This window comes from Tamandua tetradactyla, chromosome X (genome assembly GCF_023851605.1).
Source record: "Tamandua tetradactyla isolate mTamTet1 chromosome X, mTamTet1.pri, whole genome shotgun sequence".
Taxonomy (NCBI): domain Eukaryota; kingdom Metazoa; phylum Chordata; class Mammalia; order Pilosa; family Myrmecophagidae; genus Tamandua; species Tamandua tetradactyla.
The window spans coordinates 41,093,210-41,164,529 of NC_135353.1; the positions used below are offsets into that span (position 1 = coordinate 41,093,210).

The following is a 71,320-nucleotide window of genomic DNA, read 5'->3' on the forward strand; positions in this document are numbered from 1 at the left end:
GGATAGATCATATGCTGGGGCACAAAATAGGTCTTTATAAATGTAAAAAGACTGCAATTATTCAAAGCAGTTTCTCTGATCGCAATGGAATGAAGCCGAAATCAATAACCACTAAAAACCAGAACTTTCACAAATACGTGGAAATTAAATAACACATTTTTAAACAACCAGAAATGAAAGGGGTGTCATTACTAGGGGCTCTAAGGAAATAAAAAAAAATTGTAAGAGGATACTACACAATTTGGATGAAATGGAAAAATTCCTAGAAACACACTAATAACCAACACTGACTCAAGAAGAAAGAGAAGATCTCAACAATCCAATCATAAGTAAAGAGTTTCAATTAGTCATCAAAATTTTCCTACAAAGAAAATCCCAGGGAAGATATCTTCACAGGGGAATTTTATCAAACATTACAAAAAGAACTAACAACAATCCTGCTCAAATGTTTCCAAAAATTTGAGGTAAAAGGAACACTGCCTAACTTATTTCAGAAAACTAACATCACTCTAATACCAAAACCAAGTAAGGATGCTATAAGAGAGGAAAACTACAAACCAATCTCCCTAATAAATATATATGCAAAAATTCTCAACAAAATACTAGCAAATAAAATCCAATGATATTTTAAAAGAATTATACACTACAACCAAGTGGGGTTTATACCAGGAAAGCAAGGGTTGTTTAACACAAGAAAATCAGTCATATAATACAACACAATAACAGTTCAAAAGGGAAAAATCACATGATCATCTCAATTGATGGTGAAAAAGCATTCAACAAAATTCAACATCCTTTTCTAATAAAAACCCTTCCATAGGTAGGAATCAAAGGAAGTTTCCTCAATTTGATAAAGGGAATATATGAAAAACCCACAGCCAGCTTTGTACCCAATGGAGAGAGAATGAAAGCATTCCCACTAAGATCAGGAATGAGACAAAGGTGTGCTCTGTCAACACTATTATTCAACATTTTACTATAAGTTCTAGCCAGAGCAATCAGGCAGGAAAAAAAAAATAAGACACCCAAATTGGAAAGGTAGAAGTAAAATGCTCATTATTTGCATGTGACATGATACTATACTTGGAAAATCTACAACAAAATTTCTTAACTTAATAAAAAATATTCAGCAAAATGGCAGGATATAAGATTAATACACAAAAATCAGTAATGTTTCTATACACAAGTAATGACCTAAATGAGGAGGCAATTAAGAAAAATTCCATTCAAAATAGCAACTAACAGATTCATTTCATGGTGCCTGCCCATGCAAAAAATAGATAAATAAATAAAGCAACTAAAACAATCAAGCATCTAGGAATAAACTGAACCAGGGATATAAAGGACTTTGCCATGGTCAGGTTCATGTGTCAACATGGCAAGGTGGTGGTGCCCAATTGTCTGGTCAGGCAAGTGCTGACCTGACTGTTGCTATGACATTTCATGGACTTAAGTCATGATCATGTTGACTGCATCCACAGCTGATTGCATTTGTAATCAGTTAAGGGGAGTGTCTTCTGCAATGAGTGATGCTTAATCTAATTCATGGAAGGCTTTTAAGGAGGATTCAGAAGAATCAATCACTCTTACTGCTTCATCCAGCCAGCCTCTCCTGAGAGTTTATTGAGGACCATCATTGGAGCTGTCTGCTCGTGGCCTGCACTACAGACCTTGGACTCTACATCCACATGGTTATGTGAGATACTTTTATAAATTTTATATTTACAGATATCTCCTGCTGATTCTGTTTCTCTAGAGAACCCTAACTAATACAGACCTGCACACAGAAAAAGTACATAACATTTGTCATGTTCAGGTTCATTTGTCAACTTGTCCAGGTGGTAGTGCCCTGTTGTCTGATTGGGCAAATACTGTCCTGTTTGTTGCTATGAGGACATTTCATGGACCTAAATCATGACCAGGTTGGCTGCATCCACAGCTGATTGCATGCAATCAGCTAAGGGGAGTGTCTTCTGCAATGAGTGATGCTTGATCTAATTTCTGGAAAACTTTTAAAGAGGATTCAGAAGAATCAATCACTCTTCCTGCTTCATTCAGCCAATCTCTCCTCAGAATTCATTGAGGAACATCATTGGAGCTGCCACCTCATGGCCTGCCTTACAGATCTTGGCCCCTTACATCCCCACAGTTTACCAGCCAGCTTCCCCTGAGAGTTCATTGCAGACCTTCATTGGAGTTGTCTGCTCGTGGCCTGCACTACAGACCTTGAACTGTACATCCCCATGATTATGAGAGACACCTTTCTAAATTTTATATTTACAGATATCTCCTGCTGATTCTGTTTCTCTAGAGAAACTTAGCTTATACAACATTGTCTAAAAAAATCAACCTTCTAAATATGTGGAAAGACATTCCTTGCTCATGATAAGAATGTTAAATATAGTTAAGATATCAATTCTACCTAAATTGATCTACTGATTCAATACAATACCAATCAAAATTTCAACAACCTACTTTGAAGACTTGTAAAAGCTAGTTCAAATATATTTGGAAGAGAAAGAGACCTCAAATAGCTAAAAATATCATTAAAAAGAAAAATGAAGTAGGAAAGTGAACACTTCCTGATTTTAAACTTTGTTATAAAGCCATAGTGGTTTAAACATCATGGAACTGGCACAAAGATATATGTATTCACCAATGGAATCAAATAACGTGTGGAAAAGGACCACCAAATATCTGGTCAAATGATCTTCAATAACGCCCTCAAGTCCACTGAACTGCGACAAAATAATCTTTTAAATAAATGGGCATGAGAGAACTAGATATCAAAAGCCAAAAGAAGGAAAGAGGACCCTTACCTTGCACCCTATACAAAAATTAACTCAAAGTGCATCAAACACCTAAATATAATGACTGGTACCATAAAGCTCCTAGAAGAAAATACAGGGAAACATCTTCAAGACCTAGTGATAGGAGGTAGCTTCCTAAACTTTACACCCAAAACAATGAAAGAAAAAAATAGAACTCATCAAAATCAAATGCTTTTGTGCCTTAAAAGACTTTTTCAAAAAGGTGAAGAGGCAACTAAATCATTGAGCGAACATGTTTGGAAATCAGTATCAGATAAATGTTTGATATCCTGTATACATAAAGAAATCATACAACACAACAATAAAAGAACAAACAACCCAATTATACAATGGGCTAAAGTTATGAATAGACATTTTTTGAAGAGTAAAAATAGATGGCTAAAAGGCACATGAAGAGATGCTCATTTTCATTAGCTATAAGGAAAGTGGAGCTCAAGAATACAATGAGATACCACCTCACACCTACAAGAATGGCTGCTATTAAACAAACAGGAAACTACAAATGTTGGAGAGGATGTGGAAAAATTAGGACACTTATGCACTGCTGGTGGGAGTATATAATGGTACAGCCACTGTGGAAGACAGTTTGATTGTTCCTTAGAAAACTAAATATCAAGTTGCCCTATAACTCGACAACACCACTACTCAGTATTTCCCAGAAGAGCTGAAAGCAGTGATACAAACAGAAATTCGTACATTGATGTTCATAGAAGAATTATTCACAATTACTAGAAGATGGAAACAGTATAAGTGCCCATTAACAGAAGAGTGGATAAACACAATGTGGTATATACATACAATGGAATATTATGCAGGAGTAAAATGAAACGATGTTCTGCAGCATATGACAAGATCAATGAACCTTGAGGATATAATGCTGAGTGAAATAAGCCAGACACAAAGGGATAGATATTGTATGATTTTGCCATTATGACCTTGGTACAGGAAAACTCAGAGGCTTACAAAACAGAATATATGGACCCTAGAGACACACAGAAGCTAGAGATGGGTGAATGGTTAGCTAATGAGGTTGAACTTAAATCTAAGGGAATGGATAGATGTAAAGGCAGTTCATTAGCAGATCTATAAATAATATTGCCATATTTAAGGTGAACATGATTGAAAGTGGTTGTACATAGCCATGTATCTCACCCATTAACACCAGAAATATAAATAGGTTCTTGCATGCACTAGGTCAAAGGTATGAATCTTGGGCAAAAAGTAAATATCAGCGTACAGGAGAAAACCACTATTGCATTCTATGGGCTATGTTTAAATCTGAGATAGCAACAATACAACAATACCAGGGTTAAATAATTGGAGGGGGAGGGACAAGAGTTAAGGGGAGGTCTAGCTTTTCCATTTGATGAGGGTGTGTTTGCCAGTTAATTTTCTCTTGGGAGCAATTTGAAAAGTTATCCAAAATTGAGAGTGTTGATGTTTATACAACAATGTGAGGATAACACGAGATATGGACTATTTTCTTTGGACAATATACATGATGCCCAATGGATTAAGGTGGCTGAAGGATACATTGACTGAGAAGTAGAATGGTGAACTCTGGTGTTAACATATGATTGAATATTGTGCTGCAACAAAAAGGATTGAAGTCATGAGGCATGCAGAAATGTGAATGAACCTGGGAGACATTATGTGATGCAAAATGATCACAAAACAAAAGAGCAAACATTGTATGGTTGCATTTAGAAAATGCTTATAAGAAAATTTGGGCCTAGATTGTAAGCTCTTATAGTAGTCACATTTAGTCCAGAACTGTAGTCGTTATTTTAAGAGGCTGTGCTCTATATGTATAATCCTGTATGTCCCTGGAACTTTTGGTACCTTCGAAACACCTAAACTCAGAATAGGAGTTTTGCAGGTCTGAAAGGCAACATTGCCCCAAGCAACAACTGTTAAAGAAATTGAAAATGCGATCAGGCTTCAATTAGAGATAAGAACAAAGTCAATCGGGTCAGGATTAAGGTAAATCAAAATACAAGGGTAAAGAGGATATTGCTTGTATTTTAAAACTTCACCTACTCTTCAAGACAAAGGAAGAGAGGTATATTTTGTCCAAAACCTAAATTTTCTGTAGCACATAATCTAACTCAAGCTATCTTGATAAATTATTTAAACAACCCAAATACATGAAGTGCTGAATGTGAATGAGGGCTTGTAATTCTGTATAGATTAATGTAATGCCAAGACAGACTCCAGAGTATGTTGAGCATATAATAAAAAAAGTACTGGCAAAGTCCCTTGAGGGATGAGATAAAAAATATGAAACTATTAAACTTTACCATCAGGGATACCCCTGATACTATCTCAAACATTAGGGACGACTAATTCAATAGGTCAAGCCCTTTATCTTGAGGCTCACTCTTGTGAAACTTATTGATGTAGCAGGGATGCCACACCTACCTATAATTATGCCTAACAGTTACTTCCAGAGGACCTCTTTTATTCCTCAGATGTGGCCTCTCTCTCTCTAATTCCAACTCTGTAAGGAAAATCATTACCCTCCCCTCAAGGGTTATGACATCCAGGCATGAAAGTCTCCCAGGTAAAATGGGACATGACTCCCAGAGGTGAACCTGGCCTTGGCACTGTGGGATCAATAATGCCTTCCTGGCCAAAAAGAAGGAAAGAATTGTAGCAAAATAAGGTATCAGTGACTGAGAGGGTTCAAATAGAATCAAGATGCTATTCTGAAGGATACTCTTATGCAAGCTCCAGCTAGCTATTGCTATTTACCATGGTTTGCCAAACCCCAAACAAAACCATTCCTGCCAACCCTAAAAAACACCTAGGGCTCTATCTGAGATTCTACAAACATTCCATGCACTATGATCACTTTCCAGAAACCTACAAACTCCACATGGTTTCCTAGGCCAGGTAAGTCCTGAAACCAGAGTGGCCAGCCCCTCCAGAAAATCAATTAGCTTCATCCCCCTATCCCATATTAATGACAGCCCTTTCCCACATGTAAAACTTAGAATGGGTATAGCTCAAATACCCATAAATATTGGGAGAAAGATCGAAGGAGAAAGTGGAGTTATAACAGAGAAGATAAGATTTAACAAATGAGTATGACTGCTGAATCATTATATTGATATTCCAGTGTCTTGGAATAGATAGAAGGAAAAATTTAAAACTGTGGAACTGTAACCCATAGGAAACTCTGAAATCTATTCTATAACTAATTGTTGTGGTGTGCTTTGAAATGTATATTTTTTTGTATATATATTATTCATAATAAAGAAAGAAAGAAAAGAAAAATATGTCTGTTTCCGTTTTCTATGTATAGATTTAAGTATGGTTTAAGGTGATGTGTATGGTTGCCAAGTTGACAAGGGATGGATACTGTAATAGTTAGGTTCAGGTCTCAAGTTGGCCAGATAATGATGCCGAGTTTTTCTGTTGCTTCAGACTTAAATCATCAGCATGTGAATTTCATCCATGGTTGATTACATCTGCAGTTGGCTAAGGGGAGTGCCTTCCATAATGAGTGAGGCTTAACAGCAGGAGGCAGAAGAGAAGAGCTCAGAGCCAACTCAGATCCAGACATTCAGAGATGCAGAAAATGCACACTCCAGAGAAAGCCATTGAATCCAGAAGCCAGGAGAAAAAACCAGCAGAAATTGCTGTGTGCCTTCCCATATGACAGAGACACTCAGATGAAAGCTAGCTGTCTTTCCTCTATGGAACCGTAAAATTGTAATTAAATAGATTCCCTTTGTAAAAGCTAATCCATCTCTGATGTGCTGCATTCCAGCAGCCTTAGAAAAGTAAGAATTCGGATAGGTGGATTCCAAGTATTTTCCTACATTCAGTAGATTATCTTTTCACTTTCTTGACAAAGTCCTTTGATCCTTAAAGTATTTAATTTTGAGGAGGTGCTATTTATCTATTTTTTCTTTCATTGCTTGGGTCTTGGGTGTAAAGTCTAAGAAACAACTGCCCAACATAAGAGCCTAAAGAAGCTTTCCTACACCTTCTCCTAGGAGTTTTATGGTCCTTGGACTCTTATATTTAGGTCTTTGATCCATTTTGAGTTAATTTTTTTATATGGTGTGAGATGGAGACCTTCTTTCATTCTTTTGGCTATGGATATCCAGTTCTCCAGGCACCATTTGTTGAAGAGACTATTCCTTCCTAATTAAGAGGACTTGGCAGCATTGTCAAAAATCAACTGATTCCTGGACCATGCACCAAAAAAAAAAATCGGTTGGCCATAAGGCAAGGGTCTATTTTTGAACCTCAATTCAAATCCATTGGTCAATATATCTATCTTTGTGCTGGAGTTATGCTGCTATTTTACCATAGCTTTGGAAAATGCTTTAAAGTCAGGAATTGTGAGTCCTCCAATTCCATTCTTTTTCAAGATACTTTTGGCTCTTCAGGTCTCTTTGCCCTTCCAAATAAATTTGATAATTGACTTTTCCATGTCTGCAAAGTAGGCTGTTGAAATTTTTAGAGGCATTGTGCTGAATCTGTAAATCATAGTAATGGTATTTAGTCCTCTAATCCATGAACATGGAATTTAGGTTTTCTTTGATTTCTTTTAGAAATGTTTTGTAGTTTTCTGTGTACAAGTCCTGTACATCCTTGGTAAGATTTATTCCTAGATATTTAATTATTTTAGTTACCATAGTGAATGGAATCTTTTTCTTGCTTTTTTTGTTCAACTTTTCATTGCTAGGGCATAGAAACACTACTGATTTGGGGGTATTGATTTTGAACCCCATAAATGAACTGAGTTCATTTATTAGCTCTAATAGCTTTGATGTTGATTTTTAGGGACTTTTCAAATAGGGAAAATGTTACTTCTTCTTTTCCAATTTGGATGCTTTTTATTTCTTTTTCTTTTTTCTCTTTCTAGAAATTTCAGTATAATGTTCAATAACAGTGGTGACAGTGAGCATCCTTGTTTTGTTCCAGATCTTAGAGGGAAAACTTTCAGTCTTTCACTGAGTAGTATGTTAGTTAGCTGTGGATTTTTCATAAAAGCACTTTATTATGTTGAGAAGGTTTCCTTCTATTCCTAGTTTTCTAAGCATTTTATCAAGAAAGGATGCTGAATTTTGTCAAATGCCTTTTCAGCATCACTTGAGATGATCATGAGGTTATTTCCCTTTGTTTTGTTGATGTGATGTATTACAGTAATTGATTTTGTTATGTTAAACCACCCTTGCATACCTGGGATAACCCACTTGATCATGGTGTATAATTGTTTTCATGTGTTCTTCGATTTGATTTGTAAATATTTATTGAGGACTTTTGCATCTGTATTCAGAAGAGATTGATATGTAGTTTTATTTTCTTGTATTATCTTATTTCTGGCTTTGGTATTAGGGGGATGTTGACCTCATAGAATGAGTTAAATAGTGTTCCACCCTGTTCAATTTTTTGGTATGAATTCTTCTTGATGGATTGATATAATTCACCTATGAAGCCATCTGGTCCTGGACATTTCTATGTTGGGAGGATTTTGATGACTGATTCAATCCCTTTACTTGTAATTCATCTGTTGAGGTCTTTTATTTCTTCTATATTCAGTGTAGGTTGTTCATGTATTTCTAATAATTTGTCCATTTCATCTAGGTTGTCCAATTTACTGGCATACAGTTGTTTATAGTATCTTTACGATACTTTTTATTTTTGTGGGGTCAGTAATTATGACCCTCCTCTCATTTCTGATTTTATTTATTTGTGTCATCTCTCTTTTTCCTTTGCAAGTCTAACTAAGGATTTGTAAATTTTATTGATTTTTTCAAAGAACTAATGAGACTGTCTCCCAAGTTTCAAATTCAGAAGCATACAGAAATGATTAACAGATCTTACTACATAAAAGTTTTCAACTACCAGTACATTGCTCAATAGTAATGGCAAAACCAGTCATCTTTATGTTGTTTCAGATTAGAAGGAAATCTTTCAGTCTTTCACCATTAAGTATGATGTTAACTGTGAGTTTTTTGTAAATGTTCTTTATCATGTTGAGATAGCTTCCTTCTCTTCCTGGTTTGTTGAGTATTTTCATCATGACTTGGAATTGAATTTTGTCAAATGCCTTTTCTGCATCAATTGAAATGATCATGCCAACTGTTGTCTTCAAGGCTGCCAGTTAATTGTGGAGTGGAGGAAGTTTAAATGCCACAAGCCACTCTTACCAAGATTCAGGTGTTTTTTCTTGTGCATTTCCCTGCTTGCTCTAAACATCGGATTAGATTCTAGAGCTCAAAAAAGTTGCTTGTAACCATTTTTGCCAGTTTATTTGTTGCATTCTTGGAAAGAAAGACTTTTGGAGTTCCCTATTCAGTCATTTTACTTGATGTCCCAGGTAATTCTTAAAATAAAAATTAGGTGATCACTTGCCATGTGAATAGCTTTTTAACCTCATGAATTATTTGTGAAATTTTAATTAAAATAAGATTTTTCAATCCATCAGATTAGCAAAAATTTAAAATATTGAGAATAGCTTATATTGTCAATATGTAAGAAAACAGGCATTCTCAGGCTGTTCATAGTAGATAAAAATAATAATTTTTAGATTGCAATTAACTATGTCTTTCAAATTTTTCAACATGTATTCCTTTTGACTCAGTAACTTCTCTTCAATAAATGTAACTTATGAACAAGCTTACACACATGTAAAACAATGTATATACAGGGATGTTCACTGCAGATTTGTAATAGTGAAAATCTGAAAACAAATGAAGAGTAGTTAAATAAATTATGGCATCACAAACCCTACCATAAAACACTATGAGGTAATGGAAATTTCAAAAAGGGTCATAATGTTCTCCTTTCTCTCTTCAGTTCTCAAATGGAGAAGGCTATTGTTCTAATAGTGATGGCAGACAGGGAGTTGAAGTTCAAGACTTGTACGGGAGGACAAGGTCAGACAGGAAAACCACAGGCAACCACAGACTGGAAAATGTGGAGTTGGAGATCAGTCTTTTGTCTCCAGTATTCTCTAGCTTAATCTTCTCAGATTCAGCCCACAAAAGCTAATCACAAATCAAGGCATAGTATTTACTTAGGGGTGTGTGTGTATTGTATTCATGTATATGCATTTGGGTGTTTTTTTATTTTAAAAGAACTGGAAGAAAACCAAAAACTATTAACTGTAGCAACCTCTAGAAAGAGAAATGACAATGGGGAAGGAATGAAGGATTCTCACATTTTATTATATGTAATTCTGTGTTATTTGAAACTTTGAGTTTGGCAGTTCCTTAGGAAACTAAATGCTGTATTGCCCTATGACCCAGCAATATCACTACTCAACGCATACCCAGAAGAGGTGAAAGCAGTGACACAAACAGACATTGCACACCGATATTCATAACATTATTCACAATTGGCATAAGATGGAAACAATCCATGTGACCACCAAAATGTGGTATATACACACAATGGAATATTATACAGCAGTAAGATGAAATGACATCCTGAAGCCTGTGACAAGATGGATGAAACTTGAGGACATAATGCTGAGTGAAATAAGCCAGACACAAAATGATAGGTACTGTATGATTCCACTTTTATGACCATGTTAAAGGTAAAATCAGAGGCTTATAATATAGTATATAGGGGACCTATACATACACAGAAGCTCGAGATGGGTAAAAGGTTAGTTAATGAGGTTGAACTCAAATGTAAGGGAATAGATAGAAGTGAAGGCAGTTCACTAATGGGTCTAAAATAATATTACCATATTGAAGGTTAAGGGGTTACATAAACCCATGTGTACCACCAATTAACACTACAAATATAAATAAGTTCTTGCATGAACTAATTCAAAGGTATGACTCTTGTATAGAGTGTTTTCAGGGTGTAGGGGTAAAACTGCTAGCGCATGCTATGGGCTGTGTTTAACAAGAAAATACCAACAGTATTACAGCAACACCAGGGAAAAATAATGGGGGAGTAAAAAGAGTTAAGGGGAGGTTTAGATTTTCTATTTGATGAGGGTGTGTTTATTGGTTATCTTTTTCATGGGAACAATGAAATTATCTAAAACTAAGGGTGTTGATGGGCTGTGGGCTTTGGGCATTACACATGATGCCTAATGAATGCAGGTGGCTGAAGGATGCACTGTCTGAGAGAAGGAGATTGGCAAATGATGGTGTATATGTACGGTCAAATATTGTGGTGCTACAGAAAGGAATGAATTTGTGAGGTATGCAACATTCTGAATGAACCTGAGGGACATTTGATGAGGCAAAATAAGACAGAAACAAAAGATCAAATATTGTATGGTCTCCTTTAGAAAATGTTTATAAGAAAACAGGGGCATAGATTGTAAGCTCTTATAGCAGTCATATTTAGTCTGGAGTGGCAATTATTATATCTGGATTTTGAGAGCCTATTTTCATATATGTATAACCTAGCATTTAGAGAAAAGAACAAAGCCAATCAAGTCAGGATTAAGGTAATTCAGGACACAGGGGTGAGGAAGACATTGTCTATATTTTGGAACCTCACATACTCTTTGAGACCAAAGGAAGAAGGATTTATTTTGTCTGGAACCTAAATTTTCTGTAGCACATAATCTAACTCAACCTGTCTGGATAGCTCATTTAAACAATTGAAACATAGGGAGCCCAGTATAAGAAGGAGGACCTTTAATCCTGTATAGTTTAATGTAATGCATGGGTACATCCCAGAATATATTAAGAAGTTAATCAAAAAGTATTGGCAAAGTCCCTTGAGGGATGGAAGAAAAAATATGGAACTATTATACTTGACCACCAGGGAAACCCCTGGAACTGCATCAAATATTAGGGACAACCCTTGATCTTGAGGCTTGCTCTTATGAAGCTTATGTATGTAGTGGAGAAACTTAGCCTACCTATAGGTGTGCCTTAGAGTTACTTCTGGAGAATCTTTTTTGTTGCTCACATGTGGCCGTACACTCTCTAAGCCCAACTCTGCAAGTGAAATCATTGCCCTCCCCACTACTTGGGACATGAATTCAGGGGTGAAACTCTCCTTGTGGTATGGGAGATGATTCCCAGGGATGAGTCTGGCCCTGGCCCCATGGGATCAACAATTCCATCCTGACCAAAAAGTGGAAAATGAGTGTAACTACTAAAGTATCAGTGGCAGAGAGAGTTCAAGTCTAGTGGCTACTCTGGAGGTTGCTCTTACACAAGCTTCAGTTAGGCATTGCTACCTATCATAACTTGCCAAACCCCAACCAAAACCATTTCAGCCACTCCTAAAGGACACCTAGGGCAATATATAAGATTCTACGAAGGCTCCATGCACTAAGTTAACTTTCTAGAATCCTATAACCTCCAGATGGGTCCCCGCGTCATATAAATCCTGAAACCTAGAGGAGTCAGCCTCTCCAAAACATCAGCTGGTTCCATCTCCTTACCCCATATTATTGAAAGCCCCTTCCAGCATGAAAAATCTAAAATGGGCATAGACGAAATACTCCTAGAGAGTGGGAGAAAGATCAAACATGATGGCGGAGTTATAAAGAGAAGGTAAGGTTTACCAAACAAATTTGTGATTGCCAAATTATTTCATTGATATTTCTTTTAGTCTCCAGTATTTTTGAGCAGCTAGAATTAAAAATGTAAAATTGTGGAAATATAACCAATAGCAAACTCTGAAATCTGTTCTACAACTAATTGTTGTGCTGTGCTTTGAAATGTATTGTTTTTTTGTATATATGTTGTTTTTCATACAAAAAAAAGAAAAAAATGAAGAATTGTGTTTTGTATGATGTTGGCTTGAAGATTGATTTCAAGATCTTGTCTGGTAATTTAAATATATAAAGCATGCAAGAAGTGTTTTTGTTTAGGAAAGGAGAGTACTTTTCTCCCTAAAGTAAAATAACTAATTGCTGTAGAATGAGAAACAAGAATGTGTTGGACAAAATGGATGGATATAGAAAATTGTAGAATTTTTGTTAGAAGTGAATTTTATTGGCTGTAGTTAAGGTTGGCTAAGATTTTATAGTTTTATAAGATTTTTCATAGTTTTCTTATCGGATGTATTTTCACACAAAATAAGAATTTGGTTTTCACTCTGTTAAAATGACAATGTTTTCTTGGATTATTTGCTCTTAGTGAGAAGTTATAAAACATTTTTAACCATCTGAGTAATCTGCTTAAATGACAAAAATTCTATGTCTTATCAGACCAATATACTTATTGATATGTATGTTGATCATCTCTTTCCTTATTGTTTTAGACAATGCTGCCTCACTTTTAAAAAATAATCTTCTTAAAATCATGTTAATTCCTTTATTTACTCAAGCTTTTATTTCACCTTGATTAAATAAATAAAAACAAATGAATAACTGGAAAAAATCTATTAAGGAAAAATATCAACTCAACAACTGACAGGGAAGCTTATCAAAATCCTTTCTAAAATATTGTATATTCATATTATATGTTAAAAACACTTGAATGCCCTTAAAAAGTGGTACGAAGATCAAAGGTGATGGTGGAGTTATACAGAAAAGGTAGGGTTTAACAAATGAGTATGATTTCTGAATCAATATATTGTTATTTCTTTCAGTCTCCAGTATCTTAGAGCAGCTCAAAGTAAAAACACAAAATTGTGGAATTGTAACTCATACCATACTCTGAAATCTGTTCTACAGCTAATTGTTGTGATGTGCTTTGAAATTTATTGCTTTCTTGTATATGTATTATTTTTCACAAAGAAGAAAAAATAGTTCTTCTAGCCTACAGTGTTGTGGAGCAGCTAGAAGAAAAAAATCTGAAATAGTGGAATGGTAACCCATAATAAACTCTGAAATCTGTTCTGTAACTACCTGTTCAAGTTTACTTTGAAAATCATTGCTTTTTCCTTCTTTTGTGTGTATATGTTATATTTAACAATAAAAAATGTTTAAAAAATGAGTTGGGAAATTTCCCTGCTCATCTATTTTCTTTTTTGGAAGAACTTGTTAAATTTCCTTTATTTCAGTAGACAGAAGATTATTTTCAATGTCCTGGCTGAAAGGGCTCTTGTTGCCACGGAGCATAAGTCCAAGGAACTTCTGGCAGCACATCTGGATTAGGAGGGTAAGGGTATGCAGCTTATTGTAAAGGTTGATAAGAAAGATACTGTGGAAAAATTGACTGCTGAAAATTGTAAGAAATAGGTATCTGAGATTGAAAATACCCATTCACTGGCACAAAGTCATTTGCTTGTGGCTCCCCAGCAACACAACCAAAATACTGAGAATAAAAAAGATTAGTATACGTGTTTCAGACAGTGCTTGCAACTGCAGTCAACATCCCAGAAGGAGGTGGCTGTGATCATAGGAGGTTATCCCATGGTATGTCTGGGAAATAGAATTGCCATTGCTGCTGCTGTAATGATAAACACACCAGGCATAATAAGGATAGGAATTTCCAAATGACTGTTCAGAAGAGTTATATATTGGGGTATATGCAGACTGCGGAAGTTCATTCCAATATGCAACAGAATTCTCGGTTAGGACTTTTGAATTTTCATTATTCTGTTGTTCAGAAAAAGAGTGCTCAGTGGTTTGAAGCACATTAAGGGTTATATTTTTAGATGCTCCAATAGACATAGTACTGGGATTCAATGTATCCTTCATATATTTTTCTTGAAGAAAAAAATAAAAAGCAAAAAATGGGAAGAGAGGGTCAGAGTCTAGATAAGAAACCATGAAATGGATCAGGTTGAGGTGTTCAGGAAGAGATTGTGGAAGCTTTTGCCTGTGACAAGTCCTCTGTGAACAACTTGGTGCTGGCACCTTAGAATTCCCCAAAAAGCTATTTGACAATAAAAAAAAGGAAATTATGCACTTTACCAGTATCTGTGGAATCACAGACTAAAAAACAGCTCCATGCCATGTTTAGCATTAAGAAGCAATAAAAGCAATAACAAGCTGTTCTTTTCTCTTCAAAGTGTACTAGTTATTAATGATTTCCCTTGGAGAATCTAAGACAGGTAACAGAGTCTGACTCTGGTAATATGAGTAAAAAGGGAATACATTTGAAAGGTATGTGCAGTGGTGCACTGGTAAATGCTTAATAGCCAGTTATTTGAAAAAATATCTAATTTGTGGTGTTTTCTGATTCTCCACCTCCCATCATGTCTGAGTTCAAGCTACCAGGGTGATTATCATCTGGCTTACAAAGTTACTGAAAAGTTAACAGTCAGCTCTCATGAGCTGGTAGAGAGAAACAAACATTATGGAAGGGAGGCAGAAGATCAGTAATGAGGTGTTACCAGAAAATTTCCATAGCAAGAACTACTCAACATTCTTGTCAGGTCACCCCTACAGTAGTCTCTCCTCTCTATAAAGACCTCTATATTTGTTCCCACCACCTCTCAACTCTTGTCAGTTTTACACCCTGTAAGGAAAAGTCACTCATTCACCACAGTATACGCAACTATAACCCAAAATTAATGTTAACTACCATATAGTTACATCTCAAATTACCCACACTAATGGGCCCCAGTTCATTCTTGTAAGTGCCAGTTTGCAAGCTCCCTTCCTGCTGGCTCCTATACAATAGATAAACAAGTCTGTAAAAAGAGATTGGGGCAACATCTGAATCCAAGGTTTCTTTCATTCTTTTTTTTATGTCTTTTTAAATATTTTTACTATGGAAAACTCATGCACACAAAAGAGTGGCGAGAATAGTACTATGGACCCCCACTCTCAACAATCATCACTTATAGCCAATTTCATTCCATCTGTGTTCTCATTTCTTTTCCTTATTTTAATGAAGAAAAGCATCACAAGAAAGATCAAAAGAGTGGTTAAGACTGATATTTGGAATTATAATTACCAGTTGAAATAATGATAGCTAAAGTTTGAGAACTATGCAGTAAGTGTTTTGCATAAATTATCATGTCAGAGCTTCACAACAGCCTTGCTAGATTGGATATTATCTCAGTTTTGCAGATAAGGAAATTGAGGCCTGAAAAAATTAAAACTTTGCCCAAAGTCAATAAAAAAATGGTAGGGAGAAAGGACAAGATGGCAGCTTAAGGAGGTGTAAAATTTAGTTCATCATCCAGAGCAGCTAGTAAATATCCAGGAACAGAGCAGAACAATTGCTGGGGCCACATCAGTGACTGGACATACAGCATATCCAGTCTGGACAAGGTGGACCAGCTGTGATCCCACCCAGAACTGTAAATCACCTAAGTTGCGGAGGCCAGTGTCCCTATCCCACAGACTGTTTCCCAGAGGGGAAAGGAAAAAGCTTTTACTAACAGCTGAGCTCAACCAAGCTCCAATTGTGGAATTAATTAACAAATTCTGACTAATAAATATAGGGCCCCAGCTCAGCTAAACCCCGAATAAAAGCTAAAGTTACTAGGTTTTGCCCCAACACAGAGGGAGTTGGGCTTACGGGGCTGGGATGGGTTTTTGGGATTGGACAGCACAAAATACCTGAAAAGGTCTGGACCCTAAAAAAAAGAGGGGACACATAGGACCTGGAGATACGTGGGGATACATAGAGCAATGTACCAACTTAAGCTCTTGATTCACAAAGCTAAGGAATGCTGGTCCTGCTGTGAAAAGGATTTTTCTTCTTTGTTTCTGTGGTTTAACTGCTCTCAAGCTCCAGCTGCCCCAGGCAAAGGTGGAATTAAGCTTGTCTGAGAAACAAAGAGGTCAGGTGAAAGGAGGTAATTTCCTGGAGGCTGTGCCTTTCCCAGGAGATGGGTGGGGCCCAGCTCCGGTGGAATTGCTCCCTCAAGGAATTCAGACCCCACAGACTGGAAAACAGAAATGATTAAAGCTGGACTACAACTTCTCCTCTGTCTCAACCACATCCCTAGCAGGAAGAGTCTGCTGAAGTTAAAGGTACTGCATCGCTTTATGCTGGTGGGACCCACATGCACACAAGTGCCACATACGGGGTAGGATAGGAAAAACACAGAGTCTTGAGGCTTCAAAGGAAAGTCTGTTAACGTGCTGGGTCTCACTCTCAGGGAAAACTGATGCAGGTGGCTCTTTCCTCCTGAGAGGAGGCCAGTCTGGCCTGGGAAATTCTGACTGGGGTCTGTAATGCCTATGTAGACACTCCAAAGAAAAAAAAGGCATCATGCAAGCAGGGCAAGTGTCCTGACCCGCAGGACAGTCAACGGGGTCTGCCACCTGCTGAGGGAAGAATGGCTATGGGACAGAGAGACGCAAGAAGGACAGCAAGACAGGATTCTGATCAAGCTGCAAATTTTATTAAGCAAGCCGGGTGTATATATACCGACTTGGGGAGGGAGTAGGGTATGTGGGGCATTATGATAGGAGGGAGTTCGCGCTGGCGGGAAGGGCTGGTTAGATAATTGGTGGGGAGTTCACGCCGGCGGCGGGAAGGTCCCGGCGGGAACCTATTTCAGTGAAGAACCTTGTTGTACTATATAGATGCCATTGCATTAGCCGGGGTGGCCATGTTGGCTCAATCGCTATCTTAGGTTAGCCTCTGGTCCCCAACATCTCCTCCCTTTGTTTTTCAAAAAGGGGATGGAGGAAGGATGCTGATTAAGCATTCTTTTGGTATTAACCTTTGCTGGGGGAAGTAGAGGCCTCATTTCCCAAGTTGTTTGTGGCTCTGTTTTTCTGGGGAGGGGAATTTTTGCAGAGCGAACCCCTACGCAAATGAGACATACTTCTCAAGGAGCTCGAAAATGGCCTTTGATTGTTCTGGCCCTCCTTTGCAGTGCTTTGCCTTGCACCCAGCGGTACCAATCATAGCATAAGCTAGAAGCATACTTTCGAGTGGTATGCTGCTCCCGTAGGAGGGGGGGATTTACAGAGGGTAGATGTTTTCTTGGCCTTCCAGGGTTACGCCCTGGTCCTGGAGATGGAGCCTTTGGTAATGCACCTGAATGGGCCTCCCTAGGGTTGAGTTAACTTGATCCTTTACAAGCTGCAGTATTTTCCTTATAATAGCAGGTGCAATAGATATTATAAGGAGTAGGGTTATTAAGGGGCCTAGTATAGGGAGAAGGTAAGGGAGGATTCCACTGAGTCCCCAGGAGGAAACTCCTTGGGCTTCCCACTCACGTTTGCGGTTTGCAATTCCTTCCCTAAGTTTGGTCATGGAGTTTTTAACTAATCCAGAATGATCAGCATAAAAACAACATTCCTCGCCTAATGCTGCACAAAGCCCTCCTTCTTTAAGGAAGAGCAGGTCTAGCCCTCTTCTATTTTGGAGAACTATTTCTGATAGGGACGTAAGGGACTTTTCAAGGTGGGTGATGGAAGTTTCAATACAGGTTAAGTCCTCATCTATTGCAGCTCTTAGGCTGGAGAGGCTTTGTTGTTGGAGGGTGATTGAGGCGATACCGGTGCCTAGACCAGCAACACCAGTAGATGGATTCTTAGACTTCAGTCGTCTGTCAGCTTAGCCGTCGTTGAATAGGTTATAGCAGGGCTTGCTGGTTTATTAGTAGCTTCAGCTGTGCTGGAGAAAGAAAGAGAGAAAAATGCCTTTTCTCAGGGCAACCCTTTTGCCCTGGACAGATTGTTATTGTCTATTTGTTTTGTTAATCGCTCTGGTAACCATTTGTCTGAATCGAATTCCCTAGAATATATATACACTGATTCTCTGCCCCATATCAGGACCGGATCTGGTCCTCACCAAGTGTTATCCAATGGATCTTTCCAGAGGATCGTGGTGAATTGTGTTCAAATAGATCTAAAATAGGCCTGTGGGAGATTGCAAGGTAAAGAAAATAATAAAATCAACAGGATTTTTTAGATTTATTTGAACAAGCTGTCCTTTTTGAATGCATTGTTCAATTAATTGTAACTCTCGTTCAGCTGCAGCTGTTAACTGCCTTTTGCTTAATAAATCAGAATCTCCTTGTAAAATATCAAACAAGTTTTGTAATATATAATTAGGAATCCCTAAAGTGGCAGGTAGCAAAAATGAATGTAGAGTGCCAATAGTGACATGTACCCATAGCAAATGACCAGATTTTTTAAATTGAATTCATTGGATTGATTTAAAAGGAATGCAGGAATGTGGATTCTTTATAATTGGTTGTGCATTTTTGCTAATTTTAAATTTATTGCATGCAGTTTTTATGGTATTTTCTCACAATAGTGGCCAAATTTCGGTTTGCTTACATGATGGGGCCCAGTTGGGTCCTCTGGGAACTGGCCAGGGACCAAGAGGAGCTTCCTGGGACTTAGATATCTTTATTAAAGTACACCTCTTTCTGGGGGGATAGCCAGTCCTCCCAGCTAGAGTGTACATTTTAACTATTTTTTACCAAGGTCATGTGATAGCAATATCAGTTGCATGTAATGGCAACATCAGGTGAACAAAAAAGACTCCACAAGTATATTTTTTCCTTGCATTCAACCCTCAAATCTGATCTGCTTCCAATATAAGCCATGGTTATTTTAGGATAAATTTAGCTTATACATATGTAGTTTATATAAAGATTGGACAAAGTCTTAAGATATTTTGGCTTAAAGGAATATAGGTATTTATATGATTTGAATATGATTTAGCCAGTAATAGATTCATTTATAGTAATAGTACTTAGATTAATAGATTAAGCCACCTGGTTTAGGGCAAGAAAAGAAGCACTTTTTGCCAGTATAATGATACCCAGGAGAAAATCAGTATTTTTTATACAGATAACAACATGATAAAAGTTAACATAAGTTATTTTGATAAAACACAGACTCTTTGCTTTCTAATTAATTATTTAGAATCTTTTTATATCTTTTCATTATAACAGGCTAAAAGTTCAAGAAAACATTGTCATTTTAGACTCATTAAATCTTTCTTGATTTTAACCATAATTTCTATTTTTACAAACCCTCAGCACTTATTATATTAGTTTAGGCTTTATTCCATATTCCATTATTCAAAAATAATGCATAGGGGGCAATTTTTTGAATAATGACCCGATTTGTTACAATTAAAACAGATGGGGCCATTGTTTTGAGGGCGATTTTGTAAGACAGCTAATATTGCCTGAGTATTAGGATTTATTCTGTTACAAAGTTTAATATAATTGGAGAGGTCAGTATTACGAAAAGGGCAGATTGCCGCCTGACAGGTGGTGTTAGCATTTTCATAAGCGAGATGCTTGATAAAATCGCTTTCGCTTTCCTGATCACCAAGAATGCACTGGGCTGCGATCTGTAGCCGACTGAGAAAGTCAGTATATGGCTCGTTGGGGCCCTGAACTATTTTCGATAAAGAGGAGGTGAGAGCCCCCTTTTGGGGAAGCAGCCTCCATGCTTTAATGGCGGCGGACTGCACCTGGAGACCAAGTCCTCGGGGGTATTTTGCTTGGGTAGAATTAAGATGATAAGGACTTGACCCTAGAAGCTTTTTTAATGACCAAGATTTTGTGCTGTCTTTTAAGATGTTGCTTTCAGCATACCTTTTACACTGCTCCTCATAATCCACTTTCCATAGCAGGAAATCGCCACCTGATAGGGTGGCTCTGGCAAGCTGTGACCAATCATTTGGAGTAAGCTCCTTTTCGCTAATATTGTCTAGCAAAGCCAGAGTAAAAGGGGCAGTTGCTCCATAATCATGCACGGCTTTTTTTAGTTCTTTCAAATATTTTAGATTAATCCTTTTGTATTTATTGATTCGGGGTGCTTCCTCCCGCTCGCAGCTACACTCGTGGCTACATTTGGATTTTATTTTGTCCTCATCATTAGCTTTCTCACTCCCTTCCTCCTCACTGCTTTCCTGTTCAGACTGAGGCTCGGAAGCTTCTGACCTTGCCTTTTGCTGGCTATGGAGGACCGGAAAAGTGTAGTGGGCACAGTGGGGGTTAGAGGGCTTATTTTGGTTAGTCATTAGAGAGAGAGAAGAGAGCGCCTGACTGGCGGTTTGCAGGGAGTTAAGGAGGTGATTATTTTGCAGTTGTTGTCGGCTAGCTCTGGCCTGTTCTTGGGCAAAGAGTTCATTAAAGGCATTTGCACTGTTTCTGAGCATAGTGGCCGCTTCCTCCAGGGCTGTATATTGTGGCAGGAAGGGCGGAACTCGGGGCATTATAGGATAGCAATGGTGAGGAGGTTGTGGTGCACAGGGCACATGGGGGGGGGTCGGAAGGCCGGAAGATTATCAAAACCTGAGAGGGGTTTTTCGGCACAAGGAGTTTTATTTTCTCGGAGGTCAGTGTCATTTGGTATATGTATAGTGACAGAATTACATTCTGAGTGAGGTCTGGAGAGGGGATGTGGATCTTTTAAGGCATTTTCTCCCTCTCTACAAAGCTCTAGTATAAACTGAAAGAAATTTCTAAGGTCCTTTTTCTTAACTCTTGCTCCTTGCGTCTTGAGGGTTTCTTTTAATTGTCTCACGTAAAGCTCATGTGTACTAGATTCCTGTCCCATAGTGAATTTTTTTAATGAAAATGAAAGTGACTTACTCCGTGATCCTTCTCTCTTCTCTTCTCTTTGTTCGTCCGTCAGCACGAGGCAGTGTCGCCGGGGCTGCATTCACAGGTGAGTTACTTCTGTGGCAGTCCGGGGTTATGGGAGGGCCCTCCTCATTTTTCGGCACGCGACACTTCTATCTCTCAGCTAGCGGTCGAGCCTCACGCTGGGCGCCAATTGTCCCGACCCGCAGGACAGTCAACGGGGTCCGCCACCTGCTGAGGGAAGAATGGCTATGGGACAGAGAGACGCAAGAAGGACAGCAAGACAGGATTCTGATCAAGCTGCAAATTTTATTAAGCAAGCTGGGTGTATATATACCGACTTGGGGAGGGAGTAGGGTATGTGGGGCATTATGATAGGAGGGAGTTCGCGCAGGTGGGAAGGGCTGGTTAGATAATTGGTGGGGAGTTCACGCCGGCGGCGGGAAGGTCCCGGCGGGAACCTATTTCCGTGAAGAGCCTTGTTGTACTATATAGATGCCATTGCATTAGCCGGGGTGGCCATGTTGGCTCAATCACTATCTTAGGTTAGCCTCTGGTCCCCAACAGGCAAGGAACAAGGAAACAAGAACTGAAAAATTCTGATCCATTAAACAAAACGTATGTGAGAACAGGACTGATTGTAAAAATTCAGAAATGGATAGCACAATGCTACCTAACCGTAATACAATAAAGTTAGAACACTGAATAAAGCTGAATGTGGGAATGATAGAGGGAGGAGGCCTGGGGGCACAAATGAAATCAGAATGAAAGATAGACAATAAAGACTAAGATGGGATAATGTAAGAATGCCTAGAGTGTATAATGATAGGGAACAAATGTACAAATTTAAAAATGTTTTTGCATGAGGAACAAAAAAGGGATGTCAATACTGCAGAATGTTGAAAATAGATGGTAATTAATATTTTAAAACTTTAACTTATCTGTGAGGCTAAAGCAAAAACATGTTTATATTTTGACTAATGCATTTCCTAATATAACTTATGTGGACAACTTAATTGAACACCATAAGTACATGGAACCTTGAGTAGTGCATGAGATTTTATAGGTTTTTCCAGAATGATGCCTTGATAAATCCCAGAGTGATTTTAATAGTGAATAAAAAAGTATTTTCAAAGTCCCCTTGGGGGAATGATGAGAAAGGGGGAAAATTCAGCTTCCCCAAGTGGAGAATTCTTGATATTCTCACAAGCAATTGGGACAACCAAAGCAATAGGCTGAGCCATCAATCTTGGGGTTTGTTCATATGAAGCTTAACCCTGCAAAGGACAGGCTAAGCCTACTTAAAATTAAGCCTAAGAGTCACCCCCAAGAGAACCTCTTTTGCTACTCAGATGTGGGCTCTCTCTCTCGCAGCCAACACAAGCAAGCTCACTGCCCTCCCCATCTCTACCTGGGACATGACTCCCAGGAGTGTGGACCTTCCTGGCAATGTGGGACAGAAAATTCAAGAATGAGCTGGGACTCAGCATCAAGGGATTGAGAAAACCTTCTTGACCAAAAGGGGAAGAGCAAAATGAGATAAAATAAAGTGACAATGGCTGAGAGATTTCAAACAGAGTCAAGAGGCTATCTTGGAGCTTATTCTTATGCATTATATAGATATAACCTTTTAAGTTAAGGTGTAGTGGAAAGACTGGAGGGAACTGCCTGAAAATATAGAGCTGTGTTCCAATAGCCATGTTTCTTAAAGGTGATTGTATAATGATATAGCTTTTGCAATGTGACTGTGTGATTGTGAAAACCTTGTGTCTGACGCTCCTCTTATCTACCTTATCAACAGATGAGTAAAACAGATGGATTAAAAATAAATAAATAATAAGGGGAACAAATATTAATATAAATTTAGTAGATTGGAATGCTAGTGATCAATGAAATGGAGGGATAAGGAGTATGGCATGTAGGAATTTTTTTCTGTTTTCTTTCTATTTCATTTTCTGAATTGATGTAAATGTTATAAGAAATGATCATGATGATGAATATACAACTATGTGAAGATATCATGAGTTATTGATTATATATCAAGAATGATAACGATCATATGGTAAGAATGTTTGTGTTTGTATGTGGTTATGTTTAATAAATAAATAAAAACCTATGCTAAAGGTCTAAAATAAGCTAAATTAAATATCAAAGAACAGATAAAGAACAAAGCCATCCAGCAAGAAAATCTTAGGTAAAAGAGTGAAAACAATCTCCAGAATAAACTAATTAAGGAAATTAAATGCCTAGATGCCAGCAAAAAATAACAAATCATGTTAGAAAAATGGAAGATATAGCCCAGTCAAAGGAACAAAACAACAATTCAAATGAGATACAGGAGCTGAAACAATTTATTCAGGCTGTTTGAACAGACACGAAAATTCCCATCAAAAATCAAATCAATGAATTGAGGGAGGATATATAGAAGGCAAGGGATGAACAAAAAGAAATTGAAAGTCTGTAAAAACAAATTACAGAATTTATGGGAATGAAAGACACAGTATAAGAGATGAAAAAAAAATAGAAAAGGGCAGGCCACGGTGGCTCAGCAGGCAAGAATGCTCACCTGCCATGCCAGAGGACCCAGGTTCGATTTCTGGTGCCTGCCCATGTAAAAAAGAAAAAAAAATAGAAACCTACAATGTTACATTTCAAGAGGCAGAAGATAGGATTAGTGAACTGGAGGACAGAACATCTGAAATCCAACAAGCAAAATAAAATATAGGGAATAGAATGGAAATACAAGTGCAAGGACTCAGGGAATTGAATAATGACATGAAGCACATGAATATACGTGTTGTAGATGTCCCACAAGGAGAAGAGGAGGAAAAAGAAGGAGAAAGACTAATGGAGGAAATTTATCACTGAAAATTTGCCAACTATTATGGAAGACTTAAAATTACAGACTCAAGAAGTGCAACATACACCAAACAGAATAGATTCAAGTAGACATACTCTAAGACACTTACGAATCAGAATGTCTGATGTCAAACAGAAAGAGAGAATTTTGAAAGCAACAAGAGAAAAGCAATCCATCACATACAAGGGAAGCCAAATAAGACCGCATAGACTTCTCAGAAAAAAACATGGAGATGAGAATACAGTGGTATGATATATTTAAGATACAAAGAGAGGAAAACTGCCAATCAAGAATTCTATATCCAGCAAAACTGTCCTTCAAAAGTGAGGGGTAAATTAAAACATTTTCAGACAAACAATTACTGAGAGAATTAGTGACCAAAAGACCAGTTCAGCAAGAAATACTAAAGGGAGTACTATAGACAGATAGAAAAAGGTAGGAGAGACAGATGCAGAGAAGAGTGTAGAAAGGAAGGCTATTAGTAAAGGTAAAAAGAGGAAAAATTAGATATGACATATAAAACCTAAAAGGCAAAATGGTAGAAGAATGCACTACCCTTACAGGAATAACACTAAATGTTAATGGATTAAATTCCCCAAGCAAAACACATAGACTGGCAGAAAATAGATTGAAAAACAGAACCCATCTATGTGCTGTCTACAGGAGATGCATTTTAGACCCAAAGACAAACATAGGATAAAAGTGAAAGGTTTGGAAAAGATATTTCATGCAAACAACAATCAGAAAAGAGCAGGTGAAACTGTACTAACATCTAACAAATTAGATTTCAAATGTAAAACAATTAAAAGAGACAAAGGAGGATACTGTGTATTAATAAAAAGAACAATTCAACAAGATATAACAATAATAAATATTTATGCACCAAACCAGAATGCTCCAAAATACATGAGGCAAACACCAAAAAGAGAAATAGACATATCTACCATAATAGTTGGGGATTTCAATTCCACACTCTCATCAATGGACAGAACATCTAGACAGAGGATCAATAAAGAAACAGAATTTGAATAACACAATAAATGACCTAGACTTAACAGACATTTACAGAACATTACACCCCACAACAGCAGGATATACCTTTTTCTCGAGTACTCATGGATCATTCTCAAGGATAGACCATATGCTGGGTCACAAAGCAAGTCTCAATAGATTTAAAAAGATTGAAACCATACAAAACACTTTCTCAGATCATAAAGGAATGAAGTTGGAAATCAATAACAGACAGAGGAAATCAATAACAGAAATTTCTCAAATATATGGAGGGTCAAAAATATACTCTTAAACAACCAGTGGGTCAAGGAAGGAATTACAAGAGAAATCAGTAAATATCTCAAGGCAAATAGAAATGAAAACACAATGTATCAAAACTTATAGGATGCAGCAAAGACAGTGCTAAGAAGAAAATTTATTGCCCTAAATGCCTATATCGAAAAAAGAAGAAAGAGCAAAATTCGAGGAATTAACTGTTCACATGGAAGAACTAGAGAAAGAGCAGCAAACTAACCCCAAAGCAAGCAAAGGGGAGGAAATAATGAAGATTAGAGCAGAAATAAATGAATTTGAGAACATGAAAACAATCAAGAAAATCAACAAAACCAGAAGTTGGTTCTATGAGAAAATCAATAAAACTGATGGACCATTAGTAAAGCTGACAAAAAGAAGAGAGAGGATGCAAATAAATAAAATCAGAAATGGAAAAGGATGCATAACTACTGACCTTGCAGAAACAAAGGAGGCAATGAAAGGATACTATGAACAAATTTATGCTAATAAACAGGTCAACATAAATTAAATGGACAACTTCCCGGAAAAGCATGAACAACCAACATTGACTCAAGTAGAAATAGATGACCTCAATAAACCAATCGCAAGTGAAGAAATTGAATCAGTCATTAAGAAGCTCACAAAAATGAAAATTCCAAGCCAGATGGCTTCACATGTGAATTCCACCCAACATTCGAGAAATAATTAGTGCCAATCCCGCTCAAACTCTTCAAAAAAATTGAAGGGGAAGGAAGGCTACCTAACTCATTCTATGAAGCCAATATCACCCTCATATGAAAGTCAGACAAAAATACTACAAGAAAGGAAAATTGCAGACCAATCTTTCTGATGAATATAGATACAAAAATCATCAACAAAATTCTTGCAAATTGAGTCCAGCAGCACATTAAAAGAATTATACATATGACCCCACGGAATTTATTCTAGGTATGCAAGGATGGTTCAACTAAGAAAATCAATTAATGTAATAAATGATATCAACAAATCAAAGCAGGAAAACCACATGATCATCTCTACTGATGTAGAAAAGGCATTTGGCAAAATTCAACATCCTTTCTTGATGAAAACACTTCAAAGGACAGGAATAGAAGGGAACTCCCTCATCATGAAAAAGGGGGTATATGAAAAACCCACAGCTAACATCATCCCTAATGGGGGAAAACTGAAAGCTTTCCCCCTAAGATCAGGAACAAGACAAAAGATGTTCATTGTCAGCACTGTTATTCAACTTTCTGTTGAAAGTTTTAACCAGAAAAATTAGATAAGAAATACAAGACATCAAAATTGGAAAGGAAGAAGTAAGACTCTCATTATTTGCAGATGATATGATACCGTATGTTGAAAACTCTGAAAAATTCACAGCAAAACTACTAGAGCTAATAAATGAGTACAGCAAAGTGGCAAGTTACAAGATCAACACTCAAAAATCTATAGTGTTTCTATACACTAATAATGAGCAATATGAGAGGGAAGGAAACAAAAAAAATCCATTTACAATTGCAACCAAAAGAATAAAATATTTAGGAATAAATTTAATTAAAGATACAAAAGACCTATACAAAGGAAACTACAAGAAATTGCTAACAGAAATCACAGAAGACCTAAATAAATGGAAAGGCATCCCATATTCATGGATGGGAAGACTAAATATAGTTAAGATGTCAATTCTACTAAATTGATTTATAGATTCAATGCAATATGAATTAAAATCCCCAAAACTTACTTTTCAGAAATAGAAAAACCAACAACCAAATTTATCTGGGGGGGGGTAGGGTGCCCTGAATATCTACAAATATCCTGAGAAAGAAAAATGAAGTCAGAGGTCTCACATGACCTGACCTTAAGGTATATTACAAAGCTACATTGGTCAAAACAGCATGGTACTGCCATAAAGATAGATACACAGACCAATGGAATCAAATAGAGTGTTTGGATATAGACTCTCTCATCTGTGGACAATTGCTCTTTGATAAGGCAGTCAAGCCAGCTCAGCTGGGATAGAACTGTCTCTTCAATAAATGGTGCTTGGAGAACTGGATAGCCACATGTAAAGAATGAGAGAGGATCCATATCTCACACCCTATACAAAAATTAATTCAAAATGGATCAAAGACCTAAACATTAGATCTAAGACCATAAAACTTTTAGAAGAAAATGCAGGGAAATATCTTATAAAGTTTGTAATAAGAGGTGGTTTCTTAGATCTTACGCCCTAAGCATGAGTATTGAAGAAAGAAATAGATAGATGGGAACCCCTCAAAATTAAACACTGTTGTGCATCAAAGAACTTTGTCAAGAAAGTAAAAAGACAGCCTACACAATGGGAGACAATATTTGGAAATGACATATCAGATAAGGGTCTAGTATCCAGAATATATAAAGAGATTGTTCAACTCAACAACAAAAAGACAAACAACCCAATTACAAAGTGGGCAAAAGACATGAACAGACACTTCTCAGAAGAAGAAATATAAATGGCCAAAAGGCACATGAAAAGATGCTCAACTTCCCTCACTATTAGGGAAAGGCAAATCAAAACCACAGTGAGATATCATCTCACATCCACCAGAATACTGTTGTTGGGAATGTCAAATGGTACAACCACTGTGGAAGGCAGTTTGACAGTTCCTTAGGAAGGTAAGTATAGAATTGCCATGTGACCCAGCAATACCATTGCTATGTATCTACTCAGAGGACATGAGGGCAAGAATACAAATAGACATTTGCACACCAATGTTTATAGCAGCATTATTTACAATTGCCAAGAGATAGAAACAGCCAAAATGTCCATCAACAGAGGAGTGGTTAAACAAGCTGTGGTATATACATACAATGAAATATTACACAGCTGTAAGACAGAATAAAGTCATGAAGCATGTACAATGGGGATTGACCTTGAGAACATTATGCTGAGTGAGATTAGCCAGAAAAAACGGACAAATACTGCAGGGTCTCACTGAAATGAATAATATTAATGAATGAACTTGGAGAATTTCAATTAAAAACAGAGGGCATCAGGAGGTAGAAATAGGGTAGATGTTGAGTAAATAGAGCTAAAGGGGTATACATTGTGCAACAGGACCGATTGTAAAAATTCAGAAATGGATAGCACAATATTACCGGACTGTAGCACAATAGTGTAAGTACACTGAATGAAGCTGAATGTGAGAATGATAGAGGGAGGAGGGCTGGGGGCACATATGAAACTAGAAGGAAAGATAGACAATAATGACTGAGATTGTATAATCTAGGAATGCCTAGAGTTTGCAATGATAGTGACTAAATGTACAAATTTTAAAATGTTTTTGCAAGAAGAAGAAAAAAGTTATGTCAATATTGTAAGGTGTTGAAAATAGATGGTCATTCATATTTTAAAACTTCAACTGCTGTGTGAGACTAAAGCAAAAAATGTTTATTTGGTGCAAAATTTATATTTTGACTAGTGCATTTCCTAATATAACTTATATGGACAGGTTAATTGAACACCATAAGTACATGGATCCTTGTATAGGGCTTGAGATTTTGTAGGTTTGTCCAGTGTGATGCCCCAATAAATCCCAGAGTGATTTGAACAGTGAATAAAAAAGTATTTGCAAAGTCTTCTTGCGGGAATGGTGAAAAAGGGGGAAATTCCAACTTCCCCCTTTGGAGAATTCCTGATATTCTCTCAAGCAATGGGGACAACCAAACCAACAGACCAAGTCCTCAATCTTGGGGTTTGCTCATATGAAACTTATCCCTGCAAAGATTATTTCCTTGGCTGGAATGATATTCTCATTTAAATGTAATCTAGTGAGCTCAGACTGCATTTGGAAATGTGGTAGCAATAATTTCATGCTGACTGTTTGTCTTACGTCTACCCAGAGACTGACCAACTCCACAAAAGAAAGTCAACAAACTTGTTTAGCTGGGTTTTCTTGAATCAGCTTCAGAGGGATGCACTGGCAACAAACCAGCTGGGCCTGTGAAGAACATCACGGTTCTCATGAGCATATCTGTGCTGATAAGCTGCCCAGGAATGTTAATTTTAGAGCAATTATTAAAAATTGAGCACAATGAAGAAAGCAAGACCTCACAATTCCTTAAAATTGTGCCTAAGCCTACTTAAAATTAGGCCTAAGAATCACCCCTTGTTCTAGTTTGCTAGCTGCCAGAATGCAATATACCAGAAATGGAATGGCTTTTTAAAAAGGGGAATTTAATAAGTTGCTAGTTTACAGCTCTAAGGCCATGAAAATATCCCAATTAAAGCAAGTCTATAGAAATGTCCAATCTAAGGCATCCAGGGAAAGATACCTTAATTCAAGAAGGCTGATGAAGTTCAGGGTTTCTCTCTGAAGTGGAAAGGCACATGGTGAACACAGGGTTCTCTGAACTTGGCTGGAAGGGCCCATGGCAAACACAGCATCATTTGCTAGCTTCTTCTCTAGCTCTCCGGGAGTCATTTTCTTTCTTCATCTCCAAAAGGTACTGGATGGCAGACTCTCTGATTCGTGGTGCTGTGGTGTTCTCTGCTCTCTCAGATTCTCTTTTGCCCAAAATGTTTCCTCTTTTATAGGATTCCAATAAGCTAATCAAAACCCACCTGGAATGGGTAGAGATCCATCTCCACCTAATCTAGCTTAACAATCACTCTTGACTGAGTCACATCTCCAAGGAGATGATCTAATTAAAGTTTCAGACATACACTGCTTAATAGGGATTAGAAGAAATGGCTGCCTTTACAAATGGGATTAAGATTAAAACATGGATTTTCTAGGTTACATACATCTTTTCAAGTCAGCACACCACCAGAGAACCTCTTTTGTTGCTCAGATGTGGCCTATGTCTCTCTCAACCAACATGGCAAAGAAATTCACTGCCCTCCCGCTCTCTATGTGGGACATGACTCCCAGGGGTATAAACCTCCCTGGCAACATGGCACAGAAATCCTAGAATGAGCTGGGACTCAGCATGAAGGGATTGAGAAAACCTTCTTGACCGAAAGGGAGAAGAGATAAATGAGACAAAGTAAAGTGTTACTAGCTGAGAGATTTCAAACAGTCAAGAGGTTATCCTGGAGGTTGTTCTTATGCATTATATAGATATCCCCTTTTTGGTTTGAGGTATATTAGAGACACTGGGGGGAAGTGCCTGAATTGTAGTGCTGTGTTCTAGTAGCCATGTTTCTTGAAGATGATATAGCTTTCACAATGTGACTGTGCGATTGTGAAAACCTTGTTGTTACCTCAGAACACTCTGTCCTGCAGAGTTTCAGGGGAGCTGCATGAAAAGAAAGAAGAAGAAGTGAGCTTCTTGAGAGGCAAAAAGCTGTTTATTAGAGTTATTCAGTTGATTATATACTTCTGCTACAGTGGTTGTTTTTCAAAACAAGGCTGAAGTCATACATTCCAGAGAAGTAAATGCACACTTTTATTTTGATCATTTGCGGGACTTGTTTTTACTCAAAGTTGTTTATCCAGCCAAGAGGAACATAATGTAAGGGAGGAGAGCACATTCTGAGAGAAAAAGCAGAATGCCTAGCTGGCACAATCCTGCAAGGCTGTTTTCAGCCTTGTCATGAGGTTTTCCATCATTCTATGGGATCTCAGCTGCCAGGCGCTCCACCGTATCTCCCCCTTTTTTGTTTTAGGTCATCATTAAATACATCACCATATGTACTAGATGGGAAGAGGCTTAGTTATTTTTTAAACAACTTGAGCAAAATGAACATGATCAATAGACAGAACAAATGATCACAAAGGTATTAAACCAGGCTCATAAATTTAGAGAGGGAAACCAATGACTGGGGCTGAGCTGAGAGATTCCCTCAGAAGTAGCTTGCAGATAATCACTGTCCAGGCTCAAAAGTGTATCGCGGAGTTATTGTCTTAGAGAAATTCCTAAAGACTGTACATTTTTGGTTAAGTTTCCCCTGAAAGGCTTTTGTATATGCAGTCTCATTGACTCCCATGAATACTGAGAGCTGTTTCAGGGAAGAGGAGTAACACAAACAGATGTATTGTTAAAAATCACATTGAAGAGAAAGATGAGTAGCTAAAATTTGTTGCTTTTCTCTTAGCCACAAAACAGCACTTTTAATGCATTAAGTCAGGTTAAAATTTCATTATCAATATCAATTTGCTCTATTAATTCACTTGCAATATTTTTAGCAAGATTATTTACTTGGCCAACAGTTTCAATGGACATAGTTAAAGAGACAATGGCCATAGTTGCAGTTGCAGCTAATATTACTATAGAAATTATACATGCAATAAGGGTTCCTAGGAATCTTCTTCTACAAATTTTATCAAATGCTTGTGTTAGCAGAGAGATATCAGCATGATAGTAGTCCCAGTTTGTTGTATCATAGTGGAGGCTTGTTAATCCAGCGTTTTTAAGCCTCCTTAAGTCACATTACAATCTTTGTTGAGTTTTTGTCACTTTCTTTGATGAGAGATGTTAATCTTCATCTTCTTTAGTGGTGGGATGAGGGTCTCTGGATTCTGGGTTGTCTTCACTTGTGGACTTTAGTTGAGCATGATCAACTGCAGGGTTTTCCTGGACAGGTCCATGGTAAGGTTGCACCAAATGAGCTGGAAGTCACTGCACACCTGTGGGAGCGGAGACACAAGCATATCCTCTTTCCCAGGTGAGCGGTGGAACTGGCCCCTTTCAGAGATTACTTTCCACTGGGTTTTTATAAAGTACTAGTGGGCATGGCCCCTTATGTTTTGTAGCTTTAAAGTGTTTTTTTTTATGGTTGTGTAGCCTGCTGAATTACAATTCAAAAAATTTAAAGTGTGTACAGCTTAAAGTGTATAAAGCTTTATGTAATCTTTTCTTAGGGGAGAGTCAAGCACCATTGTTCCCCGTTTTTTGTTTAAACAAACATGCTTTTAAGAGCCTACCAGCACCTTCTATGATGGCTTGCCCCTGTGGAGTATGTGGGATACCAGTGGAATGCATAATAATATCCCACTGCTGGAAGAAAAATTGTAAAGTATGAGAAATAAAGGATGGCCCCTTATTTGTTTTTATTTTATTACGTTTTTTTAAAAAGGGGAATGCTTTTAGTAAATGGGCCTTGGCATGTTGACTTTTTTTTTACCCCATGTGCAAAGGCAAAGACACAATGAGAAAAGGTGTTAATACTTATATGTACATATTTCAGGCAGCCGAACATAGGAATATGAGTAAAATTAGTTTGCCATAATTTATTGACTTGCAGACTGCAGGGATTGACTCCTCCAGGGGGTGAAGGCCTAGAAACCTTTTGGCAGTTAACACATCCTTTGACAATTTGCTTTGCCTGTGTGGCAGTGATGTAAAACATTTTCTGCAGAGCTTTTGCATTTTCATGAGAGGCAACAATCTTGTGAAAAGAGATTTTAGAATGACTATAGAGTTAACCTGAGCATTGTTTTTGGTTAATGACCCCAGAACTTTAGTATGAGATTGAATATGAGTGATGTGTGGTTGAAATTTGCATTAACATAAGAGAGTTTGCAGAGTTAGAAAGAGAACAAAGCTGTTTCAATATTTTGTACAATGTAGACTGCATATTCTGAATCACTTACAATGTTTAAAGGCTCAGCAGAAAAATGCTACAAGGCTTAAATGATTGCACTGGTTTTTGCCTTTTGAGTTGAGGTATGTTGAGAGGAGGTAAAGGAATGCCAAGAATCGTTTTCCTTCTAGGTAAAAGTGGCTTTACCGGTTTTTCCAGATCCATCCACAAAAACAGTTTGAGCTCTGGTAAGTAGTCTGGGAGACAATACGCTGGGGATAACAAAAGTAAAGTTGGCAAACTGCTGGAGCAACTTGTCAGGGGGTAACAACAACAAGATTTTTCCTGTGATGCTAGCTAGTGCTACCTGAAAATTTAAAGAAAATGATAATAAATGTTTAAGTTGTTTTTTGGGTTAGTATAAGTTGTATGTAAGCAGGATCATATTCAATTAGCTGATGACAGCGAGATTGTCGTTTGTCAATGAAGGTTGCTAGAAAACAACAATATGGATTAATAGAGTGTTTAGGAAGATGAAAAAGAAAAATCTATTCCAGGCAAGATAGATTGGGAGTCAATTGTCCAAGAATTCTTGTGGGAGAATGCAAGGTGAAAACACAAAACAAGCATACCGGAAAGGAAGGAACATAAGGAGAAAGATATTTTTGTTGGATGGAGTCCGCCACAAGTTGCAGTTTTTTCTGGGCTTCTGGAATCAAAGTACAAGGGGAATTGAGGTTTGATGGACTTTTCAATGCATTAAAAAGGTGAGTTAATTAATATGCAGGAACTCCTAAGGAGGGCTTAATTCAATTGATAGCCCCTGATCATTTTGGAAATCATTTAAAGTTTTTAAGCAAGTAGTTGAGATTTGTAGATTCTGAGGCTTAACAGGTTTTTCTGCTAAAATATAACCTAAGTATTTCCAAGGGGGAGTTTGTTGAATATTTTTAGGAGCCATTCGTAGACCAGCATTTGTTATTTTAAGTTGTAAAGCCATGAAGGCTTGGTTAAGGATATTCTCATTTGGAGTTGTTAATATTACTCATATAATGATATATAAAGATGGTCAGAAATTGAAGCCTGATAGGTTGAATAACCTGATGTATTAACAACTGACATATAGTAGGGCTGTTTAGCATACCTTGAGGAAGTACAGACCAATGATATCAACCAGAAGGGGTGAAGTTATTAAGGGAAGGAAAAGAGAATGCAAAACGTTCCTTATCTTTGGCTGTTAAAAGAATAGCGAAAAAGTAGTCCTGTAAATCAATTATAATTAGGAGCTATTCCCTTGGGATTATGGCAGGATTAGGTGTTTTTAATTGTAAAGGCCCCAGAGGTTGGATGATAGCATTAATTTATTGTAAATCATGTATTAATCTTCATTTTCCAGATTTTTTAGGAATAACAAACACAAGAGTGTTTTATGGACTGGTAGGTTTTTCCAGGTGCCCTTGCTTTAATTGTTCTTCTGTTAGTAAGTGAGCAAACTTTAACTCTTCCTCTTTTAAGGGCCCCTATGAAAAAGGAGGTAACAATAGTTTTGCTTCCCATTGTGCTAAAAAGTCTCTGTCCCATATGTTTATAGGGATAGGCATGACATAAGGTTGAAACAAGCCACTTTTATTGTGAGGGCCAAGGACCTGTACCATATTCTTACTTTGCTGTGGTTTTGAGAAGCCCCCAATCTCTTGTACAGGAAACTGGCAGTCATTTAATGGCCACTCCTTAGGCCAATTTGAAGTAGAAATGACAAAAATATTAGCTGTTATGTTTATTAACCCAGTGAAGGGCTGGCCCTCAGTGGGGATTTGCAACATAGGTTTATTTAAATTTAATAATTTGACCCCCAAAACAGTATTAGGGTCAGTACTGCCAAACACTCTGGACCCTCTCGTTTGAGAATTTGCTTATCAGGTCTTTGATACTGCAATATTTTTAAGTCTTGTAAGGGAGTTTGTACTAAAAAGATTTATTTTAAATAACCCAAATAAGAGAACAATTGGTCTAATAATTTTTAGGGGCTGAAGTAGTAGGGAATAAAAATAATTAAATAGGAGGTTGGGGATTTTTATGACTTGGCCTTTTTAAACAGTGAAATGATTTATATGTTTTATATAACCAAGGACATGATAAAGTTAACGTAAAGTATAAGAAGTTATTTTGATAAAACATAGATTTTCTGCTTTTACATTGATTATTTTAAAATAATTTTACAACTCCATTAAAATAGAGAGAAAATTAAATTTGTTTTGCATTAGTATATTATTTGATATTAAAGCTTTTAGAAAATTTGTAAATAGACTTGAATTTATTTTTTAACTTTTATCATTATTTTCTTTTTTATAAACCTTCAGTAAATTATTATATTTATTCAGGCCTTGTTTTATACTTTTCTCATTCTGTAACAGCCATTTAATTTATTTTAGGACAAAACTACTTTCTCCCTTTTTTTATAAAAACATATTTTTTATGTTTTTTCATATTTTAGTTATTAAAATGACTTTGGAAAATGTTTTTAAGCAAACATCTTACCACATACAATTACCATTAAAATTAACTTTGTTAGAATAATTTTAAATACTTAAAATGCTTTTGTTAATGCATATTTGAAACATTAATATACATTTTTAATAAGGCCTGATGGTACATATAGATATTACACCTGTTTTCTAAAAGATTGTATTTCTTTAAAGTTTTATGATTACTATACATTTTTAAAAAGCTTGAACATGAGACACCTCATTTCATTTGTGACCTTTTACAAAATGAATTTAATTATAAGATGCTATTGAAATTTAAAGTTTTATTTTTAGGCTTTTTCATTGATGTTTAATTTATGCAATGGTCGGTTTAAATTAACTTACATGACTGGACCCAGGTTGTCCTCTGGGAACTGGCTTGGGACTGAGAAGGGCTTCCTGGGACCTAGATAACTTTACTAAAGTACATCTCCTTCTGGGAGAATAGCCAGTCCTCCCAACTGGAGTGCACATTTCAACAATTTATTATGAAGGTCACACAATGGAGTACCCAGGAGCACATTTGTTTCAATGGGAATTTACCTGTCAATATTTTGAATGGCTTGTTGGGTACAGCCTTTTTGAAATTCTAGTCACTAAATACTATAGTGAGCAGGAGTTACAATTGTTTTAACAAGAGTTTTTTAATCCCATGGGCACATTTGATAACTGTAGGTAATAAATTCTACAATTTCTTTTCTAAAGGACCTTTGGAGTCCATTTTTATTAACACTTCCTTTTAGTATTTTTAAATACCGTATAAGGAAGGGATTTATGCTGAGGTTGCCCAGGTTGAATAATCTTAAGAAATGTTTCTGCTCTTTAGAAAGATTAGAGCCCATAGTTATGAAAGTGAAAGAAGAATGGAGTCACGCCAGCAGTATCTAGTGTACTGCGGGTCTCTTACCGTGAGAGTTGGTCCGGACAAATTTCACCCCCTAGGTGTTGCTTCTGCGGCTCTTAGTCTCAAAAGAGTCGACAAGACCTCACGTTGGGCGCCAGTTATTACCTCCGGACACTCTGTCCTGCAGAGTTTCAGGGGAGCCGCATGAAAAGAAAGAAGTGAGCTTCTTGAGAGGCAAAAAACTGTTTATTAGAGTTATCCAGTTGATTATATACTTCTGCTACAGTGGTTGTTTTTCAAAACAAGGCTGAAGTCATACATTCCAGAGAAGCACATGTGCACGTATTTTGATAATTTATGGGACTTGTTTTTACTCAAACTTGTTTATCAAGAACCAGTCAAGACCAACATAACGTAAGGGAGGAGAGCACATTGTGGGAATGAAAAACAGAACGCCTAGCTGGCGCAATCCTGCAAGACTGTTTTCAGCCTTGTCATGAAGTTTTCCATCATTCTGTGGAATCTCAGCTGCTGGGCATTACACCATACCTTGTGTCTGATGCTCCTTTTATCTATGGTATGTACAGATGAGTAAAAAATATGGATTAAGAATAAATAAACAGTAGGTGGAACATGTGTTAAAACAAATTGAGTAGATTGAAATACTAGTGAGCAATGAAAGGGAATAGTAAGGGGCATAGAAAACAAATAGGGGGAACAAAGGTTAAACTACTTAGGGTAGATGGAAATACTGGTGGTTAATGAGAGGGAGGGATAAGGGGTATGGTATGCATGAGTTTTTTCTTTTTTTCTTCTTATTTATTTTTCTGAAGTGATGCAAATTTTCTAAAAAATTATGATGATGAATATAGTACTATGTGATGAAATTGTGAGCCATTGATTGTACACCATGTATGGAATGTTAGTATGTTATGAATGCCTATGTTTGTATGTTGTGTTTTTATTTGTCAATTAAAAAATTAAATTAAATTTAAAAAAAAGAAAATGGAAAAAAAAGTGGGCAGAAAAATAAAATAAGATAAAAAACAAAAAACAATGGTAGAGCCAGGATTCAAACTTGGGAGGATATTAACTAGGTTGCCTCTTAATGGTAGAATTGTGGGATTTTACTTTCTTCATTGTGCTCATTTTTAAATAATTGCTCTAAAATTAATATTCTTGGGTAGCTTATCAGCACAGATATGCTGATGAGGGCTGTGATGTTCTTCATAGGCCCAGCTGGTTTGCTGCCAGTGCATCCCTCTGAAGCAGCTTCAAGAAAACCCAGCTAAACAAGTTTCTTGCCTTTCTTTTGTGGGATTGGTGAGTCTCTGGGTTTGAAGTGAGCCAAACAGTCAGCATGAAACTATTGCTACGACATTTCCAAATGCAGTCTGAGCTTACTAAACCACATTTAAATGAGAATAGCATTCCAGCCAAAGAAGTAATCTCCTCACTTTCTTCTGTACACATCCATATGCACTACTGCACTGAATATTAACTCGTCTGCATCCAGAAAGCTGACCATGATGGTGATTAGTAAATAAACTGAATTTATGGTCAATTGCTAAACACCTACTCTGTAGCAGGCCCTAAAACACAGTTTGTCCTCAAAGAAACTGACTCCGATGGACAATGGAATACAAGGAACAACTGAAGGAACTGGGAAGTCTGTTTAACCTGAAAAAGCAATGGCTCCAAGTGGAGGGGAGGGAAAACTTTAAGCAGAGACTGCAGCTTGTTTTAAACTCTTGAATGAACTATTGTGCATAAAAATAATATGTAGCTCCAGATGACATAATAATTCATACCTTGAGAACACAGCAAGACTAATAATGGCAATAAAAGGGAGTTTGTCCGCTGCCTGTTATGGGATAGATATAACTGAAGAAAGGTGGACCTCTGTATTGAGCAGAAGGTATTAGAAGCAAGCTCACCTAGCAGGCACAAGGTGAACATATTACTTTTGTCCACTCAGCTGCCTCCCCTTCACTCTCCATCCCCTTAAACCCAAGCTAAGCTAATATACTCTCTCTTCTAGGACTCTGACTCAAGTGCAGACATATAAGGGCAGAAAGAGTTGGAAGTTGAGCAATTCAATGATAGAGCTCTAAAGAGGTGGCTCATGAGTTTCTTCTCAGAAGCTTCTCTGGTTTCTGTCCTCCAGTTCCTCATGTGTGGGCTGAAGTGAGATCATGGTGAGAACAAAAGTGTACCTCATTCAGGTCCCAATAATCAGAAATGGAGCTTGATGGAGTGACCAGTTCTCAGGAAGAAAGCAGCTGCCCACTTAACAGAACAAGTATCTGAGCTCAGGGATGACCCAACAGCAAGGTTGACATGAGGCAGAATCACAGAGTATTGAGCTGGAACCACTAACTTCCCTCTGGCCTATGGTCAGGGTGGGATTTAGATTCTGGGGCAGGACTGAGTCTGTAGCAGTTGATCCCCTTAGCAACTAACTCAGTGAGCGGAAATCCTCACTCAAATTTAATCCAAGAAATAGAGCCACTAAATTTTAGATATTGTATATTATACTATATTATATAACATTACATTACATTATATATATCAATTTTACAGAGATTTGACATTATACATTTGTGGAAGCTGGTTAAAGTAGTCTCTAGGTCATTGTACGGATGTTGTCTTCACATCTGATACTAGAGGTTGAAGTACACAGAGCAGGCAAGTGAAGATGGATGCAAAGTGTCAAAGAACAAGAACAAGCTGGAACCAATGAAAAGCTGGAGCCCACAAGTACAGAAAAAAACCCACATCAAATCTAGTTGCCTCTGACTTTGCTTGTATGGCTATCCTGCAGAAGTCGAGGCCTTTCATGGAGCTAAGCATACATATGTCTCCCAGGATTTGGAGAAGCTAAAGGGAGATATAGGCAAAAGTGTAGCAATTTGTAGGCCCAGCATTGCCTCACACCAATGAGGTGAGTCGGCAGGTAAGCAACAACATGTATGAGCTACAAAAAATGACCACAGTTTCGATTCCACCCTCCATATCTCACACAAGTATCTCACTGCCCTAACTGAAAAACATACAGGGCAGGAAACTTTTGGAAATGTAATTCAGTCTAACCAAGTTGGCACATTACAAACCCACCACAAGGGGGACAAAAGTATAGGCTGGGAACAAGGAAAAGCCTGATGGGTAGAAGTAGGCCTAATAAATAGAAATTATAGGAACAATTTTCAAACAACTTGAGTTCTCTAATATATTGACTGCATCATTTGGTAGTAAGCTCCTCATCTCTAGATGTGTTTGAGCAGAGGCTTATGACTAAACTGGGAAAAGTCTTAAATACAGCTAGGATCCACACTTTGTTTTCAGAACAATCTCTCTGGCAGATGAATTGGAGGAGACAAGACTGAATACAGACAAACCATCTAGAAAGCTATTTTAAAATGATATAAGAGAGATGAGAATCTGAACTGGGGCAGTAGTGGTAGAAATGGTGAGGGGAAAATGGATTTGGAAGACATTTGTGTGGTCAAATCAAAAGGACTTAGCAATTGATTTGAGGTAGGATGGTATGCTAGTTTGAACCTTTTATATACCCCAGAAAAGGCCATGTTCTCTTAATCCATTCCTGTGGGTGTAGACCTATTATGGGTGAGACCTTTTGGTTAGATTATTTCAGTTGAGATGTGACCTACCCAATTCAAAGTGGGTCTTAATCCTCTGAGTGGGATTCTTCAAAAGAGATGAAATTCAGAGAATCACATAGAGAAGAAAGCTCCCCAGAGATGCTGAGAGAGGAAGCCACTGAAGCCAGAAGCTGAAAGCAAGAAGAGAAGGACCAGCAGATGCCAACCATGTGCCTTCCCATGTGACAGAGGTGTACCAGATGCTGCCTATCTTCAGAAAATGTATCATCCTATTGATTACTTAATTTGGACATATTCATGGCTTTAGAATTGTAAATTTGTAAGCTAATAAATTCCCATTGCAAAAATCAACGCTTTTGTGGTTTATTGCATTCCAGCAGCTTTGGCAGACTGAAACAGATGGTGTATTTGTTTTCTATTACTGCTGCAACCCATCACAGAATTTGTGGCTTAAAACAATAAAAATTTATTCTCTTACAGCTCTGGAGACCTGAAGTGAAAAATAGTATAAAGACAAAGTGTGAGTATGGATGGTTTCTTCTAGAGACTCCAGGGGCCAATCTGTTCCTTGCCTCTATCAGCTTCTGCTGGCTGCCAACATTCCTTGGCTTATGGCCACATCACTCCAATATCTGCCTTTTGGGTCATATTGCCTTCTCTTCTTTGTGTTGAATCTTTCTTTGCCTCACTTTTATAAGGACTCTTTTAACTTTTTTTTTTTAATATGGGCAGGCACCAGGAATCAAACCTGGGTCCTCTGGCATGGCAGGCGAGCATTCTTGCCTGCTGAGCCATGGTGTCCTCCCCTTTTCTACTGTTTTTTTTTTTTCATCTCTTCTACTGTGCCTTTCATTCCCATAAATTCTGTAATTTGTTTTTTCAGACTTTCAATTTCTTTTTGTTCATCCCTTGCAAGATTAGTAAGCTGGCATGCCAGCCCAGCTGAGGGTAGACAAAAACATGGCTGTTAACTCAGACAGCAGTTCTATGACCTAAATGATATTTATAATTTCAGGGATAAGAAAAGAAGGCAACTCCCAGAGCCTTGACCCTGGTTCCACATTCCTTTGCATCTGGCTTTTTGCTTCATGTTCCTCAGACAGACCGGAGCCAAAGGAAGAAAAACACTTCAATAAATTGAATGATCAAATTATGGGTTAAATCACTGAATAGATGAATAAATATGAGGAAAACTCATAAGTTTTGTTCTACTTTGCTAAGTGTATCCAGAATTAAGTAAACTGACAGAGAAGGGATTAGCCAAGAGGTGCTTGAGAAAAGTGAGGCTTGCAATCAGATTTGAGGCCACAACAGACAAAATTAACAAAGAGGGCAGCCCACTTTGTTTCACTACCATAATATGTCATCATATCTATCTCGAAGCCAGTTATATTAAAAGTCATCAATAACTTTGGGCAATTACTTTCTTTTTTATTTTTTTTACATGGGCAGGCACCGGGAATTGAACCTGGGTCTCTGGAATGGCAGGCTAGAGCTCTACCTGCTGAGGCACTATGGCCCACCCTAGACAATTACATTTTTAAAAAATGTTTTTATTGACAAATCTTCACACACACATTCCATACATGGTATGCCATGAATGGCTCACGATATCATCACATAGTTATGTGTTCATCACCATGATCATTTTTTAAACATTTGCATCACTCCATAAAAAGAAATAAAAAGAAAAAAGAAAAACTTCATACATCCCATACCCCTTACCCCTCTTTCTCATTGACGACTTACAATTCCATCTACCCACTTTATTTTACCCCTTATCCCTTCTATTATTTATCTATTTGCTATCCATATTTTTTTTTAACTCATTTGTCCATACCCTGGATAAAAAGAGTATCAGACACAAGGTTTTCACAATCGCACAGTCACATTGTAAAAGTTGTATCTTTATGCAATTGTCATCAAGAATCAAGGCTACTGGAATACAGCTCAACAGTTTTATGTACTTCCTTCCAGCCACTCCAATACACCATAAGTTAAAAAGGAGTATCTATATAATGTGTAGGAATAACCTCAAGGATAACTTCTTGACTCTGTTTGAAATCTCTCAGCCACTGAAACTTTATTTTATCTCATTTCTCTCTTACTCCTTTTGGTCAATAAGGCTTTCTCAATCCCTTGATAGGCAATTACATTTTGCAAAAGAATGTATTTAAAGTATAAAAACTATATGCCACTTCTATATCATTAGAATATGCTTCTTCTCTCCCCAGGGTGCTCCTTCTCACAAGGGTTCTATGAGTCTCAGAGTTGTGTACTCATTTCACAGGGCAAGTATTGGCTGCTAATGCCTTGAAGAGAGAAAATTAGAAGCCTGCACAGTCCATCTAGGTATTCGGTTTCCATCAGCTGTTGCTGCTGTTGCTACAACACAGTACTGCTAAGAGTTCAGTAGTTCCATACAGTCCCTGATGTTGTGGTAATTGAAGTCTACATCAGTATCACAGAAGTTTCTCTAGGTGTTGGGGATGGCAGTGAGAAGAGTATTATATTCAACAATGGGCAAACCACACTCCCCATAGGCCTCAGTTTCAAAGCCATCCAAACCTAGACAATGGCAAGTCTCCATCTGCATCCAACTGCAAGAACTAAAAATCCTTAAAATTTTTCTTTTATGGAGAGGAGTATTTCCAAAGGAAGAAAGTGAGAACACTGGGGAGACTAGAGAACAAAGATTGGGGGACTTCAGAAAGAAAGGTTGAGAGAGAGTAGAGAGTGCAAGTGGGACATCCTTCATCTGAATGACTAAACTGGTGAAACTTTCTCTTATATGTGTAGTTCAAGTGAAAGATTTAATAAATAAGGCAGAGCTTCCCAACCAATAGGCCTCCACACACTTTGTCATTCTTTAACAAGAATGCCAAATGGGACAAAAATTATTGATCTTGTAAATATTTAGGAGAGCCAGGCAGGGCCTAGGAGAAAGGAACAGAGACCCTAGGCCAATTACCACCAGTTGCTAGCAGCCTGATTGGGTTTTTTTTTCAGAAGGTTAACCCTGTAGAATGTAATCTGGCATTTTCCCCTACCAGTTTCCATTGACAGCCCTCACTGCTCCACTGTTTCTTGCTGAATGTAACCAAGGAGATGCTCATCCACCAAAACATCTACCTGATGCTAGGGCAAGGAGTAAAGAGGTAACTGTTGGAGGACAAAGTTTCAGGTACCAGCCCCCCAATCTATATATTCACATATGTCACATACTTATGATTGTTGCTACTGATAGGCCTTTTTACTGTTTTCCAACTTAGCCATAGAGTGACTGCATGCCGGATTCTGTAAAGTGTAACCTCATCATTGTCATGGTTAATTTTATGTGCCAACGTGGGTAAGCTATGGTGCCCAGTTGTTTGATCAAACTCTAGTCTAGATTGGATGCTGCCTTGAAGATATTTTAGATGTAATTAACATCCACAATCAGTTGACTTTTAATAAAGGAGAGTATCCTCCAAAATATAGCTGGCCTCATCTAGTCAGTTGAAGTCTTTAAGAAGAAAAACTGGTGTTTCCTGGAGAAGACATCTATCTCAAGACTACAATGTCTGAGCTTACAACCTGCTGGACTGCCCTATGGATTTCCGACATGCCAGGTTCCAAAATCACATAGGCCAATTGATGAAAATGAATCTCTTGATGTCTACATCTACATAAATATATATCTTATTGGCTCCGTTTCTCTGGAGAACACTGATACAATCATTACTTTAAAATAATGTGCATGAATGAAAAAGTGTGATTGGATTTTAAGTCCATTCAAGTCATCACAAGATATATCATCATAGTATTTACCAGTGAAAGAAATTAAGAACTGTTAATTTCAACTACTGTAAATTTTGAATGGCTATAAAACATGGTTTAATTTGTTTTTATCACATACTTGTTGGAGCAAAGTTTCTTGTCAATGGTGACAATAAAAAATTCAGCATTGTCATTAAAATCTTTTTAAATTTTTAAATTAATTTTAAATAAAAAAATATGACAACAAAGAAATACAAACATTCTTAATATATAATCATTCCATCCTACATATATAATCAGTAATTCACAATATCATCACATAGTTGCATATACATCGTCATGATCATTTCTTAGAACACTTGCATCAATTCAGAAAAAGAAATAAAAGATAACATAAAAAGAAATAAAATGAAAACAGAAAAAAAATTATACATACCATACCCCTTACCTCTCCCTTTCATTGATCACTAACATTTAAAACTAAATTTATTTTAACATCTGTTCCCCTTATTATTTAATTTTATTTTATATGTTCTACCCATCTGTTGACAAGGTAGATAAAAGGAGCATCAGACATAAGGTTTTCACAATCACGCAGTCACATTGTGAAAGCTATATCATTATTCAATCATCATCAAGAAACATGGCTACTGGAACACAGCTCTACATTTTCAGGCAGTTCCCTCCAGCCTCCCCATTACATCTTGAATAGCAAGGTGATATCTACTTAATGCGTAAGAATAACCTCCAGGATAGCCTCTTGACTCTGTTTGGAATCTCTCAGCCATTGACACTTTGTCTCATTCCACTCTTCCCCCTTTTGGTCGTGAAGGTTTTCTCAATCCCTTGATGCTGAGTCTCAGCTCATTCTAGGATTTCTGTCCCACGTTGCCGGGAAGGTCCACACTCCTGGGAGTCACGTCCCACGTAGACAGGGGGAGGGTGGTGAGTTTGCTGGTTGTGTTGGCTGGAGAGAGAGGCCACATCTGAGCAACAAAAGAGACTCTCTTGGGGGTGACTCTTAGGCCTAATTTTAAGTAGGCTTGCACTATCCTTTGTGGGGTTAAGTTTCTTATGAACAAACCCCAAGATTGGGGGCTCAGCCTATAGCTTTGGTTGTCTACACTGCTTGTGAGAATATCAAGAATTCAACTGGGGGGGTTGAATTTTCCCCCATTCTCACAATTCCCTGAAGGGTACTTTGCAAATACTTTTCCACTCACTGGAAAATCAATCTGGGATTCATCGGGGCATCACTCTGGACAAACAAACAAAATCTCATGTCCTACTCAAGGTTCCAGGGACTTATGTTGTTCAACCACCTATCTACATAAGTTATATTAGGACATGCACTAGTCAAAATGCAAGTTTTGTACCAAATAAACATTTTTTGCTTTAGTCTCACACATAACTTGAAATTTTAAAATATTAATTACCATCAATTTTCAGCACCCTGCAGTAATGATATTCCTTTGTTCTTCCTCATGCAAAAACATTTTTTAAATTTGTACATTTAGTCACTATCATTATATACTCTTGGCATTCCTAGATTTTTCCTAGTCTCAATCTTTGTCATCTATTTTTCTTTGTGATTTCATTTATGCCTCCAGCCCTCCTCCCTCTATCATTCTCACATTCAGCTTCATTCAGTGTTTTAACATAATTGTATTACAGTTAGGTAATGTTGTGCTGTCCATTTCTGAGTTTTTATATTCAGTCCTGTTGCATAATCTGTATCCCTTCAGCTCCAATATCCAATATCTTACCCTATTTCTGTTTCCTGATGGTCTCTGTCACCAATGAAATATTCCAAGTTTGTTCACTAATGTCAGTTCATATCAGTGAGACCATACAGTATCTGTCCTTTTGTTTCTAGCTAATCATACTCAGCATAATGTCCTTAAGGTCCATCCATGTTGTTACATGCTTCATAACTTTATACTGTCTTATAGCTGCATAATATTCCATCATATGTATATGTCACAGTTTGTTTAGCTACCTGTCTGTTGATGGACATTTTGTCTGTTTCCATCACTTGGTAATTGTAAATAATGCTGCTATAAACATTGGTGTGCAAATATCCATTTGTGTCCTTGCCCTCATGTCCTATGAGTAGAGACAACATATAGATGGGTCCTGTTTTTTAATCCATTCTGCCAGTCTATGTCTTTTCTTTGGGGAGTTTAATCCATTAAAATTTAGTGTTATTACTGCACGGGTAGTACTTTCTTCTACCATTTTGCCTTCTGGATTTTATATGTTATATCTAATTTTCCTTCTTTTTACCTTTACTTATAGTCTTCCTTTCTACACTCTTCTCCACACCTCTCTTCTGTCTTTTTGTATCTGTCTCTAGTGCTCCCTTTAGTATTTCTTGCAGAGCTGTTCTCTTGGTCACAAATTCTCTCTGATGTTTTGTCTGAAAGTGTTTTAGTTTCTCCCTCATTTTTGAAGGACAATTTTGCTGGATATAGAATTCTTGGTTGGCAGTTTTTCTCTCTTAATAATTTAAATATATCATCCCACTGTCTTCTTACCTCCATGGTTTCTGCTGAGAAATCTATGCATAGTTTTATTGGGCTTCCCTTGTACGTGATGAATTGCTTTTCTCTTGTTGCTTTCAAGATTCTCTCTTTCTCTTTGACCTCTGACATATTGACTAATAAATGTCTTGGAGTACTTCTATTTGGATCTATTCTCTTTGGGGTACGCTATACTTCTTGGATCTGTAATTTTAAGTCTTTCACAAGAGTTGGGAAATTTTCAGGATTAATTTACTCCATTAGTTTTTCTCCTCCTTTTCCCTTCTCTTCTCCTTCTTGGACACCCACAACATGTATATTTGTGTGCTTCATATTGTCCTTCAATTCCCTGAGTCCCTACTCATATTTTTCCATTTTTTCCTTATAGTTTCTGTTTCTTGTTGGATTTCAGATGTTCCATCCTGCAGTTCACTAATCCTATGTTCTGTCTCTTGAAATCTACCATTGTAGGTTTCCATTGTTTTTTTCATCTTCTCTGCCGTGCCTTTCATTCCCGTAAGTTCTTTTTTCAGACTTTTGATTTCTTCTTTTTGGTTCATTCCTTGCCTTCTTTATATCCTCCCTCAATTCTTTGATTTGGTTTTTGATGAGGTTTTCCATGTCTGTTCGTATATTCTGAATTAATTGTTTCAGCTCCTGTAGTTCATTTGAATTGTTGGTTTGTTCCTTTGACTGGGCCATATCTTTGATTTTCCTAGTGTGAATTGTTATTTTTTCCTGGATATAGGCATTTAATTACCTTAATTAGTTTATTCTGGAGGTTGCTTTCACTTTTTTTATCTAGGGTTTTCTTGCTGGATGAATTTGTTGTCTATCTGTTCTTTGCCATTAAGTTCAGCTTTTTCTGGACCTCTAGCTTAGATTTTGTTTAACAGAAGAGAATTTTTCAGTTCTTGTTTTCTTGTTTCTTGCCATACTTGTATGGTGCCTTTTCCCCCCCACACCTAGGAGGGTCTGCTTAGGTATTATAGACCCCAGCCGGATTTTCCCAGACCAAACTGGCCTTCTATCAGGAGGAAAGAGTCACCTGCGTAGGTTTTCCCTGAGTGTGAGACCCAGCAGGTTGAAAGACTCTCCTGTGAAGTCTCTGGACTCTGTTTTTCTTATCCTGCCCAGTATGTGGCACTTGTCTCCCTGTGGATCCCACCAGCATAAGATGATGTGGTACCTTTAACTTTGGCAGACTCTCCCTGCTGGGAACATGGTGGAGACGGAGGAGAGGTTGTAGGCTGGTTATAATGGCTTCAAATTACCAAGCCCTTGGGTCTGAATTCCTTGAGGGAGGGATTCCACCTAAGTTGGGCTTCACCTCTCCCCTGGGGAAGGCAAAGGCTCCAGACAAGCTCTCAAACAACCTTGTTTCTGCCTATGTCTGAGGCAGTTGCAGCCTGAAAAGTCCTGCCACTGAATCCAGAGACAGTCAAACCTTTGTAGAAACACAGCCACAAAAACTTCGGTTTCTTTTTTTTTTCCTTTTTCCATCAGTCCTGCCCCCTCAGCTCTGAGGCAAAAATCAGTGGCCTCTGCTTTGACCAGGTTCACCTGAACTGATCAGTGGCCTCTGCTTTGACCAGGTTCACCTGAGCTGGGGGCCTATTTTTTGGTAGTCAGAATATGTTAATTAATTCCACAATTGGTGTTTAGTTGGGCTCATCCCCTGCTGCTGGTAAAGTCCCTTTCCTTTCCCCTCTGGGGAGCAGCCTGTGCGGGAGGGGTGCCGGTCGCCACAGTTTGGGGAACTCACAGTTCTGGGGTGGCTCGCAGCTGGTCCAGCTCATCCAAACTGGGGTACACTGTGTGTCCAGTCACTGACGTGGCCCAGGAGCTGTTCTGTACTGTTTCTGGTTATTTAGTAGTTGTTCTGGAGGACAAACTAAAATGAGCACATTGTTAAGATGCCATCTTGGCCCAGAAGTCCTGTCATTAAAATCTTGATAGGGATTGGTATGTAATCATTTCAAGCATAAAATCTGATATAAAAAGTTATATTGAAGTATGTAAGCTCAAGTTTTTTATTAAACATTTTAAAAAATATTTTATTCCTAAGTTTGACACAAATATTTAATACCTTCTTTAATATTTTGTACTTATTTTTCTTATAATTTTGATACAAAAAGTAATGAATGTTGACAATGAGTTCCATAAAGACTCCCACAAATCTCCAGTTTTTCCCTGGTGCCACACAAATATTATACAGGACTCCAGTTGTTACAGTAGATTTTCCCAGGTGGATTATTAGACAGAGCTTCCAAAAAGCTTTAGAGGAAAACTACAGATTAACAAGAGGTTCCTCTAGCATAACTGACTATAAGATTATCATCCCTGATTTCTCCACCATATGGAAGAAAGCAACACCTCCTTTGGGGCAAAAAGAAAAGGCCATGTTATACCTGGGTATATCAGTTAAGATAGATTTGGTTAAGCTAGGGTAACAATTTCCAAATCTCAGTGACCTAAAATAATGAAGATTTACTTCTCACTCATACTTCACATCCATAATGAGTTGGAAAGTATCTCTGCTCATCGTGATTACTTTCAGCATCTTAAAACTTGATGGGAAGAGAGATCTCCAGAAAGTCTCACATTAGTAACTAAATTCTCTGACCTAGAAGTGATATAGATTATTACTACTCACAACTCACATGGCTCCATCCAATCCCAAGGAGGTCAGGAAGTAAAATCCTACTATATGCCCAAATAGAAACAGGAAAATTTGGTGAATAGCACTAATATTTACAACATTGGCTTAAAACTACATATGTTGGAGATTGGATGGATGGTGGCTTACAAAACAATCACACGGAACGTGATTTCTTATTATTGTGCCTGATGTTAGAAAAATTCAATATGGAAAATGCAAATCATAAATCCAGCTCAATTATGGATTACTTATTCACAGTACAATTGAATAATTTACTTAAGGATTCAGCTTGGAATCTCTTTTAAAACTTGAACTTATTTAACATATCTAAATGTTTATGTACAGAGAGATCATTAACCAAAGAATTCTGCAACTCTATGTTGAACTTTAGGTTAGCTCTTATTATCCACACCTTTGAAATTTTAGTTTACCTTGACTATCTCAGTGTTTCTAGAACACAACATATAAATTAATCCACAGGTTCTCTTGTTTGAGTTTTAAAGGGTCCTGTGGAGTGAGTTAGTACATGGTGCATCATGGAAACACAAGCTCAGGCACAACAGAGATTTTAACAAATGTCCACTTGATTACTTACACAGTACAAAAGGCCCAAAAGAACAGGGAAAGAGATCTTCTCATGGTCAATTCCCCAGAGAAGCCAAACTGTTTGGATCAGTGTTGATGAATGGCAGCTCTGCATGTCTCACTTTGCTTCGGAGATGAAACATAAATCTGTGCTGTTTGATGGTTGACAATGTATCCACCCTTGGAAGATGGGGCCCTACCACTGAAAGTTCCTGCCCTGAAAAGCATCTGGGCTGCTTGTTCCTGGTTTCCAGGTATAAGGTTTGGTGGGATCTTTTCATTAGTTCTAACAACTCCCTTGGGGTGTACAATGGAAACAAATCAAAACATCTGCACACAACAAAAAGTGGGGAAGGGGGTAGAACAGTGAAGATGAGGCCTGGGAGATGGCTGCTGAGTGGGCATCTGTGACTTCTCCAGCAGTCCACACCTGGGCCTCTTGACCAGGCCTAGCCTATTCCGCCACATTAGCTTCCACATCATAAGTCCACCTCCCACTTCAAATGCTAAGGTGGAAATGGGTCAGGTTGAAGGGCCTCTGGGAAAGCTTGTCTGATGCAATGGTTGCATCCTTGTCCCCCTACCCCCCAGGAACCAGCTGAAGAGATCCCATGTAAAAGCTGTTTGTACACTTTGTAGCCAGTATGCTTTGCCTCTGGATTTTAGTCATCTCCTGTTCCACCTCCTCTGCAGTACTAACCTAAATATAGCAGGTATTAACAAGGGCACATAGGCCTCCTGTTGAATTAAGAGGAAGTATTTAGAGAAATACAGGTTCATTGGTACTTACTCCCAGATAAGGCAATAATGATTTGCCAAAAGAGGTGAATTGAGAATCATGGACAACACCCTTCCCCCAGGAAAATCATGCTGTGCTCAAGGTAATAAATTGGATATGTGGTTGAGCCATTAACAAGTTTTATTACCTCAGGAGTTATTGCATCCTGACAGGTTGTCCAAGGGTGTAGAGGAGAAGAATGCTCAGCCAATGGTGTGTCATTATCTTTGTCACATGGTGCAAATGAAAGACTCCTGAAGCAAGTTCAAACGTGAGGCAGGAGAAATCAGTAAGCTGAATGTCAATCTGGGCTCAGCAAAGAAGAGAGAGGGAACAGGGATCAGATAGCAGATCCAGAAGTCAGTCAGGATCCCTGTAACTATGATGTCCCATGTTTTAGTTTCCTTGGCTGCTGAAACAAATATCATACAATAGACTGTCTTAACCAATGATAATTTATTGGCTCATGGTTTTGAGGCTAAGCCAAAATCAAGACATCATAAAAGTGATGCTTTCTTTCCAAAGCTGGCACCCTGGGGCTGGATGCCATCAGTCCTTGGCATTTCTGTCTCATAGCAATGAACATGGTGATGTCTCGTGGCTTTTCCCTTCTCTTCAGCATTCCCATGATTTCACCTTCGGGATGCTCTGGGGCTTTCTCTCAGTGTCAGTTTGCAAGCTGATCAAATGCAATATATCAGAACTGGAATGGCTTTTAAAGAGTGGAATTTAATCAGTTACAAGAGTACTGTTCTAAGGAAGTGAAAGTGTCCAAATTAAGACACCAACAAGAGGTTACTTTCACCCAAGAAAGGCCAATACTGTCTGGGACAGCCGTCAGCTGGAAGTCACCTGGCTGGCTCATGCCTTGCTCCTGGGCTTTGCTGCTTTCAGCATCTATTCCTGTGGGGTTTCCACACTTTACTTCTCGAGGGCTGGCTTTCATCTCTTGGCCTCCCTTGGCTCTCTCCAGGTTCTGGTTTGCTTAGCATCTTATGGCAACATATGCTGGGCTCCAAGCATCTCCAAACATCCATGTCTCAGGTCTCCACATGTCTGCATCTGTGTCAGCCCTACTGTGAATTTTCTGTGGGCTCTAAGACTTCGGTCTTTTCTGAATCTCTCCAAAACATTTCCCCCTTTAAAGGATTCCATTAAACTAATCAAAACATACCTGGAAGGGGGTGGAGTCACATCTACAGCAAATTAAAAGGTCATACTCACAATTGGGCATGCCACTTCTCCATGGAGATAATCTAATCAAAAGTTCCACACTACAATGTTGAATCAGAATTTAGAGAAAAGGCTGCCCCCAAAAGATTGGATTAGGCTTAAAACATGGTGTTTCTGGGCTACATGATATTTTCAAACTGGCACAGGGAGCAATAACTATTCCTGGCAGTGTGGTTGTGCAATCACTACCAATGGGAGACACTATTCTCAGACTATTTGCAGTAATTATTTTTCCCTCTTAAGCCATCAGTCCTACTCCTTGTCCTGAGCTATAACCTTACCCCTCTACCGTTGATTTGAGGACCTTACCCATCTCTTCTGTCCCATTTTCAACACTTCTTGATAGATGGGAGTTGTAAAGACTTTTCACAGATGTCCCGTGACCATTCCCAAGGGCATTGGTGACCCAACCAGGGATAGATATCAGCTACTAACCTCCAGTATGAATGTGTCAGGCCTTATGGGTGCAGCTTACCAGATTGGCATCCTATGTTTGTTAAGTACTAATAATCCTGTTTCCATCATCCCACCACATGGGGACCCTAACCCCCACCATCCTAGGAATCATGTGTAATGGGTGAAAAGTGGGTTGATCTCCTGACAGTGGCTGAAAAAGAGAGTCCCAAATTGTGTGTCCTTGTTCCTCATTTTGGGGGCAATCCTCATCCTGAGGATGGATGTGCTGCAAAGCCTGGTTTCCTCCCCTACCCTTGTCCCCTCCCTGGGCTACAAAAAGGATAGGGCCACATTTTCCTTCCAGGGAACTGCTGAGTTCAGCTTCCAGAGGGCACAAGTAAGGTGGACAGACCTTCTGGTAAGAGCTGTCAGGATGTAGACATTGAAGTTCTTTTATCAGGTGGCCACTAAAGTTCTCCACAATGTTGGTTGCCTGTGGATGATGGGTGACAAGGAAGACCTATCTAATTCTGTGAGTCTAGGCCCATTGTTAAATAGATTGTGCAGTAAAGCAGGATCCTTGGTCAGAGGAGATGTCTAGGTACTCAAAGAGGTGGCAGAACTACTGTTCCAAGATATCCCATGTACATACCACAGCTGCGTGATGAACTGGAAAGGAAAAGTTCAAACCTGAATAGGGGTCTAGCATGACTTGGGACAGCAGGAGAGGGACAATGTAGCCTACTTTCCATGAGAAGTTGTGGCAGCTCAGAGGTCAGAATCCCTCCCTTAGGGAAAAAAGTGGAGCTTTCAGCACACAGCAGTCCATGTGACCAGAACACAGACTTTGAAGGTCACTGAGCCTAATCACTGCTGCTGGTCAACTTTCATGAGACTCAGCTGAGACATCTACATGGCCAGTTCTCATAAGTCTCTGCTATATAAGGCACTCCCCTTCTTCTTGTTTTTTGCGGATCACTGATTTCCATTTCCCAATTGACCACCATCAGGAAAGAGCCATATCCTTGTTAGTAAGTCCCAAATTAAACTCATGGGGAACTTTTTGTCCTGTGCGTTCTTTGGTCCCAGGCTTGAGCTGATATAGGGGTGCCAGGAGGATATTGAGATGAAGAATATGCTGGCTTCAATATGCAAACAGGACAAAGTCTGATGCACAATGCATTTTTTGCATTCAAACTCCCACAGTCTATAATCAGCTACCACACTCCACTCACCTTTTTTACTGGCCGCATTTCACTGTTAAGTATAGAGATAGTACAGCAAAGGACACCTGCAGATAGAAGGTCCTTTCTGAGTTCAGTAATGTCCTTTTACCCACCAAGAAGGTGGCATTGCTGCTGCTGTACAATGATATGAAGAGATGGGAGCACTGAGTGTGCACTGTCTGTCATTTACCCACCCATGATGGCCAGAATTTGTTGGGAAGAGGAAGGGTATCCTTGCAGCCACCACTGGGATGTGTGGTGGTGCAAGATTTCAATTCCTATAATTCATTCTCCAATGGGAAACACAACCACAGAGGTGGCCAAAGGGCAATAGGGACCAACCCATAGTATGATAGTAACCTCCCATTACCATACCTGCATGGAATGCTCAACATTTCCCAATGCTATTAGCTGCTCCCTCTCCTCTGTATCTCCTGGAATGATAGTGACCTGGCTGCCTGCACCCAAAGGCATTATTAAGGTTGGGTCACTGCTTCTAAACTGTGCATACACTGGGGCATTCAGTCCCTAAGATTGGGGATGGGGCACTTTGGCCCCACTCTAGGCATTTTCAATTTAGTCAAGTCTAGGTAAAGAGGTCCTTCCTAGAGGCAAGGCTTCTCTGTCAAGGCTGAAGGGAGAGGCAGGAGATCTGCAGGATCCTCCTCCACCTCCTCTTCTCATATCTGGGGATTTTGAGGCTGGGGGTGGGTAGGGGCAGATTGTTTGCAGCTGTACTGTCAACTATTCCCTCCCCACACCCCCACCTCTTACTCCCTTAATTCCAACTGACTAGGCATTTTTTGGAGGACAGATTTGGACATGGGGCAGCCAAGACTCCTCCCTTCTGCCTGGTTTATCAGGGTGGTAGAAAGGCCCTCATTGTAAAGTTGGGACAGCCATAAGAGGAGATCCTCTCCAAGTTTCTGCACACATCTATGTTTTATATCCTTGTCTCTTTCCCCATAAACATCGCACTTATGTATTCATCTATGCATCCTCATCTTCAGTTAAAATAATCTCCTGAGTGACCAGCCACACACTAACTTCAAGATCAGGTTAGCCTGAGAGCAGGTGCACCTGGTTCCAGAATGAGAACAGATATAAGAAGCCTTGATGCATGCAACAACATGGATGAACCTTGAGGACATTATGTCAAGAAAAATAAGCCAAACACAAAATGACAAATATAATATGGCCCCACTAATATGAACTAATTATAATGAACAAACTCCAGGAGTTAAAATCTAGAATACAGTTTGCCAGAAGACAGAAAGAGGGTAGAGAATGAGCAGATGAGGCTTAAGGTATACAAAATATTAAATAAAGTTGATTGTATATGTTTGGAAATAGATATAGGTGATGACAGCACAATACTATAAATGTAATTAACCATGCTGAGTATGAGTATAGTTGAAAGGGGAGGTCTAGGGTCATGTACACAATTAACAGGAAAGCTGGAGGATAAAACATGGGACTGTATAACATAGAAAAACCTATTGTAGGTGATGATGGTGGTTAATTGTAAAAATATAGGAAAGTTCTTATATGAACAAGAACAAATGTACAACACTATTACAAGGTGTTAATAATATGGTGGCATATGGGAAAACACAGCGCAAACTAAGGACTATAATTAGCAATAATATTGTGATATTCTTTTATCAGTTATAACAAAGGTACGATACCAAAGCTAAGCATCAATAATAGGGAGGTATAACGGGTATGGGATCTTTTTTTTGGAGCAATGAGAATATTCTCAAATTGATTGTGGTGGTGAATGCATAATCATGTGATTATACCAAGTCATTGATTATACACTTTGGGATGGATCATATGGTATGCAAATAAAACTGTTAAAAAAGAACATGGTGCTGGCACAAGGACAGATATATAGAACAAAGGAATCAAATTGAGAGCTCAGAAGTCAACCCTCATTGTGCTGGTTTGAAGCCAGAAATGACATGTCCTTTTTCCTAATCCAATCTTGTGGGGGCAGCCATGTTTCTTTTAGTCCTGATTCAATATTGTGGGGTGGAATATTTCTATTGGATTGCTTCCATAGAGATGTGATATGCCCAATTGTGGGTATGACCTTTTCTGATTGGGTGGAGATATGGCTGTCCAGTCAAGGTGGGTCTTGATTAGTTTACTGGAGTCCTTTGAAAGGGGAGACATCTTGGAGAAAACACTTCAGAGTGACATAGATGCAAGCATTTGTAGATGCTTGGAGTGCTGACAGACAGAACAGAGGCCTAGACATAGACGCTTGAAAATACAAAGCCCCAGCAAACATTGCTCTGTGCCTTCCCATGAGACATTAAGCAAGCCAGAAGCCAGAAGGATCCCTAGGGGCTGAGAAAGCTGATTGAAACCAGAAACCAGGAGAGGATCCAGACACCAGTCATGTGGATATTCACATGGAAAAAGAATGAACTGTGACCCCCACATACAGCATACAAAAAAAAGTGGTAGAGAATTTGGCAAATTGAGTACTGTTGTTGGATGGAAGGCAGAACTTGAGAATGATGAACTTGGATATTTAGCAGAAGAAATTTCCAAGCTATATCTGGAAAAGACAGCCTGGCAGCTTCTTGGAGCTTATATTAAAATGGGAGATGAAAGAGATAACTGAGAACTCTTGGATACAAAAAAATAAAACCAGAAATTTATGGCTCTTGAAAGTCTTTGGCTTCCAGATATTAAAACCTTAGAGAATAGTGCCCCACGTGAGGATTTAACCAAACATGGAAACAGTCAGCCATATCAGAAAAAGTCTGAATTGGAAAAGGAGTTATCCAGAAAGAATTTATGCAAGATTCTATTATCTGATGGGTATGGTCCGTGTATATGGCATGAAAAATTGACAAATCTCTTGCAAGACCTATATTAAACAGAACTACTGCTAGTCTGAACTAAAAGGAACAGAAAATGGACAGCTTCATGCCATTGTGATTAGAGAAAGTGCTTTGAATAATTGCAATGTTTTTAAATTTTTAAGATCTGTTTTGTGCCCTAGCATATGATCTATCCTGGAGAAGGTTCCATGAACATGAGAAAAGAATGTATATCCTGGTTTTTGGGGGTGTAACAACCTACATATGACTCTTAGGTTTAATTCATTTCTCAAATTAAGTACTCTATTTCCTTGTTGATCCTCTGTCTTGTTGTTATATCTATAGAGGACGATGGTGTGTTCAAGTTTTTTGCTATTACTGTTGAAATATCTATTGCTTCTTTCAATTTTGCCAATGTTTGTCTCATCTTCTTCAGAGCTCCTTGATTTGGAGCATAGGCATTTATGATTATTATTTCTCCTTGGTTAATTGGCCCTTTTATTAATATATATTGTGCTTCTTTGTCTCCTATGATGTCTTTATATTTAAAGTCTCTTTTGTCTGATATTAGTGTAGCTACTCCTGCTTTCTTTTGATTACAGCTTGCATGGAACATCTTTTCCATCCTTTCACTTTCAATCTATTTGTATCCTTCTGTCTAAGATGAGTATTTTATAAACAGCATATAGCCGGATTATATTTCTTAATCCATTCTGCCAATCTGTATCTTTTAATTGGCAAATTTAGTCCATTAAGATTCAAAGTTATTATTGAAAAGTCATTTATTGAATCCACCATCTTGTCCTTTGGATTTTATTTGTCAGATCTATATATTCCTTTCCTCTTTTTCCTTTAAGTTATAGTTACTGATACTCTTCAATTCTGTGCCCTCCTCCAGATCTCCCTCTCCTGTCTTGTTTTTCGGCCAGCAGAAATCTCTTTAGTATTTCTTGTAGGACCAGGTTCTTATTGACAAGTACTCTCAGCATTTGTTTGTCTGTAAAATTTTGAATCTTCCTCAGTTTTGAAGGAAAATTTGTCGAGCACAGAATTCTTGGCTGGAAGTCTTTCTCTTTCAGTATCTTAAATATATGATGCCTCTTTGCCTTCTCACCTCCACAGTGTCAGTTGAACAGTCCAAACTCTGTCTTATGTGGTTTCCCTTATATGTAGTAGATTGTTATTTCTCTTGCTGCTTTCAGGATTTTATGCTTTTCATCAACATTTGACAGACTAATTAGTATGTGTCTTGGAGAAGGCCTATTTGGGTTTATTCTATTTGGAGTTCATTGGGCTTCTTTGATTTGCATATTTATGTCCTTTATAAGGGTTGGGATGTTTTCCCCTATTATATCTTCAACTAATCTTCCTAGCCCTTTACTCTTCTCTTTTTCTGGGACACCAATGAGTCTTATATTTGTGTGCTTTGTTTTGTCCATCATTTCCCTGAGATCCAATTCAAATTTTTCCATCTCTTTTGCCATTTGCTCTTTTGTGTGTTCAAAATCAGTTGTCCTGTCCTCTAGTTTACTTATTGTTTCTCCTGTCTCTTCAAATCTGCTGTTGTGTGTCTCTAGAATATTTTTCATTTGGTCTACAGCATCTTTAATCTGTGTGATATCTGCTATTTTTAAATTTATTCTTTCAAATTCTTCTTTATGCTCTTCTAGTGTCTTCTTGACCTCCTTTATGTCATTATCCATCCCACTGATTTTATTTAGTAGAGTTATATGTGCATCTTTGAATAGTTCCAAAGTCTGTGTCTCCTCCGGCATTAATTTGATCATTAGGCTGGAATATATCTGTCTGCATCTTGATGTGTTTAGCTCCCTTCAACTTTCTGTTGCCTTCAAGGGATATAAATATCTCGATAGATTTACTTTGGAAGTTTATTTCCTTCAGTAGTCTAAAGCTTTGAATTTGTGGATTTGTGAGATGGACGGGTGCAGAATGCAGGGTGTGGAACCAGGCACAACAGTGTGATGATGGGTTGCAGTGCATGTATAGACATGATTTGGAGACACTATTCTGGTGCCTATGAGTATGGAGTGTGGGGCATGTGTTTCTGGAATTGTGGTGCAGGGCCATGGGGACAGAGTACAGCTCAGACAGGCCTTGAAGGACAGGAGCAGGGTGTGGCATGGGGGACAGAGAGGTAGAGTACAGCAAGAGGTGGATGGGAGGGCTGTGCAGATGCATGGGGATTGGTGCACAGGCAGGATGTGGATTCACTCTTGGAGTGTGGGGTCAGTATCAGGGTGTGGGGGTACAGGACAGAGATGTCAGGGCACAGGGAGGGCAGGAAGCAGGTGTGTCCTTGCACAGGGAAAGTGTTTCAGGAGGGCCATGATGCAGACACTTGAGTATGTAGGGGCAGGGCACAGGTCACAGGAGTTGAAGGATGTGGATCAAGGGCGGGTGGTGTCAGATGGGCATGGCCCTGGCGTAAGTGTGTAGGTGCGGGGGGTGGGGTTGTAGCAGGTGTGCATGCATGTACAGGGGAGGGGCTATGTAGCCCAGATGTGTGCATGAGCACCTGCCAGGTGTGGGAGAAGGGCGCTTGTGCCAGAGGGTGGAGCAAGGGCGTGCGCAAGTAAGGGGCAGGAAGTTGGAGTGCATGATTCAAGAGATCAATGCACAGATGTGTGGGCGTTTGGCGGGGAGGATGTGGTTGTGCACATGTGGGTATGGGGTTGGGAACCTGGTATGTGCATGTTCATGGGTAGTGGACTAGATTTGTGCCTGTATGGACTGGGGGCTGGTATGGCCTAGATGCACAGATCAGCATTTGGCCAGAGCTGAAGGTTGTGGTGGGGGTGTACACATGTGCGGATCTGGAAGACCAAGGTGTGTATGCATGTGCAGAATTCAGGGCGGATGGGGCCGGGTCACGTGACTTTATGGGCTAGGGGCACTTGTGGCTTGGGCATGAAGGTGAGTGCCAGCATCCTGCAGAAGGCAGGGAGGTGGAGGGGGAGGTCGAGGGGCTGGGCACGGGTGTGCGGGTCTTGGGAAGGGCAGGGTGAGATTGTGAGATTCTGTGGGAGAGTTAAGTCAGGCTAGAACAGGCATGCTCATGTGCATGGAGCAGGGGTGTGGGGCAGGGATGCACAAAGGTGGGGGAAATCATGATGGGTAACAGGATTCAGGTGCATGGAGTGGGGGGGAATCACAAGGTAGGGTCAGCGCACGTGAAGGCAGCACATTATGCAGCTTGGCTTACTTCCTTGTCTCCATCTCCTTGTCTGTGCACTCCTAAGGGCTCCAGGCTTCTGTTTCAAAATGGGAGTGTTAGGCTGTTTGCACTAGCTGGATGGTCTTCAGTTCTCTGCATCTCAGTTCTTCAGCTTTTGCAGCCATGGCTTCCCTATGCGGTGTAAAGGACCCTCCCAGGTCACTTACACCCTGGAATCGCTGTCCCAGTCACCTTCCCATTACTCCTCTAGCTCTCTGGGGAGAAATTTTATTCCCACAGCTACATTGTTATATTAATAATCCAACATTAGCATATGGCAATGCCTTCATCTTATAATACACCCCACATATCTATAAAACAAAGGGCAGAAAACATTTCTAGTCCTGCTATCTTTGCCAATAAGCCACAAAATCGTCAGTAACCAATTCACAGCCAAGCTTTACTATCTTTGTAAAGATAAGCTAAACAAAAATTCACTCTCTCTGCACACAATCTGCCAATCAGCCCCTGGGTCTATTGCTTATCAGGTACTAAGCAATGAGCCAGCAAATTTGGAAGCCTCCAGAACCTGTAGAAAACATGGCATGAATCTTCTTGAAATTTACACAACACTTGAAAGACAAACCTGTTATAAATATAAATTGTAATTATAAACATGAAAAAAAAAAGCCTTCAACTATGCAGGCAATTTCAATAACTCTCCCCCCAACACACCATGGATGAAGAAACCACCATCACCCCACTGTCCCAACCACCAGTCTCTCATCTTGATTGCTTTGCCCTGAATGTATAGGGAAGATTGTGCTGTAGGCCTGGGGAAAATCAAACAAAGAGATTCCTGTGGATTTCTTCCTAGGAAAAACAGACAAATTCATAAGAGGCTTCAGCCCAAGAAGGACCCTGTCACTGGGAGATACAGGATGTCTGATATTAATTCATTTCTTTACTTATTCATTCATTCACAAATGTTTATGAGCACCCACTAATTGCTAATCCATGGGCTGGGCATTGTACAAGACATACATGGTCTCTGCCTATATGTAGTTCACATTCCAATGAAGAGACAAGTAAACCATTAATTATAGTTTGTGAGCGTAATGCCATAACAGAAGAGTAGAGGGCTGTGGGTGTGCCCCCAGCACAACTTATATGGCTCAAGAAGAGATTCTGGTACATCTAAGTTGAAGACTCAAGTATGATAGGAGTTTTCCAGGTGAATGAGTTGGGGATTGTCCCAGGAGAGAGAACATTATGTGCAAAAGGATGGGGATAAAAGACCCAATTGAAGAACTGGGAAAAGGCTATATAGAAGGATCTTAGAGAACAGTGGTGGAAGGGGAGACTGACAGAAGAAAAATAATCAAGGAACAGGTATTGAAGAGCCCTAGAATCCATGGAACCAGAATTTGAACTTTATCATAATGACAGAAGGAGTGTTAAGCAGGGAAGTGACATGACCAGGTTTGCATTTTAGAGAGAAGAGTCTGCCTGCATTGAGTAGAAAGGATTGTAGGCAGGTGTGATAGATTTAGTTGTGCTGCTCAATTTGAAAATATTTTTTATCTTGATTCACATTCTGGAAGGTGTGAACCCATTTTCTTCAAGATATTATTTCAGTTAAGGTGTGGCCCCATTGTATCAGCTTGGGGTTTTAATCTGGATTATTGGAGTCCTTTACCAGTAGTGTGAAAGTCAGACAGAGGAGAAGCCAGAAAAGGCTGCCAAGTACATTGCCATATAACAGGAGAGTGAAGGACTGAGGATGGCTGGTAGCCAATTCCAGAATGCTACAGTGTTCTGAGTGAAAAAATTGCCTTGCTGACAGTCAATTTTGGATTTCTCCTAGCCTCAAAACCACGAGCCAATAATTTCCCAATTATTCCCTATCAGGCTCTTTCTTACGTGGAAGGCACAGGATGGTCTCTGCTGGTCTTCCTTCCAGGCCCCTGGGTTCCAACAACTTTCCCCGGGGTGACTTCTTCCTGCATCTCCAAAGGCCTGGGCTGAGCTGCAAGTGCTGAGATGAGAAATGCCGAGCTGCTTAGGCTGTGCTACATTGCATTCTCTCATTTAAACACCAGCCAATTAAGTCAAATGTCACTCATTGCAGCAGACAGGCCTCCTACCTGACTGCAGATGTAATTAGCAATACATGAGATTCACATACCATCGGCTTATGTCTGCAGCAAAAAGACTAGGTATGCTCACCTGGCCAAGTTGACAACTGAATCTAACTAACACACCACCTATTTTCAACACCCTGCAGTATTGACATTCCTTTGTTCTTCCTCATGCAAAAACATTTTTAAATTTGTATATTTAGTCACTATTGTTATACACTCTACGTATTCCTAGATTATACCATCTCAGCCTTTATCATCTATCTTTACTTCTGATTTCATTTATACCCCCAGACCTCCTTCCACTATCATTCTCACATTCGGTTTCATTCAGCATTCTAACATTATTGTATTAGTTAGGTACTATTGTGCTCTCCATTTCTGAGTTTTTACAATCAGTCCTGTTGCACAATCTGCATCCCTTCAGCCCCAATTACCCAATATCTACCCTATTTCTATCTCCTGATGGTCTCTGTTATTAACTGCAATTCTCCAAGTTCATTCACTAATATTAGCTCATATCAGTGAGGCCATACAGTATTTGTTCTTTTGTCTGGCTAATGTCACTCAGCATAATGTCCTTAAGGTCCATCCATGTTGTTACATACTTCATAGCTTTATTCTGTCTTACAGCTGCATAATATTCTATTGTATGTATATACCACAGCTTGTTTAGCTACTCACCTGTTAATAGACATTTTGACTGTTTCCCTCTCCTGGCAATTGTAAATAATGCTGCTATAAATGCTGGTGTGCAGATGTCCATTTGTGTCCTTGCCCTCAGGTCCTTTGAGTAGATACCTAGCAAAGGTATTGCGGGATCATATGGCAATTCTATACTTAGCTTCCTAAGGAACCCCCAAACTGGATTACACAGCAGTTGTACCATTTGACATTTCCACCAATAGTGGATAAGTGTGCCTCTTTCTCCACATCCTCTCCAGCACTTGTCGTTTTCTGTTTTATTGATAATGGCCATTCTGGTGGGTATGAGATGATATCTCATTGTGGTTTTGATTTGCATTTCCCTAATAGCCAGGGAAGTTGAGCATCTTTTCATGTGCCTTTTGGCCATTTGTATTTCCTCTTCTGAGAAGTGTCTGTTCATGTCTTATGCCCATTTTGTAATTGGGTTTTCTGTTGTTTTGTTGTTCAGTTGAACAATCTCTTTATATATTCTGGATACTAGACCTTTATCTGATATATCCTTTCCAAATATTGTCTCCAATTGTGTAGGCTGCCATTTTACTTTCTTGATGAAGATTTTGATCCACAAAAGTTTAATTTTGCGAGTTCCCATTTATTTATTTCTTTTTTTTTTATTAATTAAAAAAAGAATTAACAAAACAATTAGAAATCATTCCAATCTACATGTACAATCAGTAATTCTTAATAACATCACATAGTTGCATATTCATCATTTCTTAGTACATTTGCATCAATTTAGAAAAAGAAATAAAAAGACAACAGAATAAGAATTAAAACAATAATAGAAAGAAAAAAAACAAAAAAAACAAAAACAAAAAACCTATACCTCACATGCAGCTTCATTCAGTGTTTTAACATAATTGCATTACAATTGGGTAGTATTGTGCTGTCCATTTCTGAGTTTTTATATCCAGTCCCGTTGTCCAGTCTGTATCCCTTCATCTCCAATTATCCCTTCTCTTTTTTTTTTTTTTAATTAACGGAAAAAAAGAAATTAACCCAACATTTAGAGATCATACCATTCTACACATGCAATCATTAATTCTTAACATCATCACATAGATGCATGATCATCATTTCTTAGTACATTTGCATTGGTTTAGAAGAACTAGCAACATAACCGAAAGAGATATAGAATGTTAATATAGAGAAAAAAATAAAAGTAATAATAGTAAAATCAAAACAAAACAAAACAAAACAAAACAAAAACCTATAGCTCAGATGCAGCTTCATTCAGTGTTTTAACATGATTACTTTACAATTAGGTATTATTGTGCTGTCCATTTTTGAGTTTTTGTATCTAGTCCTGTTGCACAGTCTGTATCCCTTCAGCTTCAATTACCCATTGTCTTACCCTGTTTCTAACTCCTGCTGAACTCTGTTACCAATGACATATTTCAAGTTTATTCTCGAATGTCCGTTCACATCAGTGGGACCATACAGTATTTGTCCTTTAGTTTTTGGCTGGATTCACTCAGCATAATATTCTCTAGGTCCATCCATGTTATTACATGGTTCATAAGTTTATCTTGTCTTAAAGCTGCATAATATTCCATCGTATGTATATACCACAGTTTGTTTAGCCACTCTTCTGTTGATGGAGATTTTGGCTGTTTCCATCTCTTTGCAATTGTAAATAACGCTGCTATAAACATTGGTGTGCAAATGTCCGTTTGTGTCTTTGCCCTTAAGTCCTTTGAGTAGATACCTAGCAATGGTATTGCTGGGTCGTATGGCAATTCTATATTCAGCTTTTTGAGGAACCGCCAAACTGCCTTCCACAGTGGTTGCACCCTTTGACATTCCCACCAACAGTGGATAAGTGTGCCTCTTTCTCCGCATCCTCTCCAGCACTTGTCATTTTCTGTTTTGTTGATAATGGCCATTCTGGTGGGTGTGAGATGATATCTCATTGTGGTTTTGATTTGCATTTCTCTAATGGCCAGGGACATTGAGCATCTCTTCATGTGCCTCTTGGCCATCCGTATTTCCTCTTCTGAGAGGTGTCTGTTCAAGTCTTTTTCCCATTTTGTAATTGGGTTGGCTGTCTTTTTGTTGTTGAGATGAACAATCTCTTTATAAATTCTGGATACTAGACCTTTATCTGATATATCATTTCCAAATATTGTCTCCCATTGTGAAGGCTGTCTTTCTACTTTCTTGATGAAGTTCTTTGATGCACAAAAGTGTTTAATTTTGAGGAGTTCCCATTTATTTATTTCCTTCTTCAGTGCTCTTGCTTTAGGTTTAAGGTCCATAAAACCGCCTCCAGTTGTAAGATCCATAAGATATCTCCCAACATTTTCCTCTAACTGTTTTATGGTCTTAGACCTAATGTTTAGATCTTTGATCCATTTTGAGTTAACTTTTGTATAGGGTGTGAGAGATGGGTCTTCTTTCATTCTTTTGCATATGGATATCCAGTTCTCTAGGCACCATTTATTGAAGAGACTGCTCTGTCCCAGGTGAGTTGGCTTGACTGCCTTATCAAAGATCAAATGTCCATAGATGAGAGGGTCTATATCTGAGCACTCTATTCGATTCCATTGGTCGATATATCTATCTTTATGCCAATACCATGCTGTTTTGACCACTGTGGCTTCATAATATGCCTTAAAGTCAGGCAGTGCAAGACCTCCAGCTTCGTTTTTTTTCCTCAAGATGTTTTTAGCAATTCGGGGCACCCTGCCCTTCCAGATAAATTTGCTTATTGGTTTTTCTATTTCTGAAAAATAAGTTGTTGGGATTTTGATTGGTATTGCATTGAATCTGTAAATCAATTTAGGTAGGATTGACATCTTAACTATATTTAGTCTTCCAATCCATGAACATGGTATGCCCTTCCATCTATTTAGGTCTTCTGTGATTTCTTTTAGCAGTTTTTTGTAGTTTTCTTTATATAGGTTTTTTGTCTCTTTAGTTAAATTTATTCCTAGGTATTTTATTCTTTTAGTTGCAATTGTAAATGGGATTCGTTTCTTGATTTCCCCCTCAGCTTGTTCATTACTAGTGTATAGAAATGCTACAGATTTTTGAATGTTCATCTTGTAACCTGCTACTTTGCTGTACTCATTTATTAGCTCTAGTAGTTTTGTTGTGGATTTTTCCGGGTTTTCGACGTATAGTATCATATCGTCTGCAAACAGTGATAGTTTTACTTCTTCCTTTCCAATTTTGATGCCTTGTATTTCTTTTTCTTGTCTAATTGCTCTGGCTAGAACCTCCAACACAATGTTGAATAATAGTGGTGATAGTGGACATCCTTGTCTTGTTCCTGATCTTAGGGGGAAAGTTTTCAATTTTTCCCCATTGAGGATGATGTTAGCTGTGGGTTTTTCATATATTCCCTCTATCATTTTAAGGAAGTTCCCTTGTATTCCTATCTTTTGAAGTGTTTTCAACAGGAAAGGATGTTGAATCTTGTCGAATGCCTTCTCTGCATCAATTGAGATGATCATGTGATTTTTCTGCTTTGATTTGTTGATATGGTGTATTACATTAATTGATTTTCTTATGTTGAACCATCCTTGCATACCTGGGATGAATCCTACTTGGTCATGATGTATAATTCTTTTAATGTGCTGTTGGATACGATTTGCTAGAATTTTATTGAGGATTTTTGCATCTGTATTCATTAGAGAGATTGGTCTGTAGTTTTCTTTTTTTGTAATATCTTTGCCTGGTTTTGGTATGAGGGTGATGTTGGCTTCATAGAATGAATTAGGTAGTTTTCCCTCCACTTCGATTTTTTTGAAGAGTTTGAAGAGAATTGGTACTAATTCTTTCTGGAACGTTTGGTAGAATTCACATGTGAAGCCATCTGGTCCTGGACTTTTCTTTTTAGGAAGCTTTTGAATGACTAATTCAATTTCTTTACTTGTGATTGGTTTGTTGAGGTCATCTATGTCTTCTTGAGTCAAAGTTGGTTGTTCATGTCTTTCCAGGAACCCGTCCATTTCCTCTAAATTGTTGTATTTATTAGCGTAAAGTTGTTCATAGTATCCTGTTATTACCTCCTTTATTTCTGTGAGGTCAGTAGTTATGTCTCCTCTTCCATTTCTGATCTTATTTATTTGCATCCTCTCTCTTCTTCTTTTTGTCAATCTTGCTAAGGGACCATCAATCTTATTGATTTTCTCATAGAACCAACTTCTGGCCTTATTGATTTTCTCTATTGTTTTCATGTTTTCAATTTCATTTATTTGTGCTCTAATCTTTGTTATTTCTTTCCTTTTGCTTGCTTTGGGGTTAGCTTGCTGTTCTTTCTCCAGTTCTTCCAAATGGATAGTTAATTCCTGAATTTTTGCCTTTTCTTCTTTTCTGATATAGGCATTTAGAGCAATAAATTTCCCTCTTAGCACTGCCTTTGCTGCGTCCCATAAGTTTTGATATGTTGTGTTTTCATTTTCATTCGCCTCGAGGTATTTGCTAATTTCTCTTGCAATTTCTTCTTTGACCCAGTCGTTGTTTAGGAGTGTGTTGTTGAGCCTCCACGTATTTGTGAATTTTCTGGCACTCTGCCTATTATTGATTTCCAACATCATTCCTTTATGGTCCGAGAAAGTGTTGTGTATGATTTCAATCTTTTTAAATTTGTTAAGACTTGCTTTGTGACCCAGCATATGGTCTATCTTTGAGAATGATCCATGAGCACTTGAGAAAAAGGTGTATCCTGCTGTTGTGGGATGTAATGTCCTATAAATGTCTATTAAGTCTAGTTCATTTATAGTAATATTCAGATTCTCTATTTCTTTGTTGATCCTCTGTCTAGATGTTCTGTCCCTTGATGAGAGTGGTGAGTTGAAGTCTCCAACTATTATGGTATATGAGTCTATTTCCCTTTTCAGTGTTTGCAGTATATTCCTCACGTATTTTGGGGCATTCTGATTCGGTGCGTAAATATTTATGATTGTTATGTCTTCTTGTTTAATTGTTCCTTTTATTAGTATATAGTGTCCTTCTTTGTCTCTTTTAACTGTTTTACATTTGAAGTCTAATTTGTTGGATATTAGTATAGCCACTCCTGCTCTTTTCTGGTTGTTATTTGCATGAAATATCTTTTCCCAACCTTTCACTTTCAACCTATGTTTATCTTTGGGTCTAAGATGTGTTTCCTGTAGACAGCATATAGAAGGATCCTGTTTTTTAATCCATTCTGCCAATCTATGTCTTTTGATTGGGGAATTCAGTCCATTGACATTTAGTGTTATTACTGTTTGGATAATATTTTCCTCTAACATTTTGCCTTTTGTATTATATATATCATATCTGATTTTCCTTCTTTCTACACTCTTTTCCATATCTCTCTCTTCTGTCTTTTTGTATCTGACTCTAGTGCTCCCTTTAGTATTTCTTGCAGAGCTGGTCTCTTGGTCACAAATTCTTTCAGTGACTTTTTGTCTGAGAATGTTTTAATTTCTCCCTCATTTTTGAAGGATAATTTTGCTGGATATAGGAGTCTTGGTTGGCAGTTTTTCTCTTTTAGTATTTAAAATATATCATCCCACTGTCTTCTTGCCTCCATGGTTTCTGCTGAGAAATCTACACAAAGTCTTATTGGGTTTCCCTTGTATGTAATGGATTGTTTTTCTCTTGCTGCTTTCAAGATCTTCTCTTTCTCTTTGACCTCTGACATTCTAACTAGTAAGTGTCTTGGAGAACGCCTATTTGGGTCTAATCTCTTTGGGGTGCGCTGCACTTCTTGGATCTGTAATTTTAGGTCTTTCATAAGAGTTGGGAAATTTTCAGTGATAATTTCTTCCATTAGTTTTTCTCCTCCTTTTCCCTTCTCTTCTCCTTCTGGGACACCCACAACACGTATATTTGTGCGGTTCATATTGTCCTTGAGCTCCCTGATACCCTGTTCAAATTTTTCCATTCTTTTCCCTATAGTTTCTGTTTCTTTTTGGAATTCAGATGTTCCATCCTCCAAATCACTAATTCTATCTTCTGTCTCTTTAAATCTATCATTGTAGCTATCCATTATTTTTTCTATGTTTGCTACTTTATCCTTCACTTCCATAAGTTCTGCGATTTGTTTTTTCAGTTTTTCTATTTCTTCTTTATGTTCAGCCCATGTCCTCTTCATGTCCTCCCTCAATTTATCGATTTCATTTTTGAAGAGGTTTTCCATTTCTGTTCGTATATTCAGCATTAGTTGTCTCAGCTCTTGTGTCTCATTTGAGCTATTGGTTTGTTCCTTTGACTGAGCCATATTCTCAATCTTTTGAGCGTGGACAGTTATCTTCTGCTGCTGGCGTCTGGGCATTTATTCAGATTTCTCTTGGTGTTGGACCCAGCAAGGTTGTAATATTTTTCTGTGAAATCTCTGGGTTCTGTTTTTCTTATCCTGCCCAGTAGGTGGCGCTCGTGGCACCCGTTTGTCTGCGGGTCCCACCAGTAAAAGGTGCTGTGGGACCTTAAACTTTGGAAAACTCTCACCGTCCTGGGGGTTCGCTAGCCGGAGCGGCTTGAGCCGGCCCGGGGTCCGAACGCAGGGAGGGTTGCTGGTCGCCGCAGCCAGGGAAAGAGCCCGTCCGAATTTCCTAGTCGGCCCTGGGCAACAAGCGTGGCGGGAGGGCGCCAGCGGCAGCGGCCCACCTGAGAGAGTGCACGTTCCCCGGGAGTCACGGGTTTGGAAGGGATCTCCCCCACCCGTCACCGTTCTCCGCGGCCTGGGGGTTTCCGATCCAATTCTCTCAGTTGGTCCGGGGGCTGCGCGTGGTGTGGGCGCCAGCCGCCTTTGTTTCAGGGAACCGCCTCTCCAATTCTCCCAGCCGGCCCGGGAAGGGGGAAGGGAGTAACTCCGGCCGCTTGCCACCCCGCCCGGTAAGGCCCGCGCGCCTCGGCGATCTCACCCGAGCTGCTTCTCTCAGCCAGCCAGCCGTTCCAGGATGGGGTACGCTGTCTTTTTTATCTCTGTTGTGGCTTTGGGCGCTTTCTGTATCATTTCTACTCCCCTAGTAGGTGCCCTGGAGAAGAAACTAAGATCCGCGCGTCTTACTAAGCCGCCATCTTCCAGGAAGTCTCTCTATTTATTTCTTTATTCAATGCTCGTGCTTTGGGTGTAAGGTCTAGGAAACTGCCCACTAGTATAAGATTTATAAGATATTTCCCTATATTTTCTTCTAAAAGTTTTATGGTCAGAGATCTAATGTTTATATTTTTATCTATTTTGAGTTAATTTTTGTATAGGGTATGAGATATGGATCCTCTTTCATTCTTTTGCACGTGGATATCCAGTTCTCTAGGCACCATTTATTGAAGTGACAGTTCTGTCCCAAGTAAGTTGGCTTGACTGCCTTATCAAAGATCAATAGTCCATAGATGAGAGGGTCTATATCTGAACAGTCTACTCAATTCCGTTGGTCAGTGTATCTATCTTTATGCCAGTACCATGCTGTTTTGACCACTCTAACTTTGTAATATGCCTTAAACTCAGGTAGCATGAGACCTCCAAATTCATTTTTCTTTCTCAGGACATTTTGTGCTATTCAGGGCACCCTGCCCTTCCAGATAAGTTTGGTTATTGGTTTTCTATTTCTGAAAAGTAAGGTTTTGGAAATTTAATTGATATTGCATTGAGTATATAAATCAGTTTAGGTAGAATTGACAGATTAACTATATTTAGTCTTCCAATCCATGAACACAGTATGCCCTTCCATTTATTTAGGTCTTCTGTGATTTCTTTTAGCAATTTCTTGTAGTTTTCTTTCTATAGGTCTTTTGTATCTTCAGTTACATTTATTTCTATATATTTTATTCTTTTGGTTGCAATTTGAAATGGAATTTTTTCCTTGATTTCCCCCTCAGATTGTTCATTACTAGTGTATAGAAGCACTACAGATTTTTGAATGATGATCTTGTACTTGAAGATCTTGTACTTGAAGATCTTGTACTTGAAATGAGTACTGCCACTTTGCTGTACTCATTTATTAGCTGTAGTAAATTTGCTGTGGATTTTTCAGGGTTTTTGACATATAGTTTCATATCATCTGCAAACAGTGAGGCTTGACCTATCCTTTGTGGGGTTAAGCTTCATATAAACAAACCCCAAGATTGGGGGCTCAGCCTATTGCTTTAGTTGTCCCCACTGCTTGTGAGAATATCAAGAATTCTCCACTTGGGGAAGTTGAATTTTCCCCTTTTCTCATCATTCCCCCAAGGGGAATTTGCACATAGATTTTATTCACTGTTCAAATCCTTCTGGGATTTATCAAAGCATTCCTCTGGAGAAACCTACAAAATCTCATGTCCTACTCAAGTTTCCGTGCACTTATGGTGTTCAATGAAGCTGTCCACATAAGTTACATTAGGAAATGCACTAGTCAAAATATAAATTTTCTACCAAATGAATATTTTTTGCGTTAGTCTCACACACAAGTTAAAGTTTTAAAGTATTAATTACGGTCTATTTTCAACACCATGCAGTATTGACGTTCTTTTGTTCTTCCTCATGCAAAACATTTTTAAATTTGTACATTTAGTCGCTATCATTATACACTCTAGGCATTCCTAGATTATACCATCTCAGTCTTTATCTCAGCCTTTCCTTCTGATTTCATTTGTGTCCCCAGGCCTCCTCCATCTATCATTCTCACGTGCAGCTTAATTCAGTGTTCTAACATTATTGTATTACAGTTAGGTTCTATTGTGCTATCCATTTATGAATTTTTACAATCAGTCCCATTGCACAATCTGCATTCCTTCAGTTCCAATTACCCAATATCTACCCTATTTCTGTCTCCTGATGACCTCTGTTCTTCACTGAAATTATCCAAGTTCATTCATTAATGTTAGTTCATATCAGTAAGACCATACAGTACTTCTCAATGTTTCTGGCTAATCTCACTCAGTATAATGTCCTTAAGGTCCATCCATGTTGTTACATACTTCATACTTTATTCTGTCTTACAGCTGCATAATATTCCATCGTATGTATATACCACAGCTGTTTAGCCTCTCATCTGTTCATGGACATTTAGGCTGTTTCCATTTCCTGGCAATTGTAAATAATGCTGCTATAAACATTGGTGTGCAAATGTCCGTTTGTGTCTTTGCCCTCATGTCCTCTGAGTAGATACCTAGCAATGGTATTGCCGGGTCATATACTCTGCTATTATTGATCTCCAACTTCATTCCTTTATGATCTGAGAAAGTGTTTTGCATGATTTCAGTCTTTTTAAATTTACTGAGACTTGCTTTGTGACCCAGCATATGGTCTATCCTTGAGAATGATCCATGAGCACTTGAGAAAAAGGTGTATCCTGCTGCTATGGGGTGTAATGTTCTATAAATGACTGTTAAGTCGAGGTCATTTACTGTATTATTCACATTCTGTTTCCTTATTGATCCTCTGTCTAGATGTTCTTTCCATTGATAAGAGTGGGGGATTGAAGTCTCCACATATTATGGTAGATGTGTCTATTTCTCTTTTCAGTGTTTGCCTCATGTATTTT

The 71,320-nt window shown here is 38.5% G+C and overlaps 1 long non-coding RNA gene across 1 annotated transcript; it reads left to right on the forward strand.

The window, feature by feature from the left end:
- Positions 1-33,078: 33,078 nt before the first annotated feature.
- LOC143670825 (uncharacterized) lies at positions 33,079-41,023 on the forward strand. The gene is made up of 3 exons (XR_013169455.1): positions 33,079-33,096; positions 40,321-40,360; positions 40,856-41,023. It is a non-coding gene; the product is annotated as an uncharacterized LOC143670825 (long non-coding RNA).
- The last annotated feature ends 30,297 nt before the right edge of the window (positions 41,024-71,320 follow it).